Source organism: Dipteris shenzhenensis, chromosome 10 (assembly GCF_047967505.1).
Source record: "Dipteris shenzhenensis isolate YYH24624 ecotype China chromosome 10, Dip_SZ_1.0, whole genome shotgun sequence".
Lineage (NCBI taxonomy): Eukaryota > Viridiplantae > Streptophyta > Polypodiopsida > Gleicheniales > Dipteridaceae > Dipteris > Dipteris shenzhenensis.
The window spans coordinates 16,999,603-17,071,691 of record NC_141605.1 but is presented as its reverse complement, the minus strand read 5'-3'; the positions used below and the strand labels follow the sequence as shown (position 1 = coordinate 17,071,691).

Genomic DNA, 72,089 nt, shown 5'->3' with positions numbered 1-72,089 from the left:
ACTGACGCCGGTGGAAACTAATCGGGTAATGTGGAAATGGCTTACTTGGCATGGTGGAGTTGGATCTCCTCTATGGTGGTGCTAGCCTATAGCTAGACTACACATCAAATCACAAAATGCAGCAAATGAATTTTATCTTAATTCATTTTAAGTGCTAGGTGCGTTGCAGTGGATCAAGAGGTGGTTCTGATAATGAGGATTCAATGATGCTGGCCTGTAGAAATGTCAGATGGGAAGATTTGAGGTGCTCAACTTGTAGAGCGTGAGCTAGCGAGCATTTTGCTTTTGGTATCCCCCCAAATTCCCTCTAGATCAAAAGTTATGGCCCCTGGAAGGATAGCCAAATTTTGATCCAAGGAGGAGGTCCAAATTGATGAGTTGTCCTAGAGGGCGATGTGGCAGACTGGAATCACATGCTAAATGCAAAGTGTGCCTGTGAGTCACTGTGTGCTGAGGTGGCACATGGTGACATGGCACTACTAATGATTGGGTAGGCTGACTGTGTTGTTGATTGGGCACTGCCACATGTCAAGTGACTTGGCACGCTGACTGGGTAGATGAGGTGGCATTGCTCATGAGCTGTATTCACTTGAGGGTGTGCTTGGATGGTGGCTATGATGTGCTTGACGAGTTATAGATATTGCTCGTTGTTTGCTGAGGGATAGTGTTGGAAGATCTAAGGAGGAGATGCTTGAGCAATCAGCTCATGATTTGCAACGTTTGTTGGAGATGCATCGTATCGTGGTTGTGGAGCGTGTGGTCACTTTTTCTCGAGAGCCTCTGTTGCAGTAGTCCGTGGAACATTTGTGGTGGTTGGAGGCACACAAAGTTTTTTTGCTACATGCACTATTCATCTGCTCGCCGAGAGCATGTGGGAGTGTTGGTTGCAGAGTAAGAGCCATTGTCGAAGTCACCTTGTGGAAGGAGCCGACTATAGAGGATGGTTGTTGTCCGAGTTTGGCTTGGCTCTCTGCCCTTTTGGTGTAGAGAGTGGAGCATGGCATTGAAGGGGCCATTGAAGTTGCTCATGTTGAAGTCGATCGGCTAGACTCTGGAGCTTGTGAGGAGTAAAAGATGCATAGTCCAAGCTCGCATATAGCTTGAGACTCAGTTGCCGTTGGAGAGATGTTGGTGACTAGCTTGTTGGAGCTTTGCAAGCTCATTGTTGAGCTGCTACTTGGCCATGTGGTAGCCCACTAAAGGCATTGATGCTTAGAGGGTTTAAGGAGACGAGAAGGTGTCATAGAAGATGTTGTTGGAGAGCTACTATAGGCTGAGATCCCATATGGCTGAGTAGGAGAAGATCTAAAATGTTGAGGCTTAGAGGCTCTCTCAAATGAGAGCTAGAGGGACCACCTTAGAGAACTACAGAAAGATGTTTGGGACCAAGAACACTCTCCAGCTCCAAACACATTACAGAACATAGAAATCTGAGTACAAAATCCTTCCAATCCCTCAAACTATAATAAGAAGGATGAATGCTAAAATGAGCATAAGTCTATCTCCATAGCTCGGAATGGCGAGCTCTTTAAACCAAAATGGAGAGGAGATTGAGCTCTACATTGTGAGTTGAAGAAGTCATGAAGATGCCTCAAGGAGAGGGCTTGTGCCTTGATGGAATCAAGGGCTTGACTCTCTCTCTACGAAAAACTCTCTCCATGGAAGATGCCTCATGGAAAGAGGGCTTGACACTCTCTCTCTATGAAAAACTCTCTCCATGGAAGATGCCTCATGGAAAGAGGGCTTGACACTCAAGAAGGGAGTGGACATGATAGCGGAAATGAGAGAGGGAGAGAGAGAGAGGAGTGCACATGATATAGCTACATGTACACTAAGAACATGAACATGAAGATATACATGTGAATCCCTTAGGTTAGGGTTTTCCCTATGCCCTATGTAGATGGTACAATGTACACCATCCTCAATAGCACGTGCATGCACTCAAAGCTTTTATACCTCTTAATTATGTATATTTATTGTAACTCTCAAGAATATAAAACCCCCTCTATTGAATGCATGTGCTATCTTACATGTTTCTTAGTGAATTCCTTGGGTATGTAATAAACCTAAAATATTTACTTGATGTATAGAATATATATGCAAATTAATTGGTCCATCTTAAAATTTCTCAGGCTTTAGATGTGCCCTATCTATAAAGATGGCAATGAAATATTTGAAGGGACTAAACAAGTTATTTGGTATTAGATGTCCCCTCCATCCTTATCTTCGAGGCTCCACCTATTGTCTTTTAGGCTTTGATTTAACCATCTACAATGCAAGTACAAGCTTAAACCTCGCACTTACAAGTATGCATGTAGTGCTAACTCTTTACTTTATGTTCTATTGTTTTAACTCTAGGCCTATCACTATTCTTTCTCCTTGGATTGACATCTAAATGATCCTAGTATCATCAAGTAGAATCCCACAAGATGGTGATTTTGTATTACAACCACATGCACATGATATCTACCCTAAACTAAATGTAATATTTGGGGAAAAGGGATAACTAGGATCTCTATAGAGGAATCCCATATAGCTACCAAATGAACTTGTTCCTCACAATCCTATAATCCCTTGTGCACTATTTTGGGTTATATAGTGGGATTTTCCAATTCCAATCATTTGAATATAAAAGTTTTAAAAATCTTTACAATCTATAATATTTTGAAATTTCCTGTTGTGACATTTTTTCATTATGAGCTCGGTAATGTATTTAACAAGAACTTGAATAGATTTATTTTCACTCAATCCTTAGAAGGAGTGCTATATGGAGGGATGGATGTTCTTTTTGAAACTTTTAACGTGTAATACCTTTTGAAGAATAAAGTTAATTAAGTTGCATTATGTTGCATTATGAGTTTTAAACTTCCTTTTATGGAGATCATGATACCTTTTATGGAGATCATGATATGAAGCTTTTAGCTTTAAGCTAAAACTACCTTTTAATAGCCCAAGACACAAAAAGAAAAATTTTTCTTTCAAATTTTCGTCCAAAATCATTGGCTTGTTAACATACTAAGAGGTAGGCAACACCCACACACTGTTATGGATAAATTTGACCAAGGTAAAAGGCATAAATATGTGTGTGTGCTTGTATGTGTGGCAATAGTATCATACATTATGGTGTGCATAGGGCCTAGGGTTAAGGTGGCAGGGCATGACCATGTGCCACCCTTCCACGTAAGAGGATCCATAAGGTGTGTTGTACATAATCCCTTGATGTCTCTTCCCTTGATGTCTCCATCTCTACATTCCCCCTCCCATCATGTACATGCTCCTCTTTCCCCTCTCCCTTCCCCCTTGTGCCATAGTCCCCCTCTTCATTCCCACCCCTATTAATCCCTTTTTCCCACCCATGTTAATGCTTCTCCCCTCACGTTCCCTCTCCCCCATGGCCCTCAAGCATCGCCATGCCTAGCATCTAGCCTCATGCCTTGATTTCTTTTCTAGATAATAGAGGTGGTGTGGCTGCTAGGATATGAAGTCTCCATGGCTAGTGGCATACAATCCGTCCATCGATATCTGTTACTTCTACGACTGTGTGCGGTTCTGTGGCATCTTCTGTGCACAGTTCTTTGTTCTCATGCTTCCAATCTGCGACATCTGCTCCCAGTTGCAAAACTTCTCTGTTTCTATGCATCTTCTAGTTGAGGGTGCATTCACGCATCTTTTGGAATCCTGTACACACCACCATGCATCTTCTGGTCACAGGCGCATTCGCGCATCTTCTGGATTCCTGTGCATGCCACCGCACGTCTTCTGGTCGCAGCCTCTGGTCTCTGTGCATCTTTAAAAAATTTTGTTACAGAGTTCGCGGCCACCTACACTCTTCTTCTTCTTCTCTTTCTCTTCTCTTCTCCTCTCCTCTCCTTTTATTAAGGAGTGGGAATTGAATCCAAGACCTCCCCATTCACAAAAGGAAGACTCACCAATGGGTCAGCAAATAGGAAGTGATTAAAGTGTAATGATATTGCTTATATCTTGAAATCTCATGAACTGTACCATAGGGAGTTTCCTCTTGCTATAAAAATCAAAAGTACTTCACTTCATGTGCTCCATCCATATCTCGTACTAGATTGCAAATTTTGAATTTTTTTCAAGTATGCACGCCACACGAGGAGGGTGGATATTTATGTTACTTCTCGAGGGGTTCAAGGAGTTGGCACTTGGTCCTCTGCTCATTATGGCTACCAATTGGCAAGATCTCTTTCTTAATCTTCATGTCGATCTTCAACAACTGATTGTACAATGCATTGTTCGAGGAGACGATGGGTGGGATGATACACCGTGGATGGTTCAAGGTGAAGAACTAGTGACACACTGGAAGGGCTTTGATTCCAATTTTACTCATTGTGTAGTGATCAAGCTACTTGTTGCATTAGAGGTAATTAAAAGGGTGACATTCTTCCAAGGGTGGGATGATCCACAAGCTTAGGGTGAGATATGGCACATCTGCTTGTTAATTCCTATGGATAAGCTCATCTTGAATGATTTCTTCTCAACCTCACTACAAAGGTTTATAGGGCTCAGCTATGGTTGGTGATGTTTCGACCAAGGAATCACTTTGTACCTTATCAACCCTTTGTGCCACATTTTGAGCTTCATGTTGTAATTCTTTTTGGTTGAAAGATAAACTATCAACAAAGGATAGTGAGTTTGTTTGGTGCTGAATGTCTTGCTTAAGTATTGAATTCTCCCCACCCTCTCCTTCTACCTATCTTGGACTACCGGGAAACCTGGGATGTCTGGATTTTAGTTTTGGTGTAATGACATCTTGGATCTTTCAATTTGATAGAGCATACAAACCTTCGTCCAAGGCTGCTGGTGTGGGTGTGAAGCTCACTTCACCAAGGGGTGAGGTGTATTATAATAGCAAGTCTGCACCTACAAGTACTAGCAACCAAGCCGAGTACTCGACACTCATTTTTGGGCTACAAAAGATGCAAGAACATCACATCAAGCAACTTGAGGTGCAAGGAGATTCTCAACTCATGTGTGAACAAGTTAGTGGAAGGTGGAAATTGCGCAGCGAAGGCTTGGTTCCACGACATCAACAAGCATTGGAACTTTGTAAACAATTTGAAGAGGTAAAAATTCAGCATATCCCTCGAGCTTAAAATTTAGTTGCTGATTTCTTAGCACGTGAAGCTTGTACTTCAATCACACATGAAACGAGTGGAAGCACTGCACCAACAAAGCCGTAAGCCACGAATGAGGGTGATCATTTGTAAAGAATGCAAAGGTTGTGATCATCATGACACTCAATGTTGTGCATATTTGATACGAGCTTATTGACTTCGGAACACCATCAAAAAGGTCCTTAAAGACATTGCTCAAAAGAAGGATGCCAAACCGCACACCCCTTGAAGAAATAGCATGGCGACTACAAGAACTAAAAGAAGCTAAAGGTGATGTGCAAGCTCTCCAACTGTTGACATTTGTCATGGCATTCTTGTTTGCCGTGATGAACAACCTCATGCAATGCCATGTCTCTAACCCTCACCTGTAAAGAAGGATGCAATATCATGCCTCGACCAATAAGAGTTGGTCCTTTTAAGATTGTCTATGAGCTATTTTATGCTGAAGATTCTTCCCGTATAGCATTTTACAATACACCAGTCACATCCTACCCTGCCTATGTGTGCTTTGTGGATGTATCTTCACCTGATTTTCAGTTCAAGCTAACTCTTTCCATTGTTTGCCAATAGATAAGCCTCATTTTGCCTCTCTTTTCCATTTTCCAAGCATGGTTGAAGAAAATCCAAATGAGTATCTTGTGGCCTTCAAGCGCCGTTGTGTTTCTCTCAACTTTCTTTTACTGAAGATAGATGGTTGTTGGTTCTTCCCACATTTCTAGAGGGTTTGGCTCAAGTGTGGTACGAGAAGCAGGCTGAAGATGTTCACCAAATTTGGCCAAGGTTGACAGCAGCTATGATTGAGTATTTCGGCAAAGAAGAGGAGTCGGAGAATGTGTACCTGCAGGTGGCAAAACTGAAGCAGTCAGAAGGTGAGACGGTGCGTCGATATGTGGATCGAGTGAGCATGCTCCTGGATCGTTTAATTGCCATGCAAGAGGACAATGCTAGATTTTGAGCTGGAATGACTCAGCATGTGCTGGGCTACCTTGTAAGTGATGAATTCCACCTCAAGCTTAAAGGGGAGAATCCAAAAACCATGGTGCTAGCATATGAGATTGCTCAAAAGTTTGATAAAGTTCAATCTGGCCCCCCTTCAAAGAAGATGGTTGTCCCTCCGCAACCCCCTTAATTCTTGCAACAACAACCTGGGGGGTCCAACTCAGGGGCATACCCCTACCCCCCATTAGGGATGTATCCACCACCTCCACCTCAAATGTATGGCCCTCCCTTAGATGCTTACCCTTAACAAGGAGTATATCCTCAACCTCTGCCTGGAAGATTTCCCCAGCCTCGCCCACAAGCCCCCTCCTTCCTACTCCCCCAGCCCCTCCTACTAAAGAACCCGGAGTCAATGACCTAGCCAAGGCCTTGAACGATCTTTGGCTTGAGGTGGTAGGCATCAGAAATCAAGCCAATCGCCTTCCAAGAGAACGTGCCAATGTTGTGTGCTACGAGTGCCACCAGAAGGGTCATTATCGCACCGAATGTCCCAATATTTCAAGGGTGAATCTTCTAAGTGGATCAGGAACCGAGGATTCTGACGTAGAGGTCCTTGACCTCGGAAGAGAAGTCGAACCACCTCAGACCCCTCTCCAAACCATGGACCCGCCTGGCCGCCCCAGGAAGAAGGTGTCCTTCTCAAAGCCCTCAGATCCGAGATGGCAGAACCACGAACAGAGAAGACTAAAAGATCTCGCAGGAGCAAGTGGTCGCCTTCGGATTTTCCTATCGGCTCAGGGCAAGAAGACTATTCGGTTGTTCAAACCTTGCTCATCGGTCTTTGAGCATCACGCTTCCTCAGCTAATAGCATTAAGCCCTAAGGTGAGATGTGAGCTGCAGCAAGGGCTCTCAACAAGGAGGAGCAAGAAAAAGGGAAAGGTACGAGAGATTTCTTCTATCTCTAAAGAAGTTAATCGGCACCTGCATACAGTAGATGTCATCATAGATAATTGCTATATCAAAAGTGTGTGTGTTGATGGGGGAGCTGCATGTAATATCATGGTGCCCCGTATCATGAAGAAGTTGAATTTGAAATACAGAAGGCATTCCTCCACTCGAATCAAGGTAGCAGATGGTCGACGGCTCACCACCCTGGGAGTCATTGAGGATTTGCCCATCACTGTCAATGGGTTGACGACCACCGTCAATTTATATGTAGTGGACATTGAAGATATAGGCAGCCATACTCGAGAGACCATGGTTGAGAAAGAGTGATGCAGTTAGCTATTGGAAGATAGGACACATGTCTTTTAGTGCTTCAAAGGAGAAGATCCCAGTGCAACCAGGTGCCACTGAACCAAAAGAAGAAGAGGAGCAAGACAATGATACTCTCTCATCCTTAGTGTCTGAATCAATAGAAGATTCAAACGGGGGGAGGAGTTCTCAGAGGAAGAAGTTTACATCATGGGGGTGTCTCCAACCCCACCACCTGCAGAAAAGGTAATAGTTAGTCCTCAACAACTTGAATCTATGCTCTCCCCAGACCTCACTCCGAGTGAGAAAGACGAGTTCCTAGAATGTTCAAAGGTTTCCCTGACCTCTTTGCAACTAGCTACCACCATCTTCACCATGTAACTGCCATAGAACATAAGATAGAGTTGAAGCCTGATGCTAAGCCAGTGGCTCAGAAGTATTGGAGGTTAGGGCCCCTACAGACCGACACTTTGCACTCAGAGTTGCGAAAGCTTGTAGAAGCTGGGTTTATTGTTCCGGTCCACAATACTAAATGGGTTTCACCAATGGTAGTCACCCCAAAGAAAAACAAGTGGCGGGTCTGCATCGATTATAAGAAACTCAATGCGGCCACCACGAGGGACCATCATCCTTTGCCCTTTCAAGACCTCATTCGTGAGAAGGTAAGTGGTCATGAGATGTACACTTTCTGTGATGATTACTCTAGGTTTTATCAACAAGGAGGATGTGCTTAAAACCACATTTGCCACACCTTGGGGGACGTTTGCATTCAAAGTAATGCCATTTGGCCTCACCAATCCTCCTGCTACCTTTCAAAGATTTATGTAGATGGTGTTTGCTCCTTATTTGGGGGTTTTCTTGGAGGTGTTTTTAGATGATTTTTGTATATTCTCGGCACGAAAGGAGCACATCATGAAGGTTAGGTTGGCCTTCAAAAGGGTGAATGATGCAAATGGAAGCCTCAACCCTGATAAATGCACCATTGGAGCCAGTCAAGGGAGGTTACTGGGACATATTGTCTCATCCGAGGGCGTCAAGCCTGACCCCGAGAAGGTAGAAGCTATCCTCAAGCTCTCCCTACCAACAACCAAATGTCAAGTACACTCATTTGTCAATCTAGCAGGATACTATCACCACTTCATTGATCAATATGCTGCTTTGACGCGACCCCCATGACTACGCTATTAAAAGATGGGGTTAATTTCTCTTGGGATGAGGATTGTGATCATGGGTTTGTACAAATCAAGAGTCCTTTGGCTTCAGAACCCATTCTACGCAATCTTGATTGGTCAAAGACTTTCTATATCAATCCTAGGTTTGGTGAGCACACTCTGGCGGGTATTTTTCTCCAATAAGGGGAGGATCGGTATCCCGTCTGATTTGCTTCTTGACAATTGCTCGAAACTGAACGATGCTACTTTGAGGCTGACAAGCATGCGTTGTCTTTGGTGTTTTGCATTGAGAAATTTAAGCATGTGGCTAGAAAGTCCTTTAGTATAATCTCTAGCAATGGTCTTGCAAAACAGGTTCTTCAATCACCAAATCCCATGGGCCGATTGGCCAAATGGTTGGCAGTTCTACAAGAATATGATTTTTCTTTCAAATTTGTAAAGGGGGGTTGTTCCAATGTGAAGAATACTTTGATTGATTTAGAGGAGTGCCTTGATGTAACCCTTGTAGTAGCCATAGAAGTTGGGGATCCATGGTATGGTGGTATCGATAAATTTCTGACCACTTTCTCCTTTCCTCCAGAAAGTACTAGCTATGAGAGAAAGAAGATCCATAGAGATAGTAGGTGCTACACTCTCTTTGATGGGGTGTTGTACCGTCAAGGCATGGATGGGGTACTAAGATGGGCCATTGCTATAGATGAAGTACCTAAGGTATTGAAGCATTATCATGATGGATTTTGTGGAGGCCATTATGCCGGTGACTATACACCTAAGAAGATTTTACATGCTGGGTACTATTGGCCGACTTTGTTCAAGGATGTCATTATGTATTGCAAAACTTGTAAACCATGTCGATTCTTTGGTAGGAAGGATTTGCATCCTGGGCAACATCATCTAGTGATGTCCATCCATCCGTTTCAAAAGTAGGGAATAGATTTTGTTGGGCCCATGCCCATGACTGCCTGCAAAAAGAAGTATCTTTTGGTAGCCACTTAGTATGTCACTAAGTGGGCTGAAGCTATTGCCCTCCCTACTGCAAATGGTAAGGTAGTTTCAAATTTCATATTTGAACATATCTACACAAGGTTTGGGACACCCATGGAAATAGTATCTGACCATGGGAGTCCATTCTTAAATGAAGCAGTGGAGTTGCTTATGGATCGCATGGGCATTGATGATCGCACTTCTAGCATCTATTATCTAGCATCCATGGGACAAATGGAGCGGACAAATGGCCAGGAGCTAGTGGGATCAGAAGGTCACTGAAGCCATGTGGGCTTACAACATCACCCATAAAACATCTACAGGACACACTCCTTTTGAGTTGGTGTATGGTGCTGAGGTAGTTTTACCACTAGAGATAGAGATTCCGGCCTTGAGATTAGCACAAGAATAGAGGATGACAGAAGATGAACATGTAGAGGCCAGGTTGGTACAACTTGAGAAGTTAGATGAAACTCGACTTCTTGCACTACATCAAACGGAGATTTAAAAGAACCGACAAAAGACCCACTTGGATGCTAAGATTCATAAGGGATGGAAAAGACACTTTGCTGAGGGGGATGTTGTGCTATGCTTTGATGACAGATTGGACCACCAAATGGATAAAAAGTTCCTTCCACTGTGGACCGGTCCATACAAAGTCATCAAGGAGTGTAGCAATGGGTCTATACAAGTTCACGAGCTGCTGTCTCTAGAGAGAAACTGGACATACTATCAAGCCTCTACAAACAAGTGCAACTTCTCGTCTTTGATGAAATATCCCTGGTGGGGGCAGACGGACCATGAACTTCACCAACCTTTGAATGCGATCCTTGAAACACAATTATGAAGATTATTTCGGACATGCATGGAAATGCTATGCATTCCTTGCCTAGGGGGGGAACTGTTATGGATAAATTTGACCAAGGTAAAAGGCATAAATATGTGTGTGTGCCTGTATGTGTGGCAATAGTATAATACAATATGGTGTGCATAGGGCCCAGGGTTGAGGTGGCCGGGCATGACCATGTGCCACCCTTCCACGTAAGAGGACCCATAAGGTGTGTTGTACATAATCCATGGTAGTAATATTTTAAAATGTTAAGGTGGCATGTTCCCTCCATGTGCCACTCCTCCACCTAGGCGGTCCCATGCCTGCATTTAGTGAGACATGGCCCAAGGAACATGGGAGAAGTAATATAAAATAGGTGGAGATGGATATTATATGGGATTATTCCCTCCATGTAGGATAGGCCCATGTGGGGGGGTGTAGATAGTCCAAGAGTGCAAGTTAAATAATGGGGAAAGTAGGATGAGATGGCAAGACTCCTTGTGCTAACCCTCCACTTGTCCTCGTAGTTGTTTGAACGTATTATAAAATTGGCGAGAGACCAAGGTAGTATCTTAGACTTGGGATATGGGGTTTGATTTATGTGGAAAAATGAGGCAAAGGGTTGTCGCATACAATTGAGAGTGCGTACCCACCTAGCCCACATGGGAGATTCCTCCACACACACCATGCATGTGGGAGGATGCATTTATTGGAAGAGACCCCCTCTCTTGGCTATAAAAGGAGGGGGCTATTCCTTGATGGGACACGCTCATTCTTGTAAAGCCACCTAGCTAGTACTTTGATTTCCCCCATCCTTCCTTTCAAATAAAGCGTGACTCTCTTCCCTTGATGTCTCATCTCTACATTCCCCCTCCCATCATGTACATGCTCCTCTTCCCCCTCTCCCTTCCCCCTTGTGCCATAGTCCCCCTCTTTATTCCCACCCCTATTAATCCCTTTTTCCCACCCATGTTAACACTTCTCCCCTCACGTTCCCTCTCCCCCATGGACCTTGAGCATCGCCATGCCTAGTTTCTAGCCTCATGTCTTGATTTCTTTTCTAGATAATAACACACATGTAATTTTTATTATTCTTACCTTCTTCTCTAGCCCTCTCTAAACACTCAAACCCTTATACAACCTTCTTTGTTATCTAAGGATGGGAAAGACATATGGCTATTTTCTTTGCATTTAGGCTTATGTATTTACTCCTTTCCAAACTCATAGGACATGCTAGGAATTTTGTAGCTCAAAGGTTGCACCTTACATCCCCAATGCTTCAAGTGAAGAAGGAGAAACAAGTAAGAACTTCTTCTATATTTTTGCATGTTTATTTCCTCTTCTTTCTCTCGTATTTGCTCTTATCCTCTTTTTCCCCTTCTTCTAGCATCATCTCTAGTTCTCCCTCATTCTTTTCTTCTTCTCACTACAAGGGGTGCATATTAGAATAATGGTAATCACAAAATTGCAAAGAGAGTTGTGGAGGATAGAGTTTGAACATGGCTAGGAGTGAGGGAGGTTGAAACAAAAGAAAGATAGTTTATTCCAATGATTCAAGTCCCTTAAATAGGCTGAATATACTTGTATATTATCTTTAATGTACTTCTTGATAATCCTGATCAATAAATTTCTCCTCAATTATCTCAATCACACCATCTCTAAAATCTCACCAACTCCCCATGATTCACTCAACACCATTACTTCTATACATATGACCCTTAGTTACATTTATAGACTAGATAGTTTGGTAAATAACTCCCAACATATGCCCCTTAAAAAACCTCATATGTCTACTCGTCACTTATTCCACATTTCACATGATGGGAGTGAATAGTAGTTTGGAGCCTCCTAGTACAAAACAAAACATACATGGTTCCCACACTATGGGGTCACACTAGTGAGGTACCACACTATAAAGTAGTAGATAACATAGGGGCAGGGTCCATGTTGGCTTTGAAAGCCTAGTCTTGAACAAAATCGGCCTTGCGAGAGGCCCCTTCCTCTTCCTCAGTTTCATCTTCCTTTATAAGTAGTGCTTGGGCTTATTTTTCAAGAATTAGTTCTCCTCTTTGTGATTGCTCTTGGCATAATATCCACAAGCCTTTTGTTCTTGGTCTCTTATCAAATGAAGTTCTTCTTGTTCTCGTTGTTGGTGAATTTGCTCTTGGAAAAGTATGCTCCATCATGAGAGTACCCACCTTGGTTTATATTCTTCAAATAGAGATGCTTCTATACCATCAAGATTAGGATTAGGAAAATGTTGTAACATGGGTACAAGGTAACCATATTTTTCACTTGGCATGCTTTTCAATAGTATTGCAATTGTAGTCAAAACATTGAGCGACTATGTTCGAGCGATACATTCTATAATTCTGGGATATTGTGTCCTTTCTTGGATGATCTAGATAAATAGAGAGATGAAAATAAACACTCACTTTGTCATAATCATCAAGGACATACCCCATAGTTGATAAATTAATATTACTTCTACATAAAGTCAAATAAATTAGATACCCATAAAGTTAGTGCTGAAGAGAATAATTTTTTGTGTCTTTTAAGAATAGAAGTTCATTTTGATATGCATTGGAATATTGCACTCATGAAACAAGTAGTTGCAAAAAAGAGGATTGTCTATGTTTATTGTCTTCCATCATGTGCAATGGAGGTAAATCTCTAGGAATAATAATAACACCATGGGTACATAATTTATCTAAAGTCATTAATTGGACGACTAATTTATCAACTATGTAAATGCTCTACTCAATCATTTAGAAGAATTGACTTTTTGCACTCATCCTTGGCATGGATTGGCATGATAAGCTTTGTTGTGGTTCCCTAATAATTGACATAAAGAGAATACCAATAGAACCATAAATAAAGACATGCTTTAAAATTAGTGCCCGTACAAAAAGGATGTCAACTCAACCTTGAATCCACTTCATCCTCAGACATAACATACATAAATTTAGCAAAATGTATTTATTTAACTAGAAATTATACTATTTCCTCTTTTACCAACCAAAGAGCTTTGCACATTCCTCTTCAAATGGAAAAATTTTGACTTTATGCATTTTATGGGTCCTGTCTGTGAATGAAATTATTGCTTACAAACCAAGACCAAAACTTTTCCAATCAACCACTAAAGATCATAGAAGATCTTCATGAAAAATCTTGGAGACTAGTTCACATTGGCAGTAATTAGTAGAGTCTAGCTAGTAAAAAGTTAGTATACTCTAATTCACATCATTGGTAATTGTGTGTCATTGTTTGCGAGTTAGAGGTGGTATTTTTAGAATAGTTAGAAGTACTTAGTAGCATCTATCTAGTCAGTAATAGTAGTTTACTACTTAGTAACTAGTTAGTTAGAAGTACTTAGTAGCATCCAGCTAGTTAGTAGTAGTAGTTTACTACTTAGTAACTAGTGATTAAGTTACAAGTCACAAGTTTATTAGTTAGTCTTAAGTACGAAGCTATTCTTCCTTTAGTATTTAGTAATTACCTCCATCCCGTCTCATAGTAGTTCATTTTTTACTTCTTCTCCTCATAGTAGTTTTTTTAGAATAGCTAGAAATAGTTAGTGGCATCTAGCTAGTTAGTAGTAGTAGTTAGTTCTTAGTAGTAGAGCTAGTCTTAGTTTACTACTTAGTAACTAGTTAGTAATACTAGTCACAAGTTTCTTAGTTAGTATTAAGTACTAAGGTAGTCTTATTTTAGTATTAAGTACTTACCTCTAATCCACCGACTAATAGGAGTTTAGTTATTGTAGTATCATCCTAATAGTAGCTCGACTTGACATAGTACCTGCATGAGCCTTTCTTTGTTTTCCCTTTGTGTGGATAGCCAAAAATTTAAAGGAAGTGTCTCCTAGGATGCCACAATATCTTGGTCTTGTGAACGATGCTAGCTATTCCTTTTTTGGTGTCCATGTGGCTCAAATTTTCGTAGATCTTAACCTAGTAGCTATTACACATGCCCAATGAAAGGGGGAAAAAAAGAGCAAAGGGAACTTGATGGAGGCTGCGGTATCGCAGCCTCCAAGGAGCCCCCTTTGCTCTTTTTTTTCTTCTTCAAAAATCATTTATATGGGGCTAAAGTGGCATTGTTATGGCCCTTCATTTTCTTTGTCCCTATGAAGAGAGTGTAAGCATGCATGACATAAATCAACATACAGGCACTCGTAGCACCATAATAGGATTGATGCTCATGATAGGTAATGCATTTTTCATCTCTTTATGCAGCTTTTGAAGGGTGAAAAAAATGCCTGGAGAGGAATCCATGGAGGCCGCGATATCGCAGGCTCAGTGAAGTCCCCCTTTGCTAATTTTTTTGATGGAATAATACAAATCAAATCCAATAAACTTTTGGCCTTCGATTTAGAAGAGAAGCGCTCAGCAATCTCTTGAGTTGGGACAAGGGTCATAAGCCCTCAGCAATCTGAGGCAAGAGAGCAGAATTGGCAACCACTAGACACTTTTCATATGTGTTGCAAACTAGCCATGGAAGAAGGCATGCACACACATCATTTGTTGAGCTTCGCTATTGTCTTTTGAGCTCCTATCTTATGTCACAACTCATTAGGATTGCTAGGATCCGAGCAACGGCGTTCGAACGAGGCGATGGTTCGAGTGAGAAATATTGTAAATTTTAACATTCTAGTATAATGGTTTATGTTCAAAATATCATGCACTGCTTACTTTTATGGGGTTGTCCTACCCATGATATTGTGGAGTAATCGATTGTCCTACATACAAACAACAATCTCAAAAAAGTAATGTTTGGCAATGTTTTTTCAAGAGTCAAGGAAGGTCCAATGTAATCCAAACCCCATCTGTGAATGCTTTCCGTGGCTAACTTGGTTGAAGTGGCATGTGGTGTTCTAACCCAACAAGCATCTCGTTCTTTGAGACAGACATCATGTTTGACACACTGAGTATGCACATCACCAAACAAAGTACATGCCTACCTATAAAAAAATTTGGGCTTCCAACTCACTATTGAAGTGACCTCCAGTAGGCCTAGTATGTTCCTTGATGAGTACTTTTGTTGCTCATTCATATGGTAGAACGCACCAATGCAAGGTTTCATCAGCTTCTTGCCAATATAGCTAGCCACCAATCAAGCTATACTTCTAGGCTTTCAGAGACAACTACTTGCAGTTGTCTTGGGGCATCTACTCAAGAAATATGTCTTATCATGAGTACTAGAGAATCTCATTGTACTCGGTCTCAAAAAAATCCACAATAAACAATTGTGCATCTAGGAGCTCAGTTGTGACGCCCTGATTTTATATGAGGTAGTAGGCATCGCCAATAATCTGCACCTATGTGGGACATCTCGTAGCTTGTGGATGATATTAAAATTGAACTCTTGTAACAATAGCATCCATCGTACCAAGAGCCCCTACATAACTAATTTATTGATCATTTTTAATTATTAATCACCTTCATATGACCATACACCTCTTAGTATGAGGGAGGAAACCAAGGACCCACAAAATCTATCTGAGAAAAATTCATGGTCATAAGAAAACATAGGTTTTGATAAAGTCTAGCTCTAATGAAACAAAGATAAGTACATATTTTCTAAAAGCTATAGAATTTCGACACTCTATTCTGAGAAATGGCTCCATTCATATAATTCCAATTGTTATGACTACAAATATGACCATATTCAGAGTCTTATCACCCAAGTTATGGCCAAAATACAATTAAGAGGAGGAGCCTCCCAGGAGGCTGCGATATCGCGGCCTCCTAGGAGGCTCCTCCTCCTAATATTTTTTTCCTTAAAATATTTTTAAACCTTCAAGATGGTGCATCAAATGGCCTTAATGATTTGGCAATGGGCACTAAAGCCTTTGATCTAGACCTCAAAGGAGGCCGCGATACAGTGGTCTCCAAGGAGATCTGTTTCTCAATTTTTTGGTTTTAAAAAATGAACCAAAAAAAGCACCAAAGGAGGCCATGATGTCGCATCCTCCTTGGTGCATCCTTTGGCCATTATTTTGGCTTTCTAATACTTTTGCCTACTAAAAGGGAGCTTGGTTGGTTGCAGAAGTCCCATTTAAGAGGCTGCAATATCGTGGCATCCTTGAAGTCCCATTTGCCTCATATGTAGGGCTTTGCCTAAACCCTTTTCTATCCACTTCAAGCACCCACAATAATAAAATAAAGTAAGTTCCCACACTTCCTTTGAGTATCTTCCCTCCCAAGTCCTTGCCTCTAGAGGCTCTTCATCATCACCATTTGCTAATCGATGTTTAGGTTGGCAATTCTCATGGCACTCATTGGAGTCGTGGTCCCGTATACTTTTCTAGAGACAAAAAGGTTCAATACTCCTTATGTGGCTGCATCCCGATATGATGTCAACTTGTGTGTGTTTTGAACTTATAATAAGGCCATACGTGATCATCTCCAAGATTTCATATATTGTTAATGATCACATGCTTTTTGAAAGAAATAATTTGGACTGAAAAAAATGTTGGAAGGCAAAAAGAATGTGCAGATGGGCCTCACAGGAGGCCACAACATCGTGGCCTCCTATGAGGCCCATTTACTCTCTTTTTTTGCCTTGCAACATTGCCTGAATGTCTCAATTGCAAGGTCATAAGAGGGTCCTAATGTGAGAAACAACGAGATTTCTATGGTCATGACACAAGGTTCCTATGAATATCTTGTATTGTCATGCACAAGGTTCCTATGGTGAGAACTATGAGATAGTCTTGGCTCTACGTAATGGTAATGCTCTACATGATTTCCACCATTGGGAAGTTATTATCTCCAGGAATTGTGGTCGTTCAAGATCTTTTGGAGAGTCATGCTCTTGTATACTTGGACCCTTTTAGGGGCCAACCATTGGCCATATGAAATTTAAAAAATCAGGGCAAAGGGGGCTCACAGGAGCCTCCTATGAGCCCCTTTGACCCTATTTTTTGTCTTTCATAAATCACAATCAATACCACATCAAGGACCTACTCTTCCCCTCAAAGGACCAGAATCTATTAGAGCCTTCTAGGAAAAGCCTAGATATGGAGATGACACTCCAAGGAAGCTATGGATAGGAACTTCAAGAAAAACTCTTCCTAGAATGCATGTAAGACAAGAGCCCCGTGAAGGGCAAAAAAAAAAGGGAGAAAATGTCTCCCTCAAGACTGTGATATTGTGGCCTCTTGATAGACACTTTCTCTCTTATTTTTTTACCTTTCAAAAGCTTGCAAGTTAGGGGACTTGACTGACTTACTTGAGAAATGATGGCATGTAGCTTTTGTCAAGTGCCAAGAGGAGGAGAGGGAGCTACATTGGGAGTTTTTGCCACTTTAAGCCACGAGCCACGGTCCTGTGGCTTCGTGAGTCAAGAGATATACTCAAGGCAGGGAGTTGAGGGAGTTGAGTAGAGTGAGTCAAGAAAGGAGGTAGAGGGAGGGAGTCAAGGGAGTTGAGAAAAGAGAGTTGAGAGAGTGGTCAAGGGAGTTGAGCAAAGGGAGTCAAGGAGAGTAGTGGAGAGTAGTTGAGAGCATGGAGTCGAGTAGCTGAGTAGTGGAGAGAGTAGTGAATTAGTTGTTGCAAGTATGGAGAATCGACTTAAGTCTCTAACTTTAGACAACTACTAACTAGTGTCTAAGTACTAACTTAGTGACTAAAGTAACTAGTGTCTAAGTAACTAACTAACTAAGTACTAAGTAGTGGACTAAAGTAACTAGTACTAAGTGGTGGACTAAAGTAACTAGCGGACTAACTAAGTACTAAGTGACTAAAATAACTAAAGTAACTAAGTAGTAGAGAGGGAAGAGTAGCAACTAAGTACTCCTACCCACCTACCAAAGAAATACTTGCCTGGCAATATTCCTCACGAGGTTAGTTGCAATGATAAGGAGTGTCATTGTTGATATACTAATCCATCTAGCATAGCCGCCCTTTGTTATGTTATGATAAGCAGTGAAGGTGACTATCGCTCTCCACTAGAATAGCACAATCACAAAACAATGTTATTGTCAATCTCTCCACCACCATAAATGCATTGAGTGGTGCCTTACTAAGCATGAAACCTTCAATTTGGTCACCATATCAATTTGGCTGCCATCATAGAATGCAACATTATTATGAGATGTTACCATAGCAATTCCTTAATTTGCTTTTCTCCATTGCCTTTTTGTTGCCATTTCTCCTTGCCACCCTTGCCCTTCGTTTCTCTTCTTCCCATTCCTCATCTACTCATTGCTCATATGACAATGTTATCCTTCATTACGATCAAGCATGGTGCTCAATCTTTAGATATCAAATATGACACTACTTTTCCATCCCGTATTTTCAATTGCTTTGCTTCCCTTTCTTTGCCATAGCCTTTCTCTTCCTCTTCCACCAATGCCTTTCTATCATTCTTTCTTGTAATTTTCTCCTCCACCATCACCATTCCACATATCTTTCCTGTTGTTGCCATCCTCACCTTTCTATTGCTCCTTCATCCTTATTGTAGAGCTCATTTTTCCTCTCACAAAGCCACCTTCCTTGTCATCATGCATGGTTCAAAGTCATTAGATATAAGATATGGTCCTTTTTGTGAGGTTTCTCTTATACAAATCACTGATTTCTTTGGTTTACAAAATGACAACATTATTCTCCATGAGGGGGCTAGACTTCAAGATGTCGACACTATTCATCGACCCTTAGAGCTGGATGAAGGAGATCTCAAATTCAAGATAGAGCCAACATTGGGTTCTATGTTCTCAATAGTCATGACACAAAGGACTACAAGTTCTAGAAGAACATCAAACATTGTGGGTGTGATTAGCGTGCTTGAAAAGCTCCCAATTAATAGTGCTTTTCATGTTACTTTCTTGAGTGTTGAAACTATACAACAAGTTCTACAGTTGCCATGATAGTATAATGGTTACTTTTGTTTAAACTTCCACCACATCCTCAAGTGTCTGGAATGTTTGGGATGGATCAACAGTATGATGGTCATGTCTGGACCCTATATTCAACAAGCTCTTAGGACTCTTTTTGTGGAATGGTTTGAATAAGTAGATGTACATGCTACTTGAGGTGTTGCAATTTATATGTCCTTACTTAGAATGCATAAGACTAAACAATGAAATGCAATGGAAAGGAAACCTGAGAAAAGTATGTCTGGTGAGTCCAACTGAAAGAGAGAATGGCTCCCTTGTCTGCATCCATTGTGGCGAGGTACATGTTAATGTTGCACAGTGCAATGCATGTATAGATTACTACATTCTACATGAATGTGAATATAGTACAAGATGTGCTATACATGTTGGATATCATGAGCATCCAATTGAAGAGGGATATGTTAATGTTCATGAGCATCCAGTACAAGAATCCTCATGTGTCATGCAAAATTGTTGAAGCCAATGTTGCAAAAGACATCGTTATGGATATGTTGATTGCTAGAAAAGGGGAGCCCATAGAAGAGCTGGATGAGCTTGGCTTTCATCAAGCTCTTGAGATAGTGACACTGTTATCAGAAAGAAGGAGGATTCAGAGAGTTGTGCAGTCAGCTAGGCATGGATTGGATGGGTTGGACAATGGAATTGATTCCTTATTGGATTTGAAATGCAGGTGCAAATATCCATGTGTTCAAAGCATACTTTTTCTAGGACAACTCTTTGATGATCAACAACCTCATGTTTCTAAGATGTCTATTGTTGGTCTAGCTTTGGGGCTTGACTTAGTGAGCAGGATGAGGCCAAAGCTTGGCTGAACAATGGCTGCAATTTGACCATATCCGTTGGTTAAAAGGTGGATTACCATGGGTGCCCATGTCTATAACCCTTTTGTCAGAGAGCTATTAACAATATCAAATATTAAAGTATGGATTCCCATTACTAGAATTCAAAGGCTTTATGGCAGACGAGGCAGGTGCAAACTGGCTTGCAGTTTGATCAGTCTAGTTTGATCAGTCTATAATGATGGACCTGATAATGTCATGGAGGCTAAAGAGAGAACATGCAGTTTCCATTGGGAGATGAGCATGAAAGAGCACACTAGGAAATGCATTAGCCTCCCTTTTAAGAAGAGCATAAGCTCCTGTGCAAGAACTGGAGGAGAGGGACATTGGATGCCACTGCAGACATTTGTAAAGAGGTTCTTTGAACATGGTGGACACCCATTCATGTGAAAGATGGTGAGTTTCCTGCCTTGGAGACATGGTTGGCATGGTGGGATATACAGATTTCTTAGTGGGGGGAGGATTGTTCATGGAAGAACATAAGGATGTTGGATTTGTGCCTTCTATAAATATATATGAAACTGAGCATTCTAGTATGAGGGCTGCTCATGGGTATGCTAAACACATAATCCTATATGAGTCCACTACATCAAATCTAGCATTGTCTGTTCTTCAAAGTGCACACTACAATGCATTCATGGCCAGTAGGCATTTACAAACTGGACCTAGTTTGAACAAAACACGTGAGAGAATTTCGATTGGTGGTTCTAGTAATTTATCAACAAAAAGGCTAGTTGATGTTGCACATTGTGTTGTAGAAGAAGTTGGGCTTCAAACACTTAAAATGTAGAGACCATCAATGGAGCGAATCCAAACTAAAAGGAGAAGAGCCTCCATCACAATTGCTACAATGAGTGAGCATGATAGCCACATGCTAGATTACATTTATGTTACTAGCACACGACTAGTTGGTGGGGGAGAGGACATAACTCTACAAATGTGCAAGAAGGGGATGTTCTATGCAAGGAGAAAATATTCTATGATGCTAATTGGGCTATCAAAAGAATAGAGCCATGTAGTATGGTGGCATTCTTTGGGTACATTCCCTTTATAGTTTCTTTTTAACCACCCCGCATACCAAGCCCACTAATCATCCCATACCTTCTCTAATCCCTTCTTAACCCATGCACTCATTTGCTCCTTACTCCACTTGTGACTTAAACTTCACTTGTGTGGCTAAATTGTTTTTTTTTAATTATCTAAGAATCCATATGGTTGTTTATATTCCTAGGTAAAGCGATAATAAGCCGGGGAAAACAGGCATTACATGTCTACCCAAACATAACTATGATGTTCTAACACCTACTTTGTTTGGATGGTGGCAAGTAAGTGGACCCCAACCTCGGAACCTGGATTGCCTAAGGATTCAATATTTTTTTTTCAATATTATGTTTGTCAAAATATTATTAAAAATTCTGAATTTGATCGAAATTTTTGCAAACTCTAGTTGCATTTTTCAACTTAGATGTCTCGAACATTTTTTCCTTATATGTTTTCCTTTTTTAACTTTTTATCCAATTGATGGAATTAATTGTAAGGCTCAATTATTGATGGGACTTTTTAATCTAAACACACTTTTTTTTTAGTGAGAATTTAATCTAAACACACACACACACACACGTGTATAATTCCCAACTATGAATTATTCTTTTATGTACTCCCCATGAAATCTCCCCTTCATACTCTCATTATAGCCACCCCACACACCAAGCACACTAATCCTCCCATACTTCCTCTAATCCCTTTTCAACCCATACCCTCATTTTCTCCTTAATCTACTTATAACTTAAATTTTTATATATAAAGAAAACGTTATCTAAGAATCCATATGGTTGTCTACATTCTTAGGTAAAGTGATAATAAGCCGGGGGAAACAGGCATTACCTATCTATGCAAATGTAACTATGATGTTCTAACACCTAGTTTGTTTGGATGGTGGCAGGTAAGTGGACCCTGACCTTGAAACCTAGACTGCCTAAGGTTTCCACATCTTTTTTCAACATTGTGTTTGGCAAACTCAATATTATTAAAAATTCTTAATTTTGGTGGAAAGTTTTGCAAACTCTAGTTGTTGCATTTTCAACTTAGATGTCTCAAACATTTTTTTCTTATATATTCCCCTTTTTTCACTTTTTATTCAATTGATGGAATTAACTGTATGACTCAATTATTGATGGGAATTTTAAATCTAAGCACACACTTTGATTTCCCAAGTAGACTTTGGTCGGGCTAGTGCACGTAGTTAATTCATATCCATTGGATAATTCATTAGCATGGATAATCCCTAGTCATTTTATGATCTGCCTTATTTTTACGAACTTTTATATCTATTCTGTAGAAGTGGTTTATGCATTTACTATTGGCATCATTTTTTCATTTTGACACTTAATACAGATCCACTTTAATTCACTTATTATAAGTAGGTGGGGAGTACGTTCCACATGGTAGGCTTACTCCCCACCATGTGATCTTACCCTCTAGGTTGGGGGTGGGCCACACACATACACACACTCTTTTTTTTATTAGTAAATGTATCTCACACACACACACACACTTATTTCTTTACACACACACACTCATACACACACATGTGTACTTCCCCAACTATGAATTATTCTTATATATACCCCCCGTGAAATAGACACCCCATACACCAAGCCCACTAATAGTCCCATACCTCCTCTAATCCCTTCTCAGCCCATTCACTCATTCGCTCCTTACTCCACTTGGGACTTAAACTTCACTTGTGACTTAAAGTTTTTTTGATTATCTCTAAGAATCCATATGGTTATCTATATTCCTAGGTAAAGCAATAACAAGCTAGGAAAACATACATTACCTATCTACCCAAACATAACTATGATGTTCTAACACCTAGTTTGTTTGGATGGTGGCAAGTAAGTGAACCCTGACCTTGGAACTTGGACTTTGTGAGGATTCCACATCTTTTTTCAATATTATGTTTGTCAAACTCAATATTATTAAAAATTCTTAATTTTTGGGAAATTTGTTGCAAACTCTAGTTGTTGCATTTTTCAACTTAGATGTCTCAAACATTTTTTACTTATATGTTTCCCTTTTTTTTACTTTTTATCTAATTGATGGAGTTAATTGTATGGATAAATTTTTTATGGGACTTTTTAATCTAAACATAGTCTTTGATTTCCCAACTAGCCTTTAGTAGGGCTAGTGCCATACAATTAATTCACATCCATTGGATAATTCTTTAGCATGGATAATCTCTAGTCATTTTGTAATCCGCCTTATTTTTTACTAACTTTTATATCTATTTTGTAGACGTCGTTTACACATTTACTATTGGCATCATTTTTTCATTTTGAGACTTATCATATAGATCCACTTTTATTCACTTATTATCAGGAGGTGGGAAGTAATGAAATATCTTTTGGCTACGAAAGATGTCATTGGCAGCTTTGATCCATTCGTGGAGGTGAGGGCAGGCAATGTGAAAGTTGAAAGTCACTGTTTGACAAAATATGAAGAGGGGAGAGGAGAAGAGTGGAGATGAGGAGAGAGGGCACAGCTAGAGAGCACACCACAAATGACTAACTGTACACTAGATTTAGTTGAAAAAATAGAATATATACAAACCCTTTTAGGGTTAGGGTTAGGGGATCTAACCCTTTCCTTTATAGCACTCTATAAGGTTAGTGCTATACACATATGATCACGTGATGGTGCTATGCACACATGATCACATGATGTTGAGCGTGAACTCTCAACACCTTCCCTCAAGATCAACATCATGAAGTAGGCCTTCCCTCAAGATGATGATTCTGGGGAATCGAAGAAGGACTGAGCATTACATTCCATCACACCCCTTTAATGGGAATGTCCTTCCTCTGCATCAAACCAAGAGCTAGTCAGTGTTTCTCGAATAGCTCTTTACCGAGTGGTTTGGTAAAGATGTCTGCAACATTCTCTTTGCTATCACAATGCTGCAGTGTGATGTCACCAAGTAACACTCTTTCTCTGATGAAGTGCTCTCTGACATCAATGTCCTTTGTCCTGGAGTGATATACTGGATTTTTGGCCAATGCTTGAGCCGATTGATTATCACAGTATATTGTTGTTGGCTTTGACTCATCAAAGTAATCTATTTCTGACAATAGTCTTCTGAGCCATATAGCCTCACATGCACCTGTAGTGAGTGCCCTATATTCTGCTTCAGTCGAAGACAAAGAAACAGTTGGCTGTTTGTTTGACAACCATGATATAGCACCTTGACCAAGGAAAATTGCATATCCCTGTGTCAATCTCCTGGTCTCATGATCTCCGGCATAGTCACTGTCACAGTATCCATGCAACCGTGGATGACTTCCTCTGTATTCTATCCCAAACTGTCTTGTACCTCTGATGTATCTCAAGACTCTTTTGGCTGCATTCCAGTGAGACTGTTTTGGATTTGCCATAAACTGTGCTAGTGAGCTTACTGCATAACAAATATCTGGCCGTGTGATTGTCAGATATATAAGAGATCCAATGAGTTGCCTGTAGTATCTGTCATTGATTGTAGGCTTTTCTGAATCTTTAGTAAGTTTCAAACTCTGTTCCATGGGAGTGGCTGCAATCTTGCAATCTGCCATATGAAACTTCTTCAGGAGACTGTCAACATACTTGAGCTGACTCATGAATGTGCTATCTGAATCTCTCCAGAACTCAATTCCAAGACAATAGTGCATAAGTCCAAGATCTTTCATGTCGAACTCTGCAGATAAGTCTTGTTTTAGTTTTCTGATGAAGCTATCCTTGCTTCCTGTCACAATCAGATCATCTACGTACAAAAGTGCAATAGTAATGTCATCCCCTTGAACTTTGTAGTAGAGAGTATGATCTGCATTGGACTTCATGTATCCCAGATCAGCAAAATACTTGTCAATTCTGCTGTACCAACTTCTAGGTGCTTGCTTTAAGCCGTAGAGACTTTTCTTGAGATGGCAAACCTTGTTCTCCTTTCCTGGTTCAACATAACCAGCTGGTTGTTGCATGTAGACTTCCTCGTCTAGATAACCACTGAGAAATGCATTCTTGACATCGAGCTGATACACATTCCATTTACTGAGTGTCGTGAGTGATATCAAGAACTGTATGGAATCCATCTTTGCTACTGGAGCATAAGTCTCATCATAATCTTGGCCATATTGTTGTGCAAATCCTTTTGCAACTAATCTGGCTTTGTATCTCTGAATACTACCATCTGGATTGTACTTCACTTTGTATACCCATTTGTTGGCTATGGCCTTCTTTCCTGGTGGAAGGTCGCATAATTCCCAAGTGTTATTTTTATACAAAGCATCCATTTCTTCATTCATAGCGGTTTGCCATTCGGGCTTGTCTACTGTGTCTTTGAAGTACACTGGCTCTTCTGTAGCCATGATGGTAGTCATAAGAGCATAGTTGGTGGTTTCCACCTGAATGGCTTTGCCTTTCTGAGCATATGTCAATCTGGCTGGTGGTCTACTTTCCCTTGTAGACCGTCTGAGCTGCTGTGGTGCTGCTTGGGGTGTTGCTGGCAATTCTTGCTCTTCTTCATCAACCTGTTCTGTAGATGACTGTGAAGTTGATGCTTCTATCTCCTGTGTAGGTGAGGTTTTCCATTCTGATTCCTCATCGAAGATTACATCTCTAGAGATAATGACTTTGTGGTTGATGGGATCATACAATTTGTATGCTTTGCTTTCTTCGCTGTAGCCAACCATGATGCATTTGCATGACTTCGCATCCAATTTCCTGCAATGATCATCATGTATGTGGGCATATGCTATGCAACCAAATATGCGGAGATGCCCAATGCGTGGCTTGTGTCCAGTGAATGCTTCATAAGGAGTCATACCTTGTATCGGTTCGGTAGGAAGCCGGTTAAGCAAGTAGTTAGCTGTAGCTATTGCTTCTGCCCAATACTGATTCGGAAGATGCTTTTCACTAAGCATTGCTCTAGCACTGTCTGCTAAAGTCCCATTCTTCCTTTCAGCTCTTGCATTTTGCTGAGGAGTATCTGCACATGTGAATTGTCTTCGAATGCCGTGATTTTTGCAAAAGTTCATGAATGCTGAAGACATGTATTCACCTCCTCTGTCGGATCTCATGACCTTGATCTTTCTGCCTGTCTGGTTTTCTACCATGGCTTTGAATTCTTGAAATCTTGCAAACACTTCAGATTTCTCTTTCAGAAAGTAGACCCAACAATATCTGCTGTAGTCGTCGATGAAGGTCAAGTAATAAAGTGAACCATTGATGCTGCGGGTCTGGGCATAACCCCATACATCTGTATGAATCAAATCAAGAATACCTCGTGCACGAGAGGTACTTCTGACAAAGTTGGTTTGCTTTTGTTTGCCGAAGCAGCATGCTTCACAAATTTTTCCAAGAAACTGTAGCTTCGGAATCCCAATTGCCATATTTTGATTCCTGAGATCTAACAAGTACTTGAAGTTGACATGACCATATCTCTTGTGCCATTCTGCAGATAGTGGCATCTGTTGCATTTGAGCTGACATGGCATGCTTATCTGGTACTGTAGCTAGCATCCTGTATAAGCGTCCTTCCTTGACACCTTTTGCTACTAGCTGACCTCTTTTGGATTTGTCTCTGATAGTGCATTCATCACCGTCGAAGATGACTTTGTAGTTGTGTTCCGTCATTTGACCTACTGACAAAAGGTTCTTGCTGAGCTTCGGAACATAGAGCACATCTTTGACTAATCCTTTTGTACCAGTGAAATTGTTCATAGGGATAACACCTGTCCCTTGAACCGGATTCGATGTATTGTCTGCTGTGTAGATGACATTCTTTTGTCCTTCTAATGGCTTCATTTCTGTGAACCATTCCTGATGATTTGTCATATGAGATGATGCACTGCTATCGATGTACTAAGGATCCTGTTCCTCTTGGTCGACTTGATAGCTGAAATCCTTTTTGGGATTGAAATCAGTGTTTGGGTGCATTGGGTGCATTGTATCAGTCTGATGCAATTCCTCACTTGCAAGAAACATATTTCCATGTTCATTTGCAAAATGACTATGACTAGAATGTCCACCACGATGATTTCCTCTTCCTCGGGAATTCCCTCGATTACTGCTGGATTGACCGCCTTGGTCGTACTGCTTCTTGCGGCAATCTCTTTCATAGTGTCCAAACTTGTGACAGTAGTTGCACTGGATGTTTGACACATTGGTGGATGCATTCCCTAGTCCTTGGAATCTTCCTCGGTTGGAATGATTTCCTCTTTGCTGATTTTGATGTTGCTGAGGATAATGTTGATGCTGATGCTGATTTTGACTTTGATTTTGTTGATGATGACCACTTTTCTGATATGATCTACCTCTGTTTCTGCCTTTGCCTCTGCTTCTATCTGAAGCTGTGAATGCCTGATCATTATAATGACCTTTACATGCTTGAATGGCCTGAGTCCTGAGTTCTTCACCAAGTAGAACTGACTGAAGTTCTTCCAGTGTTGGAATTTGCCGTTGGATGGCAATACTCTAAACTAGATTCTCATATCCTTCTCCTAGTCCATTCACGATTACTTGAACCATTTCTGCGGGATTCATAGTCTCTCCTACTGCTGCAAGTTGATTGTTGTAGTCTTTGATGCGGAGTACATAAGCATGACCGGTTTCATTGCTATTGCAGAAACTCTGGTTGATCTGGTTTCTCAGGGTGAGAATCCTGGATGTGTTCTTGGACTCGTAGAGAGCTGCAAACATATCCCATGCTTCTTTTGATGTCTTGACTGTGTTGAGCTGTCCTAGCATGACATCTTGCACATTCTGCTTGATCAGGTGATAGGCATACTTGTCTTTCTTATCCCATTCTGCTTGAGCTCGGGCAATGGCAGGATCTGCTACTGGTGCGGAAATTGATGGTGTAGATGTAGATCCCGTTGTAGATTCCGTTGCTGGTGCTGTGACAACAGATGGAGTAGAGCTACTGGTGGCTGGATCAGCCAATGGTCTAGGTGTAGACCCATCGACATACTCCCATTTGTCCTGAAGCACAAGAATGGTCTCCATTCGGTATTTCCATGTACCGTAATTGGAGTTGTCTAACTTAGCAAATGCCTCCAGATTGAGGTTGCTAGTCGACATGGTGCAAACACTGTACTCAAAAGTGTCCTGAAAAACTCTGTATGAATCAACTGCAAATACACTGAAGATGCCAAGTGAAATCTCTGTACTGTCGGTGAAGATAGAACTATAGTATATAAGATCTGATCTATGTTACAAGGCTTGTGGCAATGATGTCGGGAATAGCCAAGAGGCTTTACAAGGCTAAAAATGATGTGCACGATGCCGTGAGATAGCCAAATAGGCTTTACAATGGTGGCATGTGTGTGTGAAATCAAGTGCTATCTGCCCACTGAATCAAGCTGCAATGCCTCTGAACTCTGAAGTCTGCTCACTGAACTAATGAACGTAAGGTTTCAGGTAATGTAATGATGTGAAATCGGATGTGAGCGTATGGACTGACTCCGAGTAGGTACTAGTCAGGAATTTCGGGCATGACTTAGATTGGCAACTTGGGGAATTCAAAGCGTCCCCTCTATGGCGATCTAGTCTACTCTGATCTAGATCTAAACCAACCGTCGATCGATGAAAGAGCAGCAAATAATTCCTTTTCTTTTGTTCTTTTTAAGTGCTGGGTCAGATGCGTCGATGTAGAGGCAAACGTGCATGAAGGAAGTGGTTTTGTCGACGAGGCTTAAATGTGAGTGTAACTTGCACCAAAATGTGCGCGTGATGTGACGAGCGCGTAGAGCTGGAAAAAACGAGCGACTTTCCTTTTTGGAGCACCCTCAAATTCTTCCTGGATCAAGAGATACAACTTGATCTAGGTGGAGGGGCAAAAGGAGTGCAAATGGTGCTCAATGATGATGTGTCACTGTGAGTCACATGCAGTGATGATGTGGCACTGTGCTTAGCAAGAGGTGTGCCGGTGAAGCTCTGTGCTGAGGTGGCAGGAGTGTGCACATGCAGTGTGTGCACAGTGTGCCTGGCAAGGGACTGTGCCTTCAGGGGTCAGTGCTGAGGTGGCACTGCTGATGTGGCAGAGGTGATGTGGCAGTGATGACGTGGCCTGATGATGTGGCCTGGTGATGTGGCTAATGACGTGTCACTAATGACGTGGTAGGTGATGTGGCTGATGATGTGTCATTGATGATGTGGCAAGTGATGTGGCTGATGATGTGTCATTGATGATGTGGCAAGTGATGTGGCTGATGATGTGTCACTGATGACATGTCTGCTGATGTGGCAGGTGATGTGGCCTGATGACGTGGCCTGGTGATGTGTCAGGTGATGTGGCAAGTGACGTGGCACTGTGGATAAGGGTGCCATGTGGCAGAAATATAACCAATGAATAAACACAGGGTCAATTGACCTAACCCTGGTCAGGGCCTATTTGCCACGTGTCAATACATAGACCAACGCTATTTGCTTGGTAACCTGGGTTACGATACGTGGGTTACCTTAACCAGATAAGGTGATGTGGCACCCTGAGGATAAGACCTTGGCATGTGTCGCCTCGTGGTCTACCGGAATCTTATGAGATTCAACGGAATGTTAGAGATTTCGTTGCAGAAGAAGCTAGAGGTCTATGCGCTACGAGTGGGTGCGCCTCGTATGGAGTTTTTGGCTTAGAAGTCCGTCGAACGAGTTGGTCGGCGTGCAGGTTGCTGTTCAGTGGTTGCCTTGGAGCTTAGTTGATGGTGGAGCAGCCTGTGAAGCTGGTAGATGGCGCGATGAAGCTGGCATCGCGTCAATGGCCCGTAGCAGTTGTTGAAGGGAGCCTTGGCCGCTTATGCGTCCGCTGCAGAAGGCGGACTTGGAAGGAGCCGGTGAAGAGGCTTGGAGCTCTGATCGTCGAAGAGCCTTCGGAGGCTCAAGGCGTAGCGTTATGAGAGCTAATGGCAGGCTACGCTGGCCTTCGATGGAGAGGTTGCATGTAGTCGGTCGTCGAAGATGGCTTATGCGAGAGCCTTTAGAAGAGGCTGTTGATGCAGTTGTCCATCCTTGTTGTGATGTTAGCAACAAGTCGAGCTCCCGGGCACTAAGGCTAGATGGTTGAGAGCCTTAGAGTTGTAGAAGGTCCTGTAGAGAACCTTTGATCGACCACTAATGTAGAGAACATAGAGGAGCAACTCTCTCTCTCTCCCTATATTCCTCTCAAGCATTACACTCCCTATATTTCTCTCAAAGCATTACTCACAATCTCTCGGAATCACTCATAAGATCTCAATGGAATGAAGAGAAATCCTCACATGGAACCCAAGAAATGAACGGAAATCTCTTAAGTAATGACGGAAATTTTCTCTCAAATGGACGGAATTTTCTCTCAACGGAAGTGAAGGGAATGATCTCACAATCACTCAAGAGAACTCTCAATCTCACAATCTCTCTCACACTCTCAAGAAACTCAATGTCTCAGCGAAAGACAAGGAAGCTCTGATACCATGACAAAATATGAAGAGGGGAGAGGAGAAGAGTGGAGATGAGGAGAGAGGGCATAGCTAGAGAGCACACCACAAATGACTAACTGTACACTAGATTTAGTTGAAAAAATAGAATATATACAAACCCTTTTAGGGTTAGGGTTAGGGGATCTAACCCTTTCCTTTATAGCACTCTATAAGGTTAGTGCTATGCACATATGATCACGTGATGGTGCTATGCACACATGATCACATGATGTTGAGCGTGAACTCTCAACACTGTTGTGCATGAGAATCTCAACTCCTTGTGGCGAGAGGTTTTCATCATTGTGCATGATCGTTTTGGGGAAGAGTTCTTCGAGATTGCGATGCGCACAATCCGCAATGATTTTATGTGTGTCATATCGTTCGAGATAGGTGATACTCTAGAGCACCCCTCCCCCATAGTTTCATAGTGGTACATGCTAGAGTCATGATAAAACCACATGGGAAGTTCATGTTAGCAATGTGGATTGGTACAAAGGCAAGAGTGCTCACATAAAACATTTTTTCCAGCCCTTAATATTAAGGGTAATCCTAAAGACGGAACCCATAAATCACATAAAATGCTGGTACTTTAAAAGAAAGACTAAATTTTGGCCCTTAAAATTAAAGGCAAATTCCCATTTCAGCTGGTAAAAATACAGTGCAAGCCGATTTCAACCATTGAAGGAGAACTGGCATTTGAAGGCATGTGTGGAAGTGGCAATGGGCTCTTAGGGCTAGTGCACATGCACAGGCTAGTACACACCATGTGCACGGGCCTAGAATTCATTCACATGCTTTTCAATTAGAAGCTGGTCGCATGAATTTTATCACCTGAGGCTCCCACTGGCTATATACTTGCAACCCATAAACTCTTCCCCTCTCCTGGCCCCCAGCCTCCCCTCTATTTTTTCCCTCTGAAATAAAACTTCTTCCCCCATTATTTTTATGAATCTCTTGCCATTTTTACAAAGAGCGGGGCTTTTTTAGCTCCCCTACATTTCTTACATTAAAAATATTTCCTACCTTTTTTCTAGAAGGGGGATTTTTTTGCCTCCCCTCCATTTTTTGATAGAAAAAAAAAGTTATCCCCCCATTTCTTTCATGAAAAAAAAAAAATCCCTCCATTTTCAAAAAAGGGGGCCTCCCCTCCATTTTTTTCATGAAAACCGAAATTCTCTCTCCGTTTTTCCAAACAAGGAGCCTTGTTCGCCTCCCATCTATTTTTTGATTGAAAAAAAAGAAGTTGCCCTCCATGTCTTTCAGAAGAAAAACAAATCTCCCTCCATTTTCGAAAAAGGCCTCCATTTTTTTAATGAAACAACAAAATTCAGCCTCTCTTTTTCTAATAAGGAGCATTTTTCCATAATAAAAATAGTTGCTACCCCATTTTTTTATTTTTAAAAAAACCTTTTTACAAAAAGGGAGCCTTTTCACCTCCCCTCCATTTTCTCGATGGAAAAAATAATTATTGCCCCTATTTTATTCACCAAAACAAACTCCCTCCATTTTTCATTTGGCTATCTTCATCTCACATTGTGGTTGAATCAGCATTTAGTCTTCTAAAAATGAAGTAGTGGTATCTCTTGAGGAAGATATCCCATCCAACACCTAAGTATGTAGCACGCAATGTAGTCGCATGTTGCATCATGCACAACATGATACTTGGTGAGGATATAGACCTTGTCACTGGCGAGTCACCCATGTATGGTATGAGGTGTGGTTGTAGACACTAGTAGGTTTAGCCATGTATGTTGATAGGGACGTTTACTCGGGACTCCCTAGAGACTACTTCACTAGGGACTTAGATGCTTTGAATGTTAATGAAGGCGGGAGGGGGGGGGTCCATATGAAGCCACAACCACAGAAGACATGGATGTGGATGGTGCTTTGCATGACTTAGAGGAAAGAGACAACATGGACTTCCAATTTTGTTGAAGCATTCTCTTCACTTCTTCGGCATGTATTCAATGTTGTTTCTCCTCTAGCTTGAAGGACAAATTGATGTATGTGTATGTGTGTGTGTGTGCCTATGGTCTAGGAGTCCTATGCAAGGAGTGTGCTAGAAGGTTCTAGTGAATTGGTAGTTAGGTATGTCAGGTTGGTGTGATGTGTGGATTTGGAGTGATCATAGGAGGTGACTGATTGAGATAATCATGGAGATAATTATGGATCTGGGATCTACCAACATGGAGGTAGTTGCCTATATATGGAACCACTCATGAATAAAGAAGTGTTCATTGTGTTTCATCTTTGCTCCATTGTTCCATCTATGAACCACCAACATGTGGTATCAAAGCTTGCAAAAAATCCTAGTGCCTAGGAAGAGAATCCACAAGATTCTTTTGAGATTCCAAGAAGATTCCCTCTTCTTCCCCAAATGCTTCTCATCCTTCCTTCTTCCACCATGACCTTGGAAAGCTGAGTTCTCTTCATCCAAGAAATGGATTGAGAAATCCTCTCAGCTGGACTCTCCTCATGCCTGGGCGACCTCTCTGATCGGAGGGATTAACGCAATTCGTTGCCATTCTCATGCACCACTTCTCTGTCTCCTCTGCGAAGTTATTGCAATGCTAGTCACTGTAGTCTCTCACTTCGCAATTCCTCTTAGGCATGGCTGGACAACTACTAGAGCTACTCACAATAGAAATATGGAGTGATTTGTTCCAGTAACAAGGGAGAAAACGATTAAAAACCAGTCGATTTAAGAGAAGACATAGCTTTCTCTATTGAAGAAGATGATGCTGCCTCGGGTGATGTAATGTGCCATTTTGCCTCAGATTTGTACTGAGTCTTCCCTTCCTATGTACCTCTAATTGTGTAGCAAAAGCCCTTTGAATGCTACTACTAATTGTTCAAATTTTGCTCTCTAATCTTTCACTATTTTTGCAAACATATTTTGACAGTTTTGACTTGTTAATGCTTGACTAGTCAACCAGACAATTGGGGCTTTTGCTATTGACTACCCTACATATTGGGTAAGACCCGCTCATGAAGATGCAAAGTGATATATATGCATTATGGATTTTGGTGCTACACTTGGAACTCACTCAAGATGAAGTAGTGGTTGTTTTCCTTCAAAGTATGAATGCAATGATGCTTATTTATGAGTATCATGTGATGAACTTCAAGCAAGCCAAAGATGATCATATTGATGCAAAGGATTGTGACAATGCTATTGTTTCAAAGCACGTGCTCTTTTGGAATACCTATGAGATGATGGACAAATGTTTTGCACTTTTGAAGTGCAACATGCTTTCATTGATACTCTTGGTGCTACTATTGAAAAAGGGATATTTACTCTCTTTACATTTAAATTCCATGCCAACTCAATTGGCAAATGTCAAGATGTACATTGATGAAAATATCAACATTGAAGAAGATGCCATGAAGGACAAGATCAAGGACAAAGACCTTGCAGGAAAAGGATCCAACCAACAAAAAGTATGAAGTCTACTATGATGATATGATTGTCATCAATAAGGGATATTTCATCCAAGGGGGGGGGGGGGCATTGGCCCTACATTTTAGATTAAGATTGTGTGTTTGAGTCAATAATGGTTCTCTGCCATGGATAGTCCATCCTTAAATGATTGTTAGTCTTTTTGAGGTTTTACCTTGTAGGACTCATAGGAATCCATACATAGTCATTGGCTATCTCCCAATTGTAAACCAAAAGACCAAAGTCAGAGTGAGATCATGTTGGGATGAGGATGCTCAAATGAGTCTACTACTGATGCAACTAGAGTGAGTACCAGGTTGTGGATCATGTGTGTTGCCACTAGAGGTGGGCAAGCCATGAAGTTTCCCATGGACTACTGCTAGGGTTGAGGTCATCAATTTGTGGGGTGGAATGAAGGACAAATTGATGTATGTGTGTGTGTGTGCCTATGGGCTAGGAGTCCTATGCAAGGAGTGTGTGAGTGTAGGTGTGCTAGAAGGTTCTAGTGACTTGGCAGTTAGGTATGTCAAGTTGGTGTGATGTGTGGATTTGGAGTGATCATAAGAGGTGACTGATTGAGATAATCATGGAGATAATTAAGGATCTGGGATCTACCAACATGGAGGCAGTTGCCTATATATGTAACCACTCATGAATAAAGAAGTGTTCATTGTGTTTCATCTTTGCTCCATTGTTCCATCTATGAACCAACATAGCTTTGATCTTGTTCTCCTACTTTTGATTAAGATATGTTGTGTTAGATATATTAACCTTGATTTGGCATATATTTCCTCAAGTTATGTTAGATATATCAATCTTTACCTTGGTTAAGTTTATTTAACCTTGATTAGTCAAGGTGTGGTCACTGGTGTAAAGGGTTGGTTAGCATTGGTTAGTGGTTAAAACTTTGACACATGTTAAGATTGGGGGCTTGAACCCTGGTCAGATTTAGTAAAACCATCAGTTTGGACAGCTAATTAAGACTGTGCCACATCCACAGCTTGCCACATCAGCATGCACAGTCAACAGTGCCACCCAAGCATAGTCCCTTTGTAAGCACAAGCCTGCATGCAGCATATGAATCCCTATGCCACATCATCAATTGCCCCTCTTCTTCACAAAAAACTTCGATAAGCTATAACTTGCAATCCAGCAAGAATTTGCACATGCTCGAAATAGGAAAAGTGATCACCTTTTTGAGCTCTACATGGTTGTCAAGTCAATTTTGTTGTATGCAATTAGACAATGCCAAATTTGAAAGTTTCTTCAATTGGTAAAACCTTTGCAATGGCAATACAACACTATATTGGAGAATTTCGGAATCTCCCAAGTCCCACTTTCAAGTAAGGGGTAAAGATTTGACCATGTGGCCAAAACTTAAACCCTTATTTCAAAGTGGGACTTGGGAGGATTCCCTAATTTGGTGTTCAAGATGGATTCCCCTTTCAAGTAATGGGTTTAGATTTGACCATGTGGCCCAATCTTAACCATATTGGGAATTCCCAAACTATTTAAAAATTTCCAAATTCCCTAATATAGTGTTATACACACCCCAACTATTGAGAAGCTCATTGGGGAAGGATTTCACACCTGTTCTACACAAATGAGGTATCTCTTGATGCATTAGAAGCTTTGGAAAACTATAAAAGAAGACATACCCACTGCACAAAATGAAGCCTGGAAGGAAAAAGACGAAGCAACACTATCACTCATTGGTTTACACTTGGGTCCAAACATAATTCATCATATAGACTCTAAGGATCATGCCAAAGATGCATGGGATGAGTTGAACACATTGTTTGGTGCAAAAGCCAAAAACCAAGAAATTCATCTTAAGATTGAATTCTATGGTTTGCACATGAGCTTCAATGAATCCACGGCACAATTTGTCAAGAAGATCAAAAGCATTATGACACAACTAGAAAAGTATGCACTTGCAATCCTCCTTAAAAGCATGCCGGTAGAGTACAACGCATTGACAACCACTTTGAAGAATCTCCCAGATCCAAAGTTTGAGGAATGTGTATCCTCTCTTCTTGAAAAAGAAAGAGAGTTGAAGGCATTGACATCAACATCTACATCAACACGCAGTAGCAATAATGAAGAACAAGCATTGTTCAGTAAAACATCAATGAAGTGTTACCATTGCAAAATGATGGGTCACTATCAAAGTGATTGCAGACTAAAGAACAAACCGTCACCATTGCAAGAAGATGGGACACAAGGAAGAAGATTGTAGATTGAAGAACCAGCAAGTCAACTACATGGAGTCATCAAACCATGAGTAGAATGACAAGAACATGTATAATCTTGCCACCTTTAGCCCACATGTTTGTAAATTAAGCCTAACCACTTGAGAGTAGCTATGAAAGCACCCAGGGGAGGATTTGATCTTGTAATACCCACATCTATGATCTGACCACCTTAAGTAGCAGGTATGCACTAAGGGGAGGTGATGGATTTGTAACTCACATGTGACCACCTTGTAGTAGCCAATGGATCATGGCACCAAGGGGAGGTGTTGAGATATGGTGCCATGTGCACATAATTAGAGGCTAAGGTATGGTATAGGAATGTATTAAAGTAGCCACCCTAGCATGTGGACTACATGATGTGAGGATGTGGATCGAGGACATCCACAAGGAGAGATGTGGATCAGAGGATCCCACAAGTGTTGACTATTCTAAGGGCTCTCTCTATATAATAAGCCTATCATGTATTGTTGATTATGCACATTACAATATATTGAGTGTTTCCTATTTGGTGTCTCTCTCCTCATGGTTTTCACTATATGCTTTGAGCCTCCGTAGTTCATACATTGATCTTATGTACACTAGGCTTAGCATGCTCCCACTTTATCCACATGAGCTTGGTCAACAAGTGTTAAACTATCTTGAACAAATGCAACTGGAGGGTCTCTTGCCAAATGCTGTAACATTTCTTTATAGCTTCAAAACTTGTGGGCAGCATAGGAGCTCTAAACAAGGGCCAAGAAATACATGCCAAGATAGCCAGAGAGGGGCTGGAAAGAGTTCATCTTGTCAGCAATAGTTTAGTGGATATGTATGCTAAATGTGGCTTGCTCCTAGAAGCATGAGAAATGTTTGAGAAGTCAATATCTACTTTCAATCTATTGTTTACAATGCAAGCATGCAATTTCTTACCTTCAATTGCATTTGCCTTACTAGCACATGCATCGCAACGACTACGCTGATGAGCGTAACCTTGCATGGCATCACACTTTCCAATTGGAATACTTGAAGGGCAGCCTGCCCTTGCTAGGAAGAATCTCTTCTTGTGGTGAACCAACTACTCCAGGGTAGTTTTCTCGGTTATAGGGTAGTGTCAGGTACTGTAGTGCCAACATTACAGCCTATAGGAGTGCTTGAATAGCTTTGATAGGAGATAATAATTTGCCTTAGCCTAGGATACTTGTCGTAATGATCTAAGTCTACTTAAGGTTCTTTGTAATGCTTCTATGTCATGTTTTTTCGTGTCATTGCATTAATCTATGCTATCATTATTTAATTGTAATTGCATTTTTCTTTTGTAATCTAATAAATCTATTTTTTTGCAAACAAAACATTTGGTTATTTAAAAGTTTCAAAGTACTATTTAATTATATGATACGATAATCAGTTGTCTCATATCTAGAATTCAAAACCTTTTTGTTTGAAATTCTAATCTTTGTAAAATTTCTTCAACTTTTGGGATATAACTATTTATAAAATGCACAATGCTATCTAGTTATATAATACAATACTTAGTTATTTTATTTCTAAAATTTATAGTGAAGATTACATTTTCGAATTCTTATCTTTATAAAATGTCTTGAAGCTTGTTTTATAGCTCTATTCAATTGGTAATTTCCAAGTCATTTTTTGGACTATGATCTAACACAACAGAAATACAATAGGTACATCTACACTAGTATTTAACTAAATTCACAAACATAAAAACATTAATTAGTAGAAAACAAAATGCAACTTCTTATATTTGCATTCAAATATTAAAAATCTCTCATGGTAATTTATCAATAAATTTCTTGAAGAATAGAACATTTCTAAAGATGCTATTTTATGTACTTTTAATAATATACTATTTTTTAATATTATGACGTAAATAAAAGGTGCTATGTACGAAATGCAAAGTGTTATATGCCAAATTCAAGTTGCTATATGCTATATGAAAAATGCTATTTGCTAAATGTAAACTCATATGAACCCAAGGAAGGGCATGTTCCTTGGTCTTATAATTTTTGGAAAGGAAGTGTGCCAACTCTCCCCCCACACTATACATGTGGTTATGTGCTAATTACAAAGTACTATATGCAAAATGCAAAGTGCTATGTGCAAATTTCAAATCGCTAAATGATACATAAAAACTGCTTCATCCTAAGTGCAAGTTGAAAAGTAATATTACTAAATGCGAGCGTAATATTTCTTATAAACATACGATAATGTAAAATTACAAGCACAACTCTTGCTATTCTTTGGAATATGAGAGAGTCCTCTATGTTTCTTCTCTATCTAAATGTTTTGAATTTGTGCATATTAGGAATGTCATTGTTCTTTACATTGAAGTCTAAAATGCTAAGAGGCTCTTGTTTGCAAAGAAAGAAAAAAAGAGAAAAGAAAGGACAAAAGAGGAAAAAAGAAAGGAGAAATGACATAAAAAAGGGGGAAAAACTATGGATTATGCATCGGATTTTTACTTATTTGTTATTTATTTTAAGTCATTTTTATATGAGACAAGAGGATTTTTTTTATGGATTTAAATGATTTTTGTTACTTTTAATAAGTTAAAGAAAAGTTAAATTTTTAAAGGAGTATTCTTAAAAATAAAAATTTGTATTAGGAGTTTGGAAATATAAAGTAAGGTTCAAATTATGTATCCTAGTTGTCGCATTATTAGTGCAACATCATAGTGTGAGTAAATAAACTTTTATGCATAAAGTAAACTTTTGATTTGGGAAAGCTATTTTTAGAAAGGTAACTTTTTATTTGGGAAGGATTTTTGAGCTCTGTCCAAAAATGGAAAAAAATTCCAAAACTAATGAAACGGGTGTTATGAAGAGACTGGCATACATGAAACATCTAACGCACAATACAATCACAACATATCCATCACATGCAACTTATCATCCATACATGATTGAAAACATTGTTGTAACCCCTGCAAAGGGGAAACTTGCATTCAAAAAAACCTCCCAACCTCACTATTGTACACAACTCAATTAAACAATGCAGGTGCTTCTGAAGAAAAGTATCTTCCACTCCACTCCCTCTACATGCACAGTACAACCACATCATACCCATACTAGGCAACTTAGCATCTATGAACGATTGGAAATCTCTGTGTAACTTGTGCAAAGGGGACACTTGAATTGAACAACCCCTCGCCCGACCTCACTATTGCATGTAACTCAAAATAACAATGCATGGTGCATGTGAATCACACAACACATACCCATCCTAGACAACCTATAATCCACACGTGATACAACCATAACATACCCATACCAAGCAACTTATTATTCATGCATGGTTGGAAAAAAAAAACCATCATTTGTTACCCCTACAAAGAGGACTCTTACATTGAACAAATCCCTTGCCCGACCTCACTATTGTGTGCAACTCAAAATCACAATTCATTGTACTTCTAAATTGAAATATCTTTCACTTGGCTCCCTATACACACACAAGCACAACTACAACTCGTGGATAATAAATAGGCCCCCTTAGCGAGAAAAAACTCACTATTAATTAATTTGTTGGTGTGCGAGGGGGGCCCATTAACCTAAGCATAATTTAGTGCAGGGAGGGGGGTGGCGCAAGCGAAATACTGGAAGCTTTGTTCCAGAAGCTTCTCAGAGAGCCTATTGAGGATGGAAAAGGTAGGTCGGATCACAGAAGGGTCATGAAGCGGGGCGAAAGGCTGTGCAGGGAGGTGCAGAAAGTGCAAGGGGGTCGATGATGAATCCGAACTAGGAGGAAAGGGGGAGGAGGAGGAGATGGAGGAGAGGGGAGGGAGAGGTGAGAAGAATGGTGGAGAGGGAGACAACAAGAAGGAAAGGTAGAGGGAGGAAGAGTAGGAGTGGGAGGAAGAGGGGGAGGAAGAGCCATGGAGGGGAGGTAGCGAGAGTGAGAAGAGGAGGGAGGCAGCGAGAGTGAGAAGAGGAGGGAGGCAATGAGAGTAAGAAGGAAAGGCGGAGGGAGTCAGCGAGAAGGAAGAAGTGGAAGGAGACAATGAGAGTGAAGGAAGAGCGGTGGAGCAAAAGAAACAACGGTGGAATGAGAAGGAGCCATTATCACACATGAATGCACATGCTGATACTCTAACTACAATAGTGTGTGGGCAAGGAGACGAAGATTGAAGATAGGCTTGAGAGCTTTATTAAGTGATTAACAGGTGGGCTATGCACTAATTAATTAATTGAAAACCGTGGAGGAGTGATTTAGGGCAATGTAGAAATAGTTTAGCTAGTTTAGTTGAAAACCTCTCCTATTCCAACCCAGGTGCATGGAGGCTTAATTAACCTATGTTTATCTATGGCTTAATTTAATTATGCTTTAATTTATGTTTCTCCATGGCTTAATTTATACTATGCACGGACTATGTCCAAAGGGGGCTTCCCCAAAGGTTCAAGAAAAGATTTGAACTCAAAACCTTTTTAATCCCACAAGTGAGCTCTACCACTAAGCTATAAAGTAATATTATGTGCCCCCTTCTTTATAATAATATTATATATCCTCCCCCTACCCCCTTGGAATGTCCAGTCCTATTTAATGCCCCTCCCCCTCCCCCTCCTTCTTTATTTAATTCAAGCCCAATCTCTCTGCTCGATGCAATGCTCCACCACATAAGAAAGGCCTGCGGAAGTGGGCTGACTTGTGGGAAGGCCAATTGGAATACGGTGGAGGAAAACCATGCGAGAGTCCACCTATCAGATGGTGAAATAGATTTACTAAGGGCAACCCTAGAGAGGATTCCGGAGGGGTGGCCGTCTACCACAGTTATTTTAAAAGATGGTAGGTCTGAGCACTGGCCGACTAGCTAAGACCCCACTGTGCAAGATCTCAGCAAAGGTACTTTACAGAAAGCTAATTTTGACAAAAATCATCCCCCAGAATCTGAATCATAAGTGGGGGCTAAGGCGGAACCCATCGTGGTGGAAGGCAAGGATCAAGGATGTTTGGAAGTGGTGGGGGGTGGGTAAAGTGAAATTTTTATTGTGGAAGATCCTCAATCAATGGCTGCCGATGAGGAGTAAGATAGGGACTTCACATTAACCCGATGTGCACATTGTGTGGGCGTGCCCTGAAAGACGTGAGACACCTATTTTGGAAGTTCCCAATTGCCAAAGAAGTCTGGAAGAAGGTAGAGTTGGGGAACGATCAGGGCAGTTGACATCATGAAGAAGTTCGAGATAGGCTCCAACTGTGGATCTTACCTCTGTTGGGTGAGACCAAGAGGCTACCCTCTACTCTAGCAGAGCCGACTAGCTGTACATTAGGGCAGCGGTGCTCTTAGGGATTTGGGAGTTGAGAAATAAGTCTCCCTTCCAGCATCAAGTACAATTTGGGTTCAAAGTGTCTGCAATTACCACTGTAATTATTTCTTTGTGATTTTGGGAGGATTTTGGAGCAAGACAACCTTGTGGTCAGCCATGCAATAGTTTTGGTGGACAAGCACTTGGTGATATGCTAAAAAGCTGTGCGCATCGTAGGTCTAGAGCCTTGCCCATTTTGGACCAACTTTTGTAATTGGTCTTTTCTGGGGTTGACCCCCCCTAATATAAAGTCAGCATTGTTTGTTTTAAAAGAAAGTTTTTTAAAAAAAACAAGCCCGATCTCACACGTCCCTCCCTCTTTAATGCCCCTCCCCCTGGCCCCTTTTCTAAATCAAGCTCTCCCCCTTCCCCTTGCCTGATATTAATTCAAGCCTGCCCCCCTTTATCCTTAAATATTTTGCCATCATATGTCACTCCCCCCTCCCCCAACACCAACTAATTAATTAATAGAAGTTTTCACCAACTCGGGCCCTATAAGGAAATGGCAATATTATGAGTATGTGCTCCATGAGCTTGGTTGAGCACTTACTAGGATGTTTCCCTCCCCATCAAAGGCTGGGGTTGCATGTAAGACGATCTGAGCCATCGGATCAAATTTTTTGAGGAATGGGAATCTCCAAACTGCTCGAAATCACTGCCCTGATTTGTAGAATGACACGTGATGAGCTCTCCTTGCCTCTGATAGCCGAGAAAGGGGGGGTCTGCCTTTCCCCCTAATCGTCGCGAGCTACTTGGCTCACGATTTTACAAGGGGGAAAGGAGTTCCCCGCCCTTTCCCGAGGCCTTCCTAGCTTGCAATATGGGCTCTTCCGGGCTTAGTTTAGTGCCCACATGTTGTTATGGCATGTAAAGCAAAGTTGCTGCATTATTCTACCCACTGAGTTGCATTTTTTTGATATAGCTCTGGAGTTATCTGTGCTTCTGATTACGATATGGCTTTTGCGTGTGCTATTTTACCCATCGCGTTTCCTTTAAAAAAATTCTATAAAGTATGACTTCCCCTCTTTGCTTTATGCTTGAGCAACTTAAGAGAAGCGTCGTCTCCTACACAACATTGCGCCATAATGGACATAGATGACCTCACAGCCGTTGTTCTAAGATTTGGAAAGCATCTTCCCCACGACACACCGAAAGCTCTTGAAATTTTTTCTAAACCATCAGTCGTGAAGGATGGCAAGGAGCTCATAGCCTTTGTGAAGCTCCACGCATCACTCCCAACTACCATGATGTATGTTGGGATGATGCGAGATGGAAGCTTCAGGTGGAAGCCTCTCTCAGAAGCCTTGGAGAGCATTCCTCGAGTTGACTCTCAAGTTATTGTCTTCTGCCAGGTGCCACCCTCACCAGGAAGTGGAATGCCGTGTCTATTATCGAGTCTAGTGGTTGTTTAAACTTTGTCTTAGTGTCTATTTTCTTTCAAACTATTACAAGGATACTCTCGTCCAATCCAAGAGCAGATACACGAATCACGAATCCCAGACGACGGGTAAAGGAGTTGTCTTGCTATCACTCCTTATAAGTAACACTCACAGGCAGATGGCTTCCACAAGAAGATGGACTGCGTGCCCCAGAGATTCTAGCCCTATGGTGCTTACATGCAAAAGTAGCGTATGTGCTTGCCTGGAAGAGCGCCGGAAAGTGCATTGCACATTTGTGCAAAACGCGCATTCGTGCACATGTATGTGCAGTCTTTGCACATATGTGATCACGTTGGTGCACTCGCAACTCCGGCGCCGAAAAATCGCCTGCAGCTGGATGGGCCCCGCTGTCGCGCGGAAACAACAAACTCAACAGGCGTAGATTTATCATCAGTCACAGAAGTATGCCGACCCAACTCATGTGATTGATTATGGCACGTTTTTGTCTGGCTTGCAAGCCAATAGACGTCGCCTATGCAATTGGGTTCGACTAAAGCATGGGATTGAGCCGAGAAGACGAGTATTGGTCTCGTATTGGTATGTTGGTTTATCGATGAGCCAACTGTGCACGAGGTAGTTTTTCACATGATTTTGGTGAAGGGGAAGAGAAACCGACGTGGTTGCAGGCTATACTATCAGAGTATGTCAAAAATCGTCAGCGTTTACATAAGGAGGGAAGCAGTACATTCTCAATCTTGACGATTGAAACCACACGTTTCTCTGTAGGAAATCTCAAGTTCATGAAGACTGGAAAAGCGAAAGCTATCTTAGTTCCATTAAGGCCATTGAAGTTCAAGGAAATGGAAAGTGTTGTCTTAGGCCTTATGAGCAGATTGGCATTGATGGTGCAACAGTCACCTGCAATTGAACACAACGTGGCTGAATGGTTGCAGCTTCTATTGAGGTTTTGTGGGGACATACCTCGCGTATTGGCATTGGCCCTCCAGTCGTTATCAGACGAGAATCTGTCAAGGTCTCCAGAAAGCTTGCTTACAAGCTTAAGTAGAAAGAGAAGTTACAATCAAGTAATTGTCTACTTGAATAGGTTTTTGGGAAGCTTGAGTCAGACCGACTATTTACGACGCTATCTAAAAATTGCTAATAAAGTTGCAGCTTTGCTAAGAGCGTTGGCAGTTTCAAATGTGGTCATGCGACAAAGTAAAGTCGTAGAATTTTCTCCCATATTTACAGACTGTTGGGGGACTTACACTACAAGGCATAGGCCATTTTCCGACGGAAATACCGACGCTTTTTACATTAAAAATTTTTTTTTCACAGGCGCAAAGGTCGCTATAAAAGTCGTTAAAATCGTTGGAAAAGGAGCGTCGCTATAAACCGTCGCTATATAGTGACGCTGTTAATCGTCGCTATATAGCGACGATGCAAATGTCACTATATAGCAACGATGCAAACGTCGCTATATAGCGACTCTGTTAATCGTCGCTATATAGCAACTCTGTTAATCGTCGCTATATAGCGACGATTAACAGAAGTAAAAAAAAAGGGTTAGTGGGGCTAAACAGGGCTTCCTTTTGGCCCTGTTTAGCCCCACTAATTCTTTTTTTTTTTTGTAATTACAAAAGAAAGTTTTTTATAACAAAATTTCCCTTGCTTACAGGGTGATACAAAATTGTTCTTGTGAACGATGAGGAAGAAATGCATATACATATACAACTGTGTTTGTAACAAAATTACCCTGTGAAAGGGCGATACAAAATTGCTCTAACGAGCGGATATACAAAATGCTACTACCACTACTAATCCGAATCCGAATTCGAATCGTCTTGTTGGCCTGTTCCCTGGTCCTCGGCACCTGCGTCTTCTCCCTCGTCCTCGGCACCTGCGTCTTCTCCCTCGTCCTCGGCACCTGCGTCCGATCCTTGCCCCTGTTGATCGCTCGTCTCTGATGATGGGACGCTTGAGCTTTGACCCTAAGAGTGAACCATATAAATCGAAAATTAGATTGGAACTTAAATTAAAAAGTGAGATTACAAGTAGGAGTAAACTTATACCGTGCGAGCAGCCACCTCAGCCCAATCAAATGTCGCTCCCATTGCCTCTTGCTCAATAAACCACGGCTTTGTTCCTATTCAAAATGCGCGCCGCGTCTCTGCATCTGTAGGAAGACGACCCATCGCAGCTTGTTGTGGATCCAATTTATGAGAGTTAGAGTTAGCTAAAGTGCATGTAATATGTAAGTAAAACAAATAGAACAATACATTAAATGGAAAGAAGTAGACTTACCACGGTTGCCTCGAACGCATACCGTCCGCCTGCACCAAAGTGCGAAGTACCTACGACGTCCAGCCGTCTCTTCGCAGCCCTCCTCTGACCCTTGAACATTTCGGGATGGTCCCTATGTACAAGCAAACCTGGTACTTTCTTATAGGACACTTTGGCTTTTTGGTGGATTTGACATTCCTACACATAACTGTAAGCATCCTTCTGCATTTTTTGCCAATAAACATAGCGTTCTAGCATTTTCAATGTGTTGTTGATGCCTCTATGGCCACTGGTGATGATGTCATGGGCATCATGGAGAAGAGCGTGCTGCTTGTCTTTAAGTAGACATAATCTATGCTTGTAGAAAAGCCACCCATCTTGGATTGAGTAATGACCACATAAGAGAGTCGTGGTGGCTAATTGATACTGAGTGCCAAACTCGTTGAATTTGCATATTGTGCTTTTATACAATCAAGGCCTTTTCCTTGAATCTCGAGCATAGTGGCCCCTGGAACTATTTGAATGGATTCCTTCCTATCGAAAGTAGCAACGACGGGGTTAATCTTTCTAGGTATATAATTGATCATACCCAAATTGATGGAAATTTTGACTCCATCGAGACTCCTCTACCCCTCCCCTTTTTTGGCAGCCACTCTTTGGTTGAAACGTGCTTCATTGAGAGGAGGCGGTTGTCTTTCTTTCCCTTTTTACCTCTTTGCCTCTCTTTTCTGCCTCTTTCCTTTCTTGTAGAGTGGTGGTTCTTTGCCTTATCTTCGACAATATATTCTTGGCAATGATTTTGGTCTGGCCAAAGGGGCAGCACCCTCAAATCCCGTGGCCGTTAAGGTCCTCCTCTTCCTGGAAGATAAGCAACAGCTAAAAGAAGCACTTCAATCACTTTATGATAATTGGTAGGTAGGATCGTGGGTCTGAGGCGATAGATGCATGACTAAATCTAGGTGAGCTTAGCACTAGAAGGTGACCACATTCAAGACATCACCATCTATGGTAAGGGGATATTTTCTTTGTAACTACGCCCACCAGACACTACCCTCACCCTTCTTGAGTAGAGCCCGATCTTCCTCCGCCCGCACATGGTGTATGTTTTCTTGTGAACCATGGATTCATGGTGGACATGGACACGACGCATCAAGTATCCCACTTTCTAGTGATGCTTCGCATATCGAGGCTCCCAATAGAGTATAGAGCCATCTTCCCATTCATAGGTCGAGCTATTAGCATGGTGATGGAGTCCCCACTAGATACAACATCGGTTGTAGTCGAGGTAGGAGAAGGGTGAGGAGTGGGAAATAGAGTAGGAGGTTGCTTGGAATAGATGGGAGGTCAGTGAAAATAGGTGGGAGGAGATTTTGGGTGGCTTACTTGAGAGATTAGGAATGCTTTGAGCAAAACGCCGCGCGTTTCGGCATTTCAGGTTTTAACCCACAGCGTCGCTATATAGCGACGCTTGTTCGTCGCTATATAGCGACGGAACAGAGCATCGCTATATAGGGACGCTTACTGTTTATTTTTTGGTGTGGCCTCTTGTGAAGCTCAAACATGCTATGCCTATAATTGTCAATATCTCCTCTTACTACATAGCCTTACTATATAGGATTTTTTGTTTCAATCCTTACTATATAGCGACGTCATTCTTTTTATATAGCCTCAAGAGAAGCTCAAATTAAACATGCTATGCTCATAATTGTGTACATCTCCTCTTCATGCTTATGTTTTGGTTTTATAAGTGTAGATGGAAGGGACGAGTGGAAGCTCATCCGATGATGCGCCAACGCCCGAGAGCACGAAGTGGCTTACGGAGAGGTTATATTGTCATTGCACTCATTGCAAGCGAGAAGTACACGACATCAACGTCGTATTATCATGCGCCACTTGCGGATGTATGGGGAGGAGCCGGAACTAGTACCCCCCGTTGGTGTTGCACATGTTGATGGATCATCGGTAAGTCAAAGCTATTTAAGTTCGCAATCTTATTGTATACCCGGAATTAGAAGATCTTCTATTTACACGAATGAGCTTATGACTGGATGACGAGGGTGACGAGGGTACACATATACCTTCTCACTTTCAACAAGACTATAGTCTCCCGGATGACGACGAGGGTATGGTCGACATGATGGATTCCATTTTTAGGGGCACTACATCCCACGTACACGTGATGTCAGAGTCTGAGGTGAAAATGCAAGAGTTGCAATCAACACAATTGTACGAGGGTGCCAGGATGTCTAAACTACATGCTTGTCTCTCAATCTTGAATCTACAAGTACAGTATGGGTGGTCAGATACAAGTGTCTCGGCCTTAATGAGGTTAGCCCTTGCATTAATTTGATTGACTCATTATTTGGATATTGTTTGTTTTGAGAATCATCATTTGGATAGTGTCTTTGTCATAGGTTGCTCCAAAAGATGTTGCCTGCACCAAATACCATGCCCGCATCAAGAGATGAAGCGAAAAAGATGCTAACAATGGTGGGTATGGATTATGATACCATCCATGCTTGCCGTAATGATTGTATTCTCTTTCGTCGTGAGCATGGAGATTTGGCTAGTTGTCCAAAGTGTGGGGAACAACGATATAGAGATGACTTGCAGGGTGAGAGGATACCGGTAAAGGTCTTAAGACACTTTCCCATCATTGCAAGAATACAACACATGTTTCGATGCAAATCCATAGCGGAGTTGATGACATGGCATGCATCTCATCGGTCCACTGATCACACATTGAGGATTCCCGCAGATTGTGCAGCTTGGAAGCACATAGATAATCAGTGGCCGGACTTTGCGAGAGAGCCACGCAACTTACATCTTGGGCTAGCCATGGACGGCGTGAATCCTTTCGGGTTACGCTCGACATCTTGGTCGACATGGCCCATAGTCGTGGTGAATTACAATATCCCACCATGGCTAACAATAAAAAAGGGACACCTCATGCTTGCACTACTTGTGCCAGGAAAGTACAAGGCAAAAAACATGGACGTGTACATGGCACCTTTGATAGAGGAGTTACAGATATTATGGAGAGGAGTGCAGATCTTTGATATTTCCAGAGCTCCTAGGCATACCAATGATATTTTAGTCAGGGGTATCTTGATGTGGACCATGCATGACTACCCAGGATATGGAGAGTGCGCAGGTACGTGGTTATGTCTTTACATGTACAATGAGGGATTATGCTTTTTTTACTCTCTTTTGCACGCATGTCTTGTACTAACATATTCATGCACGCGTGCAGGACTTGTTACAAGTGGGTATCATGCTTGTCTTGTTTGTGGACCCGCTCTGAAATCGCTTGCACGCTACTCCAAACACATGAGGAAAAATGTTTATGAAGGTCATGCTCGATACCTTCCGCTTGACCATCTCGCACGTGGAGGTCAGCTTGATCCACCACCATCATATTTGAAAGCAAGTGATTGGATTCAAGCTTGGAGGGAGAATGGAGAGAAACCTCCTCCTGGTATGAAGAGGCTATCGATCTTTCACGAGCTTCCTTATTGGGGTCAGTTACAAATCAATCATCTCTTGGATCCCATGCATATCTTTAAGAATGTGGGGGCTACCATTTGGGCACACTTGGTTGGTTCCAAGGACTCGAGAGGAGTGCGAGAAGACTTGCGTGCTATGAATAGGATGTCTCATTTGTGGCCCCAAGTGCATGCTTCAGGAAAAGTTGTCCTCCCGAAAGCAACGTGGATCCTCTCTACGAGGGAGGAGGCAGCGATCAAGGCAGACATTGCCTCTTTTCAAACACCGACAGGGTACATGCATTGCTTGAAAGGAGCATTTTCAAAGGACAATAAGCTTAGTGGCCTCAAGTCCCATGATTGGCACAAGGTCTTACAGGTATTCTAAGTAGAATTAGTGTACCGATAATAGTGATGCATTAGCGTAATTATTATTATGTTATATTGTTGACATGATTTCATTGTTGCTTTGATAGTTCATCCTTCCAATTACAATAAAAGGGTGCTTACAAGAAGATGTTAGAAATGCTATATTCAAGATCTGTGATATTGTGAGGTATGCTTACTATCAATTCACAGTATGTATTTTCTTTATGGACATGTGAAATAGGTGGATATCTCAAATATCTTACATATGCATGGACATGTGAAATAGGTGGATATCTCAAAAAGAGATCTCTATATCGAGCATCGAGAAGGCTAGGGTGGAATCCATCGAAGCCGTATGCTTGCTTGAGAAGCACTTTCCCTCAAGCATTATGACAACTCAAGTCCACTTGCTTGTGCACATAGTTGATGAGGTGGCTATAGCAGGTACCGTTCATAATCGATGGATGTTTTTTCTCGAGCGGTTTATGAAAACTTTAAAGGGGTTTGTAAGACAAAGAGCAATACCGGAAGCAAGCATGGCAGAGGGATGGCTTGTGCAAGAGTCATTAGTATATATCACAGAGTTTCTTGCATCCACGGATCCTGATATGCCGCAAGCTTGGCACAACAAGGATGATGATCGCATCATTGGCGAGGTCCCCCAAGGAAAAGGGATTGAAAGAAAGATGAGCGAAGAGCAAATGGAGAAATTTAATAAGTTTTGTATCCTCAATAGCCCTGAGATGCAGAAGTGGATTGAGAGATATGAAGTGGCCAAAGCAGAAAGAATAAATGCAAGGACGAGATTCAGAGTAATGTACAGGCGATCACAACCATATCCACAAGATCTGGCTCTTCTCCCTACTCACATGTCACTTGATTGGCTACAACTAGCTATACGTAAAGCCGAACGTGATGGAGAGACAATAAACGAGCGCGAGCGGGAGTTATCATCTGGATGTATGGTGCATGTAAGTTTCTTATCTCTTGACGTAATTAAGTAATTATTTGTGGCAATATATGCTATAAAATAGGTGCATCTTCATTGTTTTAATGATGCTCTTTTACAGTACAAAAAGTACAATGCATTATGGTCATATGGACGACATTTTCGCGTAGAACGCATCGATTCAAAGAGAGTCACGTATGATTGTGGAGTCATGGCTAACTTCACACAAGATAGCCGAGCAAGTGCTTCGGATACCAATCTTCTCTCCTCACAGTTGGATTATTGTGGAACCATATGCGACATCTATGAAATTGATTTCAGACAATTTACTATTTTCATTCTTGATGTAAAATGGTTTAGAACTACTTACAACGGTCCCCATGCGACTGTGAGAAAAGATGGTAGCGGTCTCTTTGCAATAGACTCCACCAAACATTGGACCGATGAAAGTGATACTTTTGTTCTTCCCGAGCACTGTGAGCTGGTGCATACTAATGATTTAATTAGTCGAAGCTTTCGTTTTTTAAGTCCATTGATATTTATACAATTGACGACATTTGGCACGTGATTTTTCATCTTCAATATAGGTGGTTTTTCATCCGGATCGTTCTGATCCAAGATGGTGGTACGTGATCCAAGTTGCACCACGAAGTAAGCAGATTTTTGAAGATCGAGATGTGGATATGGAGATGCCACTACCAATGCCGGATCCAATTGATGAATCTAGCGAAGAAGATGTAGATCACCATATGAGGCAAGAGGAAGATGCGCATAATGACATCGCATGGGAGGAGGATGGAGATCACGATATTGACGAGGAAGACAACAATCGTCAAGATCAATCACCACACTTAAGCTTAATTGAAGAAGATGATCAAATACTTTTAGGTGAACGTACGATGCTAGAGTACGATGATGATATAGGAGATCAACTCGGTATAGAGTTGGAGATAGACTTGCTTGGCGCCTTAGACTTGGCTCAAGATGAAACAGTTGATGTAAATGCTCTTATTTAATTTGATTTTTCTCATCTCAAACTTGGACATGAATATATGAGCTTCAAAGGCTTGATGTACATGCTCTCATTTTTTAATTCTCTATGAGCTCAAACATGTATGAAAATTTAAAAAATTTTGTCATTGGAAGAAAATAATTTTTAAGGCTTTTAAAAAAAAAAAACCTCTCTGTAAAACGTCGCTATAATATATTGTCTCAGTGTCGCTATATAGCGACCTTTAAAAGTCGCTATATAGCGACTTTTACTAATGTCGCTATATAGCGACGCTTAGTAAAAGTCGCTATATAGCGACGATTTACGACACCCGATTTTTATACCGACGATTAACGCTAAGCGGGCGCTAATCGTCGGTACGTAAACGTCGCAATAAGATGCATGTGTAGTAGTGTTAGAAGCTGAAGGACTTGTTGCCCTTAAGCTTCATGATATCACATAGCAGCTTAAAGCAGAGGAGAATGTGGAAATGAGAAAACTTGTCACTGCAGTAGATCCAGGAAACGCTGAAGTTCAGGTGCTATTTTGTCCTTTACTACTCTTCCATCTAAATGAGAGATACCTTGCTATCCCCGATGACAAAACATGGCTATTCTCAGTCCCTCAGGTTCATTGTCAGTGGTGGAAGAGAATAGAAAGTGCGCATATTGGTGTTCTTATGCTCAGATTGGAACTGTTACGTCTGTCATTCAAAAAAGACACTTTCGTTATAAGAGATATGTTTCCTTCTCATGTGAATGTGCCTTATGCTTTGGGTAAATTATGCTTTTACATGCCTCTTGAAAGTCATCCAGTGACAGATGTTAGTAACCAGCTTCGGAGTCGGGATAAGTTTTCTACAACATGCATGAGAGAATTCAAAAAGTTATGCTTTTCTTCGACCAAGCAAGTATGGGGCCGATTCCTGGTTTTGTGCAACTGAAGTCACAGAGATAAAAAAGTGTTCTTTCTTCTTCAATCAAGAAAGCACTATGTCTGACAACTCTTATGTTAGTTGTGCAAAGATATTGGAATCGTACTCACATGATTATGAGAGATGGTTTCGTGTGCTGCAGCTTTCTAGTACACAATTGGAAAGACGAGAAGATATCTTGTCTTCTAATTATGAAGAGGTTTCAGAGATGTCAACAACTCAGAGATATCATTTGAGGCCACATCATAAAAAAGCTAGCTTTGATACGGGGCTGGTGGAGGATATGGGCTCAGAAATTGAGGAGATGGAGGTGGAGATGGAGGCAGAGAAAGAGGATTTCAATGGCGAGTCTATTTACATATATTGCACAGATGAGAAGGTTTCATCCTCGTTTCATCTAAAACTCATAATCACTTATAGGAGCTAGCACTGTGTGGTGATCCTTGGGCTAAAAATACAATTTTGTGTACAGCCAAAAAGATTCTCTTTCTACAGATCTGTTGGCTTTTCTTTCTTTACTCCGATATATAAATGAGTCGTGAGGTAGTTGTTATGGAAAAGTTATCCCAAAGGTAGGACCACCTATTTTCTACCATCACCAATTTTGTCCTGTGATTCCTTTGCCCTAATAGTCACGCAAGGATCAACTATGCACGTATAGTGATCAATTGTTGGAGCAATGCCATATTTTTCTCGCGTGGCCTCTCCCTTGAGTACAAGGCCAGCATGGCTGCATGCATTAAGAAGGCAAGTAAAGGTAATATCGCTAGGCTTCACACCTTGTTCTTGCATATCCTTTGAAACACTCTAGAGCCATGTTACCTTCATGATTTGTGCCATATCCTTCTATCATTGAGCTCCATGACAGAACATCCTGGATTGGCAGCTTGTTAAAGACGTCCTGTGCTTCCAAACGTGAGCCACATTTGGCATACATGTTGTCGCTCCACCAAAGTGTTAAAGTTTTTTAATTATCTAAGAATCCATATGGTTGTCTATGTTCCTAGGTAAAGTGATAACAAGCCGGGGAAAACATGCATCACCTTTCTAACCAAACGTAACTATGATGTTCTAGAACACCTAATTTGTTTGGATGGTGGTAGGTAATTGGACCCCGACCTCGAAACTTGGAATGCCTGAGGATTCGACATCTTTTTTCAATATTATGTTTGTCAAACTAAAATTTCTTAATTTTGCTTGAAATTTTTTCAAACTCTAGTTGTTGCATTTTTCAACTTAGATGTCTCAAACATTTTTCCCTTATATGTTTTTCTTTTTTTACTTTTTATCCAATTGATGGAATTAATTGTATGGCTCAATTATTGATGGAACTTTTTAATGTAAACACACACACATGCAAAGCTAGATTTTGTCTAATATTTTAAATGTTAGATTTCTTTTCCTTAATTTAACAATACGCTCTGTGTCTTGTATATCAAAAAGTAATAGATTATAGCACATAGCCATGATTTAACATCAGCACTTAATGGATTGCAATTTTAATCATTTACTAAGAAAGGGATGTGCTATCATATTGGGAAATACATCTTAACTAGTGATGATAACTACAACTCTTCAACAACTTCTACTCCAAACTAAACAGTAAAAGGGCATTGTACAAGGTACATCTTAACTAGTGATGGGAAATACATCTTAACTAGTGATGATAACTACAACTCTTCAACAACTTCTACTTCAAACTAAATAGGAAAAGGGCATTGTACAAGGTACTTTCGATGACACATACAAATGGGCATACCTAGTAGTATTTCATTGCAATGTCAAAACACATGACAAGATAAAAATCGAACTGATGTACACTAGAGATAACATCGTTAATGACTTGATTTTTTGTTTTGTTTTGTTGTGACATGGATAACAACTACTTTCCTCTTCGAAAGGAAAATTTTGTAATAAGACATGATGATTTGAGAGTTTTAGGCAATTTTGCACACTGCTACCTTGGATAGCATGTTATAACTCTTACTTCTAATTAAATGCATACAATCGTGAGGCAGAATGGGACTAAAACAAGCCCTATTCTATCCCATAATTTTTTTTCCTTCTATATTGTGTCGGTATATACTGATGCTTCACTAGTGTTGATATATATCGACATTAATATCGGTACACATTTACCGATACTGACATCGATGTTTTTTTTACTCTTTCCACCCATAAAAAAGAAAATTAGTGTAATTTTCATCGGTATTAGTGTCGAAAACTAACCATTAATACCTTGTAGTGAGACATAAAAAATGTATGATGTGCTTCAGCTTCTAAGGTGTGTTTCTAATGCCTTAATGAGGGATGGGTTTAAGACTTGGTGCTTGTTGTAATACTCTATATATGCAATTTACTTATCATATAACTTCTTCTATATAATGTAATAAATCTCTTCTTATGAATTGAATATCATACTTACATTGATAAATGAGAAGGTTGTTCCTCAATACTAGAGTTACCACATGGCTCAAGATTATATGGGCATTTATATGATAATTTTTCATAAAAATTCGATTTGTGCTCAAAATTATATAATGATCTTGAGCAAGGGGTCAATGCTTGAAAATTGTATATCACATGCATGCATGGTTTATTATTAAAACACTAAGTTATAAGGCTTGAAATGACACCCTTTCTATAAAAACTTACGATCTTTTTTAATATCCTAATTTTAAAACTTATGATTAAAAAATTGCTTATGTAGTTTTGCTATTTTGGAATGAGTGTAGCCCTTGGAGATTGTGATTTTTGCTTCTCTCTTGGCCAGTGGGCTTTGGGTTTTTGGAAGGGAGCATGCCCTAAACAAAGAATGCTTTCTAAGATATGGGCTTTTGGTTTTGGCACAAGTGGGCTTTGGGTTTTTGGAAGGGAGCATGCCCTAAACAAGGAATGCTTTCTAAGATATGGGCTTTTGGTTTTGGCACACACGATGCCCAAAAGAAGAAATGCCTTATAAGTTTTGGGTTTTGGGTTTTGGCACTCACCATGCCCAAAACAAGGAATGCCTTGGGAGCACAATCTCATGTAGAAGATGGGGAGAGGGCTATGGAAAATGAACAAATAAGGGTGATAACTATTTTTTTGTCTCACCATCCAAGGCTCTCTTGCTGTTCTTGTTGTTCTCCTTCTTCTTGTTGTTGTACTTCTTGTTTGAGTGCTTACAAACTCAAGTGCACATCCCAGAGAAATGAAAAATCTCAAGGTGCGAATCACTTGCTTGTCTCACCCCATCTTCTTCTTCTTCTTCTTCTTATTTTAGTTGCTTCTCTACTAGCTCTCTTCTCTCATCTTCTTCCAGCTCTTATGCTTCAAAATCATCGTTGCTCTCCCACTGCTACTCATCAATCACAATGTGACTCCAACGACAACAAACAAATTCGACGTAATGAATTATTGCAAAAGCGATACCACACTTCATTTCCAATTAGGAGATGATGATTCCCATGCCCTCACAGTACAAGACCAGAAAAGGTTGTTGTGGCAATTCCAAGAGGTGTTAAACACCCTTTTCTAGTGCTCAGCCCAATGGCAAGGCCACAACTTTTTTTGGGGTGCCTAGAGTAAGAAAATATCATATAATGTAAAGATCTGATTTGATCATGGGATCCCTCATCTTTGTTTCAAGAGTATTTTCTAAATAGATATTTTTCCAGCCAATTTCATTTTCATCTACCTTCATAATTCCAATGTTGCTATAGTATTTTGGGGGTGGCATTGTGAGGTGGGAAATATATGGTTACAAGTAGATCAGTATGGAAATATGAAGAAAATAGGTAATTGGGCATGATCATTGGTATCATGGATAATTTACTATCAAGATGATAGTGGTGATCCATCTATGACTTCTATTATGGTAGCAAGTCATGATGCTTACTGATGTATCTACAAGAAGTTATATTAATGCCTATATTAGATCCATTATTTTGTAAGCAACATATGCACGGCTTAGCAATGGTGTGGTGGAGTGGCTCCGAGCATGGTCATATTTTGTTTAAAAAAGGTTGTTTGGTGTGACTCTTTGCATCACTCCCTGGACAACAATTATAATAATGGCACCAATGGTGCACCTACGTATGGCTTCATTATTCTTATTTTGCAATACAGGCACACAAATAAGTCTCTTAAAGACCATATTAGAACATGGTGGGGATCCCACTAAGGCTCTACCTAAAGGAAGCGTGCAACCAATTGTTTCATGTGCTATTAATGTTTATGAAAGTGATACATGTGCTATTGAAAGTTTATAATGTGTAAATGTATGGTATGGAGTGGTATGTCTAGTATACAAAGGAAGTCTAGCTGTTGTGTTAGCTTGTGAAGTCTAGCTGCTGTGTTGGCTTGTGGAGCATTGGTCAATATGTGGTCTAGCTCTAGGAGCCATAAATAGTGATAGGTTCCCTGAATTGCAATGTGAGGGTGAACAAGTCCATCATTTTTTTAAGGTTTGTTGATTCTGGTGTACATTTACATATGTCGATGTTAAAGTCACCTAGCAATACTATCATAGTGTTTCTTGTAATTTTGTGTGTGTCAATGAATATTCTGTTGCTTTGTTGCATTGTAGAATGAAGCCTAAAGAACTTGGGCTTTGTTGCCAATATGTGTTGGCAATGCACTCAAGGTTGTCATCTAGGAGTCATATTTGAACACCTAGGAATCGTATTCGGAAAACATGACAAATTACAAAGGAGAAGAATCTCTTACGTTTCACTAGGAAAGTCCTTGGACCTTTTGCTTTAAAATATCCATTGTTCTTTGGCTCTTAATTGTTCAAGTTTTTTTAACTCAAATGGCATACACAAGAATTTCTACATCTTGCAATTTAAACATTTCCATACATTGATGAATTCCACTCTTTTGCTTTGTTTGAGCATCTTTGAATCATACTCTCCCTTGATTACTTTTGTTGAAAGAGGTTTATACCAATGTACTTCCATAAAAGTAACAATGTCGCCCTCAAATAAGTTTTGTACCAATATAAGTTTTTAAACTGCATGTTATCGTAATGTGTTATCCATAAACCTACAAGAATGCATTGTCTTTAAAAAAACCTTTCTTTTTATACAATGTTAATCCAATGCTTGGATTTAAGCATGTTTTAAAATTAAGTATAGGTAGTTATATGGAGTTTATGGACATAGAAGAGGTTTATTGAAAGTAAAGATATTTTTAGATTTAAATATTAACTAAAGATGTCTATCACCTTATGTTATTTGGATCAAATGGTTCAATTTTGATCTAATGGTCAATGATCTTTAGACTGTAGTGAGTTTTTAAGTTTATCAATTTCCTTTATTTTAATCTAGGCTATTATGATGTGAACTTGGATTCTCGAATTTGAAAATTTTGGGAAATATCGTGACAGATGGATATTTCCATTAATGGAGTGAAACTTCCACCCTAAATTCGAGAGAAATGAATAGTCTAAAAGTGAGTTAGATCTCACTTTTTTCCAATGAAATTTTAGTGCTAGAAATTCCACCGATGAAAAAAGTTTTGTTTAAAAATCCCATCAATGGAAATTTTCTATGGACAAAGATTTTTCCCATCATCAAAATCAAGATTCCAAAATCCAAGTGTCAATGGAGATTTCAATTCGTCGATGGAAATCTTAGTCTATCATAAATTTTTTCCCCTCGATAAAATTTGTGATTTCACAATCCACTTGGATTCTAGAATCCCAATTTTGACAATGGGAAAATTTTCCACCCAGCGGAAATGTTTCCTGTCAATGACAGAAGTTTTTGACAAAATTTTTCCATTGGCAAGAAGTTTTAGCACTGGACTTTCATTAGAAAAAAGTGAGATTTCACTTATGTTTTTACCATTCTTTTCCCCCGTTCTGTAGTGGAAATTTCACTCTGCCAATGGAAATCTCCATCTGTCATGAAATTTCAGATTCCAAAATCCAAGTTCACATCATTGTTTTCCAACAACAATTGTTTTTGTTTTCATGAATTATAATTTTACTATTATAAACTAGAAGTTACATAAATGCAATGGCCTAGATCAAATAAAGTAAATTGATAAATCTAAATATTAACCTTAGGTCGAAACCGAACCATTTGATTCAATTGTATCACTCGGTGACAGAGCTAAAATTTGACCATTTAGATATTTAAGTAAATATCTAATTCAAGAGACATCTTTAGTTTCAATAAACCTCTTCTAGGAGCATGGACTTAATATACCTATTTATCTTAGCATTAAAAATATGATCTAATGTAATTATTGGAACGAACTTCAATGATTGAGATGAAATTACTTAATTTATTGTGGAAGGTAAAGCATATTTTTGTAATTCTTAGTCGTGCGAATTATTAGTAGCACTAAAAATATTAGTTCTTATTTTTTTATTTTCCTATTTTTAGACATGAAAAGAGAAAAATTTTGATATCGCCAAAATATTATAAAATTAATCAATATTTAGGAGTAGCAAAAATCCTAGATAACATGTTGCAAACAACAACTCATTACTCATTGTCCTTTTTCATGACTCCCTATTTATTTCACAATCCCATATAAGCTTCAAAGTTTGCTACTCATTTCAAAATTTGTCACTGATCTTGTAGATAGCTTCTCTAACATCTTCTCCTTTCACTGTAATTGGGACGATGAAGTTTCCAAGGAAAAAAGGAGTTATGGCAATGCATTGTGATCATAGTTATAGTAATGCACCGCAATCCTAAGAGTGTTTAAACATTAATATCAATTGGAAACATGTAGAGTACATGTAAGAACTTGTGCCAATCATGGTTCTCAATGCCACTAAACTTATTGTCCTATGTAAATGATCATTTCAAGCATCCCATCATTGTCCAAAAATAGGCAATGTCCTTGTTATCCTTGCCTCCTCTCTCTTGGAAAATATTTATGCTGCTTTTCAGAGAACAACTCTATGACCATGCATTTTGGGTCACAACTCTCACATCCTATCCATTTTCCTCAAGCCTTTTTGTTCTCCCATTTTTCTTTGTCACCAACCAAATGTGCCCAAACGGAAGCCCACACATTCTTGAAAATATGCATGCAATCCAAGAGAGGATTAATCTATAATTGACTCCAATAAGGAAGCTCATGAAAGATTGAATGCCTCTTTATACATAGTGGAGGATGCTCTCCATTCGGTATCCAAGCCTTGTGCCAAGCACTTGCCTTCAAAGAAGGTGGTTTAAGCCTAGTGATCCCTTCATAGGATGGTTACACAGGAGGCATTGAGTGTGAATTTCATAAATGATTTTCAACAAATCTATGGAGTGTCATGCCTTCAATCGATCACCGCAAATAGGGCAAGCATGGTACCCACTTGTTTAAAGACCTACATATAGAAAAAGGTCATTAGGCATGCATAGATCACACCATCATGCACATAATTCTATGTCAAATTTCAAAGCAGGTATCCCACTCTCCATATCTTGGAAAGTCATTCATGATCCACATCAAAATTTCCCTAATCAAAATGTCATTGGTATGCCTTGAATCTCTAAAAATATCATAGACATGTATGCCTATCCATAAGATCTTGAGCTCTTTTATCAAGAGTTCCATGTACATGAGTATAATCTTTGCCTTGTACTTTCTTGGCACATGGAGAGCAAGCATGAGCTATCACTTGTTTAATTGTCAGCCATGGTGGGATGTTATAATTCACCAAATCTATGGGCCATGTTTTACCAAGACACCAAGCATAAAACAAAGGATTCACTTCATCCATCATAAGACCAAGATGTAAGCAATGCAACTCCTTTGCAAAGTCTAGCCACATGTTATACATGTGCTTCCAAGTAGCACAATCTCAAAGTATCATTAGTGGAGTGATGTATAGCATGCCATCTCATCAACTGTGCTATGGATTTGCGTCTAAACATATGTTGTTTCTTGTGATGTTCAAAAAGTGTCTCAAAACATTCACTAGGATGGTTTGACCTTGCGATTCCTACCTATAATGATGTGCCCTATACTTTGGACAAGTAATCAAATCCTCATGCTCATGATGAAAGAGAATACAATCATAGAGACAAGCATGGATAGTGCTATAATCTATCCCAACAACACTATGATCCATCCCAACACTTGCTAACATCTTTTTCACTTCATCCCTTGATTTGGGCATGGTATTTGGGTCAGGAAACATCTCTTGGAGCAACATATTGCAATTTAGATATGCAAGAAATAGTAATAACTTGATATTAATAATTGTTAAAATAAATCCTAAACATCAATTGACATAAATGCACTAACCTCAATAAAGCCGAGAAACTAATGTCTAACCAACCATGCATTGCTTGCAAATTTGGGATTAAAAGGAAATCCCATAGTTTTGACATCCTAGCACCATCATACAAGGGTATTGATCACTAATCTCACCCAAATGATGATCTCAAACTTAAACATGATGTGTACATGTGATGTCATGCATCTAAAAATCGCATCCATCATTTCATCCATACCCTATCTTGGATATCAAGGAGACTTTCCTAATCTTGTTCATCAAGAAATCCATCCTCAAGCTCCAAACATTATCTACACCTCTCTTTAGCACTTCCTGAAGCTTGCCTAAATCTACTAGTCTACATGGCCAAGTCGGGTGCAACCATGAAAGGTGCAGGTGCTCTCTCACCCTCCTCATCTTGCATAATGGTTTCATGTAAAAAATGTTAGTATGTGCAATGCACATGTAATCATGAACTTAGACACCATTAAACTCGTCGATGATCTAGCATCATTAACATCAAGAATTCAAGATTCATTTTTCAAAAACTGCTCATATGCTTACAATGGTGCAAGATAGATGTGTGCAAGGACAAGGCAACCTTCGGCTAAGTCACTCCGAGCTCCCAGACTTTTTTTTTTAATTTAATGAGGTTCCACTTATTGGAATGCACACATCCAAAACCATACCAAAGATCAAAATCAAAACCTTAAAACCATTAGTGCTCTGTTTTTGTTAGTATAGGCGCTAGTTTGGCTATTGGTATTTTTGTATACCCATACCAATGGCCATAGTGACACTATGCTTCTTTCATATATTGACACCCATAGCAACACCTATATCGATGATTTGAAGATTTAAAAAAAACCTAAAATGCGCCCATCACATTCATGTTGTTTTGAAATCCTTTTGCTTCTATTTTCTACAATCTTGATTTGCTCTCCCTCCACCTTGCTCCCTTTACACCAAGCTCCCTCTCCACCTTGCTTCCTCTCCACCAAGCTTCCTCTTCAAGCTCCTTCAAGATCAGTGATTCTTTCATCTATTTTGCCTTTTAGGTGTTTGATTTCACTTTTTGTTCCTTTGCTAAGCCCCTAAACATGTTTCCCTCAAGTTTTTGGCATGCATGAAAGAAAAGGCAAGATTTCTTAGAAACATGATACACACTCTTGCAAGAACAAGAATACCTCTTGCTTTCTTGTTTCTCATTTGCCTTGATTTTTTCTCCTTTTCTTGGTTTTTGTGTTTCTTTCCCTTCTTTTGTGGTGTTTTTCTCTACTTCTATTGCTTCTCACTAGTTCTTATGAAAAATGGTGTGTTTTTTTTCTTTTGAGGCATATGCAACCCCCCTCATCCACCTTGTACCCAACAATCCAAGCTCAAGGTAAGGAACTCTTCCCTTCCTCTCTTTTTAGTTTATAATATAATCTACCCTTGCTCACTCTTTATCTCTTCAACTCAACAAATAGTAGGATTTCATCAATGTTTGTTGTGACTCCACAGTAATTATTCCAAACCAGAGCACAAAATGTCAAAACCAATACACTTGTTTGTTGTGACCGATGATATAGAGAAAGATGTGCAGGTGTCTAATGATAAAGAGGTGTAACTGGAGAATGCTACAATTGAGGTGAGTATTTTATTTACTGAGACAATGAATATTGCTATGGATAAGGGTTGATATAATTTGTTTATTGATACTACTTTGACAATAAAAAATTATTGCAACCACATATTTCAAAAATGACATCATTTGGAGATGATGATGACATGCATGATGTAAGTTCTAAAGGAGAAGTCCCACCTAAAAAAGATGAAGATGTGAAGGGTAAGAAGGAAAAGGTAAAAAAACAAACTGAGGAAGACTCTTTTACTGAGATACCAACTCACTTTCAAGTGGAATTATTAGCACAACTTAGGATCATGAGAGGGACTCCACCTCCCCTAATCCCTTTGTGCAGAATTTATATTCATGATGGTGTGAGGTAGGTGGGACCAAGATGATCTACATTGAAATCCACATTCACTTCTGATGGCTATTTGGAAGAAAAAGGATCATTTGTATTGTCTTTAAAAGGCCCTTCTGGGACTGAAATTCACGTCACTGAAGATATCATTGCCACATGGGATCCCATTTGGCAAGACATGAATCAAAAATTTGAGGAAATCCTGGTGATCAATGAGATGTGGAGTGATTTACAAAATAAAATGTTTCTTTGCTCGGATGGCAATCATAGAACTCAAGCTTGGATGGAGGCTATCAAGGAAAACTACAAGTTTGATGTATCCAAGCACATTGCAGTGAGGGCAAGCTTTATATATGTTGGTCCTATAGATGAATTACCTTTGATTGGAGCATTGAATAGATTGAACAGGTAATATGTATGGGATATTTTGAGATGCATGTCCACTTGTGTGGTGTTGATGAATTCTGATGATTAATCTTTTAATGTTTCTTTGTGAAGATTAAATGAGGAGGTATTTGTCAAAACAAAGTTGAAGGATGTTTTGTACTCAGTTAGAAAATAGGGTGAAGCAAATGACTCATTTTTTGCATACTTAAATGCATGGGTGACATACTCAAACATCACCGATCAAAGATTCGGGATGTGGTGAGGGAGGGTATGCCAAGGCCTCCTCATGTGAATAAGTAAGTGAGAAGAGGTCGCGAATGACAATCCACAAAAGTGGGACAAGAAATGGAAGGCAACATGCACATGTATGCAGAGGAGAGGTGCTTCATACCTTAGGATTGATAGCAAGAAAGGATTCAAGGAATGGGTGGTAAGCATATGTGTGCTACATACTTTGTTTTTAATTTTTAGTTTGGTTTGAATACATTGTTTCGCTCATAGCACTTCATCTGATGTTTTTAATTTGGGTTCACAAGCATTCCATGATTGGACCAAGCTATGATGGATGAAATAATAGCATGTCCAAAATCCCAGGGTAAGGCAGCTAAAACTTTAGGTTGTACTTCACAAAATCTCCCTGCTCACAATGTCATGGATTTTGTCACACGAACGTCAAGTTGCATGAACACATGCATGGAATACGTACAATGCAACAATGTCTCTCATCCACATGCATGTGCATACGTGTAGCAATATTTATTGGAAGAATCTTTTAGAGCACAACACATAGTGATGGTGTAGCAAGATGTTTTTGAGGCTATTTGTCACACTATTATCCTTTGATCATGGTGCAAGGCCCACATTGGAAAAGGCCCATGGCTTTTGTAGGCAAGAGTTGCTCCTGGATTCACAATGTCAAGCTATAATGCCATTTACAATGACATGTTGGATGACTATTATAATAATATGAAAGAAAAGATATAACAAGTTCTTATGAGGGAATTGAGAAAACATTTTGCACCATTGTCAAGTATGAATGGAAGAATGTTTCCAAGAGAAATTTGATTAATATTATGGCTCAATGGTGAGGCTTTTTATCATTCTATTGACATGAGTGGCCATAGCAAACTAAAGAATACATAGTTGAATAGTTGGGACAAGCAATTAATGACGGGAGTCTTGAGAATGTCATCCAATTGATCACTAACAATGCAAAAAACTCTCAAAAAGCAAGCAAATTATTAAATGCAAAATATTCCACTATTTGCACCTTGCCATGCTCTTGCAATTATCTTGACCTTGTCCTCACAGATTGGTACAAAACGATAGAGACCCACTTCTTCAAAATAGCTATGGATAAGGATGGAAAAGTTGTATTGCAATTTCTCAAACACACAAAAGGTTGTTGGTCCTATTTAGAGAATATCAACCTGCATCCAACCCACTAGTTTTTAGAGCCCATTGACACACGTTTTTAAAAAAACTACATAATGATGGAGCCTTTGCTCAAGTTACAAGGAGTTGTTACATAGCTAAGCCACACTTGAGTGCCTTTTAAATAGAATTCACTAAACTAAAGATCCTTTGTAAAGTGCAAGCTTTTATAAGAGGCTATTGAATGCAATGGATGTAATGAAACCCATTTGGTTTACCATCCGTGAGCTAAATGTGAAAGGGCCAAGCACGGGAAGTGCCTACATGGTTGTGGTCTCTGGCAGTGATTCACATGTCATGGGAATCTTGAAGAATTCCTTCAAAGCCTCTACTCTTGAACAACTCCTTGTGGGAGCCCCATAATTACAAACAGCCCACTTGTGGCATCTACCGGACCATGTGCAAGTGATTTCATGGGGAAAGGGAAAGAGAGGGGAGAGGGAGAGGGAGAGGGATAGGGAGAGGGAAGGGAGAAGAGAGCATGAGGGAGGGGGATGGGATCAAGGAAGAGTGGCAATCACAAGACAAGTCACAAGGAAGAACAAGGAAACTCAATGTAAGAGAATGAGAGAAAAGGGGCTTCTATTCCATTCCTTGAAAGTACACAATGAAGACCAAAGTAAAAAATATGGCCTTTTATACAAGCTACCTTTTGAAGGGAGGGACAACCCTATCCTTGCACCATTGTCTCTCTCTCTTGTTACAATCACTTGGGTCCATATGGCGCCAAGGCATATGCTATTTCTCTCAACCTTCCTTTGTCTCCAAATGGCTCTTGTGTTATCCTTCCTTTGTCTTCAAATGGCTCTTGCATTATCCGTGTACAAGATCCAAATGGCTCTTGCATTATCCGTGTACAAGATCCAAATGGATCTTGTGTTATCCATGCCAATTTGGGTGATCTCGATGACTACTTCAAAACGGATCCATTTGTGGCTCAAAACTCATAGGGTTTGGATAGGCTAGATCCATTAACATGCTCAATGGCGATTAACATACCCCCCTTCCTATTCACAATCCCTCCATGGTTATGTCCAGTGCATAATGTCGGACTTGAGGGCATTGCTCATGATGCAGTACCAGTCGAATGCCCATGTGAGATGTGGTAGAAGGGATGGGGAGGTTTCCAAAAATGTGTCTCGAACATATCTTCAAAGGTTTGTATGTGGTGCCCATGAAGATTTTGGACACGTAGATAGAGCTGCATTATTTGAGGAAATGAAGGGCCCTCATTCAAATTGAAGATGATCTCTTCTCACAGCCACCATTGGTGGCGCTCCTCCATTGGTAGGTCTTGTGCTAGTAGGTCCCCTAGCCAAATTATCAACATCCAAAAAAAATGCATGGTAGCTACAACGGCTAGATCCAGGACACATGTGATGTCATGTTCAACTCTTGCATCTTGGTAGCCAAAGTAAGGGAAGAGCCAACTTTAGGAAATCAAAGCGTGGAAAATTGTATGCAATGTTAGGATCCACTTCTCACATCTTTTCAAAATCAAGCTAACTCCAGCGTCGACATAAGGGCATAAATATTGGGTCAATTCTCCATTTGAGCCCCTTGCAGAAGCAATATGTGGTCCTGAATGATGCATGCTACAAAGACTAATTCTCCATTGAGACTGGAGTCATGCATTAGTGTCCACCTTGGGTACTATCTTATATTTTGGTCAGATGTAGCCTCCCCGAGTATCACCACTTGCATAAGCTATGTTGAATGAGCTCTATGAGGGCTCTCACCTCCATGATATCTTTCTAGGAGAGACGAAAGTTTTGTAGCTTTCCCTTCCACCTATTTACATCTACCTTATCCTCAACTGATCTGAATGAGGTGATGGCTTCATACCATGTTTCATGGTTGGGTGTGGAGTCCTGTGGTTGGTCTTGCTCTTCTAGGGGTTGCTGTGCCACTTCTTCCATTGGTTCTTCCTTGTAGGGCCCTTTGATAACTGAGAAGAGCATGGGTTTGAGGATATCACACCAGCATTTTAGACCCATGTCCTCATGGTGGTCTCCATGCATGTCCTCATGTCCTCATGGTGGTCCTTGGCTCTCCGTGTTGTGAAGTGGATGGCTATGTGGGGGTGCCCGTGCTTCCTCGGTGGGTGCCTATGACAGTGGAGCTTGGGCCTATGCGAGGTGTTGTGTCGAGGTGTGAGGGTGGTGATGGGGGTGGGGGTGGGGGTGGGCCAGAGGAGAAAAGATCCTGGGCTAAGATCATATTGTGGTCATGGAATTTGGTGGGGTAAGCTACGTGGGAGTCATCAAACTGGCTAATGCCAGTCTGAAGCATGTTTTAGAGTGCTTGCATGATATTATTATATAGAACACTGATGCCGTTCGATGGACAACATTTGCACACTGCCCTAAACAAGCAATGGGAAATATACTCAGTTTTAGTGCGACTACACTCCTACATCCACTCTAGACTTTGTTGGATTATTTCAAGATTGTAGGCTTGGTCTTTTAAAGTTTCAGGTCTTACTAGCTCTAGTAATGGCATTGCCATAAGATAGTTGGCCAAGTCCCAGAGCACCCTACACCATGCCATAAAATTGTAGACGATGGGGTGGTTGCAGAGGGTGAGTATATCCATATCAACATCCAAAACCAAATCTTTGTAGAAGTAGGCCACGACTAGTATCGAATGTGCTTGTATAATGGATTGGCAAAAGGCCTCATTGTGGTCGTGCAATTTTAGTGTATTATCAAAATTGATGTTGTGGGGGAGTAGTGTGGTTGTGAGTGTGCGCAAGAAGTAAGTGTACATGTCAAGGAGACCATGCGTGGTGTGAAGCAAAGGGTTGTGGAGCGACACTTCCTGCACCTTGTCATGGATCTGATCGAGGTCTCATGCTAAAGGGAAAAAATCCAATGCTATTTGAAGGTCTGCCTATAGTCTCTGAATTCACTGCTCTCTTTGCTAGGTAGCTGCATAGAGTTGTTCTATTAGGGTGGCTATCATTGGACCTGTAGTTCTAGTGCCTAACTTTCTTCTACAACCCAGGCATGTTGTTGTTGATCAACAGTGGCTTGTTGCTACAATGCCTTGAAGTCGGCTTGGAGGTTGTCCGTTTGTAGTCTTCTATTATTAGGGCCTCTTGTTTTTGTATTAGCTCCTTCTCAAGCTTCTTGCCAATTTCAACTGCCTATAGTCGAGATGCTTCCACTACCAGGTGATCTGCATGCTCTTTTGTATCACGGCCATTGTCTATCAAAGTTGGCGTGAGGTTTGGAGGATCTCCTGGTGCTACCACCTAAAAGCCTCCTGTCACTGACATAGAACATTCTATGCAGCCATGGTGAGAGCATTGATTAACTACATGAAGGCCATCTCCTTTATATCAAGGTTATGATCATGACGAATCAAATCCTTGAAATCTCAAAAAATCACTCAAGAACTCTCAATGAACGGAAGTGAACGAACGGAATTTTCTCTCAACGGAAGAGAATGAAATGCGATCACAATTACTCGAGAACTCTCAATCACTTTCACACACTCTCACCAAGGATCACCATGCCTCAACGAACGGCAAGGACGGTCTGATACCATGACAAAATATGAAGAGAGGAGAGGGGAAGAGTGGAGTTGAGGAGAGAGGGAAAGCTAGACAGCCCACCACAAATGACTAACTGTACACTAGATTTAGTTGAAATTGTAGAATATATACAAACCCTTTTAGGGTTAGGGTTATGGCATCTAAACCTTTCCTTTATAGCACTCTATTGGGTTAGTGCTATGCACATATGATCACATGATGTTGAGCATTGTTTCTCAACAACCTATTCATCCATAACCCCTGCTAAAGCAATGTGCTTCATCCATAACCCTTGCTAAAGCAATGCACTATCTTCTCTCCCTTTCTCGGGCCACAAATCCATCTTGGTTATTCTAGATAAAGGGGATGGAGGAAGAGCTAGATCATGGTTTATAAAGCCAACACTTTTTTCTTCCAACTTCCTTGTCTTCAAAACAAAGTAATTAGTATATGGCATAATGCCTCTGGGGGCTCTGCTAGTATTACTGATAAGTGGATTAGAGCCACAGAAAGAACCAAGATCTTTATGAGAGCCATTACAAAGTGAGCAGATAACTAGTATGCACCCTATTGCAAAATTTGAGGCATCAATGTGAACATGAAATTCTAAGTCCCAAGTGGGTGCCCACAAATAGGAGCTGATGCCAAGACCAATTTAAGGGTCTCATAGGATAATACACACTCTCTTCTATCCAATGGAATATAATAAGAAATTTGTATGGGGGGCGAGCAATCTCTGTATAATTGTAAAAAATTGGCAGTAGTAGCCCGTATGCTTGGTGAACCGCTTTACACCCTGTGGATGGGGGTAATTAGTTTAATTTTTTTGTAATCAATGGAGATCCCATTCTTGGATACTACGTGTCCGAGTATTACCCCATGTTTCATCCAAAACTGACACTTCAGGGGTTTAAGGGAGATTCTATAGATTCGACATCTTTCAAATACCAATCTCAAATACTTCATATGATCATCCTAATTAGAGTGAACACACAAAAAAATTCTAAAAAATTTTGGGCAGAAAAAAAGTTTGTATTATATTATATCATAAAAAATATGCTCAATACATGTTCTTTAGCATAGAACCACCAACCCCCATGGGGAGAAGTTTCTTTAACAAAACATTTCTGATAGGCACTCATGAGCTTGAGGGCTTCTGAGTTTGTCACAGTAGCAGACTTAAAAGAGAGGTACATATGAATCATCTGTATCATCTGTGCCATCATCAGTAAAGTAGTGAGAGTAGTTAAGGTCATCTATTCACCAGAATTGTTAGCCATTAGTGGCAGCAATATGAGCTTCATTGGGTGACACTGGTTCCTTCTTTACAGTTGGAGGGGGGACCTGCTTAAGAAAACCAGTAAATTCAAGAGGGATTTCAAAGAGAGTAGTGTTGTCCATCGCAAAGCATCTTTGTACATGGTCTTGAAGATCAGCATTAAAAAGGGCAGCATCAGTTCTGAACTGGTTTATCATCTCTGTAATTTTCCTTTGGTCTTGTGCATCCAATTGAGAAAAAGTAAGTCAGCATGTGACTCGATTTGGTTAAACTGAAAATTGTTTCTAATTATCCAAATAAACCACAGTGCCAGAGTCTGAATAATGAAGTCCCACTCCAGTCTATCATATGCTTTATCAAAGTCAACCTTGACAAAACATATGTCCTGCTTTGTTTCCCTGGCATACTCGCATCCCTCCCAGATATTAATGATGGCTTCAAGAAGATGTCTGCCCTTTTGAAAAAATCCCTCAAGTATTCCTTGAACGCAGTGATCATTAGCCATTGGAATGTTGCGAGCACATTAGTGAGTCCGAAGATCATCACCTTCGAAGCATAGACTCCCTATTCTGTGGCGAAGGTAGTTTTATGTTGATCTTCGGGTGCTATGGACACCTGGTTACACCCTGAGAACCCATCCAAGAAGCTATACACTTCTTTGCCTGCTTCGGCTCTTTCCAAGACGTGCTCTGTGTAAAGGGTAGTGGGTAATGATCCTTATGGGTCGTGGCATTTACCTTCTTGAGATCAACACATAGTCTAACTTTGTTGTTCTTTTTTAGCACTATAACAGTGGGAGAAACCCAGTCTGTATGCTCGATCTTATATATGAACCCTGCGTCAATCTGCTTTTGTATTTTTTTTTAGGTTCATGGGATAGGGTTGTTGTGCTGTACTAGTCTGATGTCATCCATCATAGGAATGGTACTACTTCCGGCAGCACACCCTTCATGTCTGTGTATTTCCAGGCAAAAGAATCTTGAAATTCACGCAACAAGGCAAGCAAGACATGTTCTTGCTCGGAAGTTAGATCGTCAACTATGTTAACTGAAGGAACGTGTGGCAAGCTATCTCTGTCTCACGTGTAGATAGCTTGATGTTGACTGATGTGTCAAGATTAGAAAGTACAATGCCTTTATAGAATAGACACACACACTCTAGGTGTCACATGTATATGGGATAAGTCCCATAGTGACACATGGCACTCTAGGATATAAAGTAGTCTAGTACTACTCTAGAACACTAGAAAACACACTTTGGCTTCATGTTCCAACACCCCCCCATGAAGGCAAGGTGAGAGATTACTAGAATGGAGCCAAGAACATGGCATGATGAATCTACTAATCTGTACATCCCAAATAGCTCAGAGGCTCAACAGAGAAGCATGGCTACCTGACCCAACAAAACGGTCTAGGGAGTGCACCAACATCCTGGAACTCGGCCAGGCCTGATAACAAAATCCATCAATGCCAATAATAGGACTCCCATAGTACATCCCCCCCTGGCTTCATAACACGAAGTGGTAGGAAGCCACACACAAATAAAGTAAAAGAGAATAACATCATTTTAGGAGGACTATCCAAGGCTGAGAACCTTTATTGACTCAACACACATGATTTATTTGCATTCATTTTAGGGGGACTCCCAAGGCAGAGTACCTTCGACATATTCAGAAAACAAAGTGAAGATCATCCGGTGCATAGACCTCTTCATCAAGAGAGAGATCTTGGATGTGAGTAGTGAGAGCATGAATCGGAGTAGAGGTGTCTGCATCATCTTCGTCTTCGCTGGATACAGTCCCAACAGAGTTGGCATGGTCTTTAGATTGTTGTTTGGCCAGCTTTTGAAAGCAACGATCTTCGGTGTGACCAAGCTTTCCACAGTAAGTGCACTTGAAAGGTTTGAAATTACCTTTCCCTTTAGGAAACCTACCTTTAGAAAATAGTGCATTGGCGTCAGGAGTATCACTATGCCTTCTTTCATGATCAAGAAGCATAGCAACCATGTCATCGTAGCTCATGCTTGCCACTCTTAGTGCTGGTATGATCTCCCGATACTTAGGAATTTCTTCAATGCTCGTGAGGAGCACCGCAACCTGGTCATCATCCCCAACTGGGGCTTTCAATGCAGCAAGTTGAGTGATGAGAGACTCCATATGATTCAGATGGGTGAGAAGAGAGCCCTTATGCTTCATCTGGAGTTTGAAGAATTCTTGGCGAAGAAAGACCTTAGAATTGATTACCTTATTGCCGAAGAGACCTTCAAACTTCTTCCATAATTCTTCAGCAGTGGAATCAAAGTCAAGATGATGAATAACTTCATCACCCAAACCCAAACCAATGAGAGAAAGGGCTTTGTCGTTTAAATTCTCCCAGTGCAGGATTTTCTTTTCATCCGATTGTGGCTTCCTATCCTTGCCACAAACAACATTCCACACCCCCTCTTTCATAAGGATAAGACGCAGCTTTGTTTGCCATGTCGGAAAGTTCTTACTCGTGAACTTTTCAATAAAGGCACTTGACTTCGAGGACTCCATGGCAATCAACTTGCAAGTAGTAAATCCAGAGGTGGAACCTTGTGAACGTCAATACTTGGAGTAAGAAATAAAGCAGGGAGCCACGAGATAGATCCAGGGGCAACCACGAGTTGGAGCAAGATAATCCATGAACGAAGAGGATATCACGGGCAGTTGGAGTAGATGCAGTAGGAGCAGGTCGTGCAGAATCCGAGCAGCAGGCTGGAGCAGAATTGTGGGCTTCAGCACGAGCAGATTGACGGGCAGTCCAACAAGTCTTCAGGGCGGAAGAAATTACAGAAAAGCCAGATAGCACGCTGATTCTTCAAAGTCTGGGTAGCAAACTGTAGTGCACTCTAGAATAAAGGTAGTCTTCTCTGAATGTAAGCAATGAATAAAAAAATGTTCCCAATAGCTTCAGCTATAGTTTTAAAAAAAAACATAGCGCACCACCTCCAACCAATAGCAAGATCAAGAGATAACAGGCAGATTCAGCAAATCATGAGCAGGAGCAGCGGCCTGTTGATGTGTGGCCTGTAGAAGGGGCTAGCAGATACTTCAGAGCACGTGGACAGTAGCAGCAACTCCAAAAGATGGTCGTGGGGCAGCCAGCAGTAAAAGAAAACTTTCTCCACGATTTCGACCAGTAATGGTGCATTTCAGAAAAGAGGAAGCGTAGCCAGAAATGGGCAGGTACACCAGCAAAAAATGATGCGCAGATAGGCAGCAGCCTCTTGAGTGGTGACGCCTCCAACAACTGCACTCGTCCAGCAGATGAAGAGCAGGCAGATTCGGAAAAGAGCAGGCAGATTCAGAAAATAGCAAGATCAAGAGA

The 72,089-nt window shown here is 40.6% G+C and overlaps 1 protein-coding gene and 1 pseudogene across 1 annotated transcript; both read left to right on the top strand.

The window, feature by feature from the left end:
• Positions 1-42,611: 42,611 nt before the first annotated feature.
• LOC147897482 (uncharacterized) lies at positions 42,612-44,050 on the top strand (annotated as a pseudogene).
• Positions 44,051-44,113: 63 nt separating this feature from the next.
• LOC147897481 (uncharacterized) lies at positions 44,114-51,977 on the top strand. The gene is made up of 3 exons (XM_087380028.1): positions 44,114-44,181; positions 45,939-45,990; positions 51,449-51,977. The coding sequence occupies exons 1-3, from the start codon at positions 44,114-44,116 to the stop codon at positions 51,923-51,925; spliced, it is 597 nt and encodes a 198-aa protein (XP_087236154.1). The 3' UTR covers positions 51,926-51,977.
• The last annotated feature ends 20,112 nt before the right edge of the window (positions 51,978-72,089 follow it).

Excerpts from the sequence above, each read along its gene's own strand:
- LOC147897481 (XM_087380028.1), top strand. The coding sequence starts at position 44,114 with ATGCGACAAAGTAAAGTCGTAGAATTTTCTCCCATATTTACAGACTGT. Across the intron at positions 44,182-45,938 it reads TGGGGGACTTACACTACAAG|AGTGGTGGTTCTTTGCCTTA; the intron begins GCATAGGCCATT and ends CCTTTCTTGTAG. Across the intron at positions 45,991-51,448 it reads TATTCTTGGCAATGATTTTG|CTTAAAGCAGAGGAGAATGT; the intron begins GTCTGGCCAAAG and ends ATCACATAGCAG.